Genomic DNA, 72,089 nt, shown 5'->3' with positions numbered 1-72,089 from the left:
TCCAATCATTGCCATTAAAGTTCTACCATGTGAGACAAAGCAAACCCAGGTAAGATATGTTACACAATGTTTATGAGCATGAAGATAAGTGATACCTGTGCAGGTGCCTTCTTCATCCTTATAGCCATCAGCACAGGTGAGGCAGCTATCGGCACCAGGTCCTTTGCAACCAGAGCATCCGGTATTGCATGCTGGGATATAAAATAACAATAACACCTTATTTTAGTGCCGTGATTAATGATAAAGCTAAAGTAATACAGGGTACATAATTATCATTATTACAACAACAAACCTTTACAGGAGAATGAACCATCTGTGTTTAAGCAGTATTGGTTATCTGCGCATGGAGCTGAATCTTTGGTGCACTCATTGATGTCTGCAATGGAGAAAATTTGAAAAATGAGGAAAATGCAGGACCAATACAGGTAAAGACAAATATGAGACGTAGAATCATACAATCACAAATATTAAACATCCAAAAATGTACGAAGTGTTTAATAAACTGGGCTTCTTACAAGGTTGCAACAATTTTAAGAGTGAGGTCACATTTTAGCTCAAAATAAATAAGTCTCTTTCAGCAAATTTGAAATCGGTGTACGAATATTTTCACAAACAAATCATGATTCACCAAAAACTTTACTCTTATTTTATGAGGGGATTTTTTTTTTAGGAACTTAGGAACCACATAGGCAAAAAGCAATCTTACATATATTTGATCACATACAGTGAAAGAGTAAGAAAAGAGAAAAGAAAGAAATGATATGCGCATGTACAGCTGGCTAATGAGAGGTCTGCAATCTGGGTTTGTATAAAAGGTGTTTAATATTGCGTTTGAACTGGTTTTGAGAATGACACTTGGTATTGGTCGAGGATCTGCAGAGAGCGGCATATGATTGACTAGACTAGAGTGACGAAAGGCTGTAAAGGAAAGGTTGTGCAGAAAGCCCTTGACCGCAGGGGAATCCTGGAGAATGACGTATTGAGGGAAACACTAGTACTGCAGCACATCACCGCAATATAAAGTTAAGAAAACTAAACAACCGAGAGAAATATATGTCTACTACCTCAGATTTAACGTTTTATCTGTACATCAGCATCAGGGAATAACATTATAATCTCGTTCACGGTAGAGGCTGCTTACATGTGCAAAACTAACAGTGAAGACTTAAATGTTAACACAGCCTTTGTCTATCAGCTTTTCCATATATTGGCCCTGGCCTGATCATCATCACAAATACTTACCGCTTGCTCCATTTCTGTAAATCTGTTTTTTTGAATGAATGACTGTCTCACCCATTGCTCAATAGTTTTCTTCGCCAATAGCTGTTTGCACCTCCTGCAGGTGAGGCCGACTAACAGCTATGGAGATCATCAATCGGCAATCTACTGATATTCCTGCCGTTCCCGGGTGTGAAATGTTGAATTTTCTGTTGAATTTGAACCACTGAATTTGTGGAAGCGAATTTGTAAAGCGAAATAAAATGGACCGAAAATTGCCTGTCGAATATCATAGGTTCTATTTTTAAACAGAATTAATATTTTGGAAGTGAAATATGAAAGGTGAATATGGATTATTGAATTTTTATTAATGAAAACGTGTGTGAAGTGTTTTGAATTGAAATTTTCACAGCTTAAATATACAACCATGTTGAATTTCAGCCCATAAAAATGCAAGCAGGGTTAATGCAATGCATATTTTTTCAAGTAGTGCAATTACACAAGCTTTTTTTGTTTCAAAAACATTTGTCATTATTTTACTTCCATATATTTAATTAATATTTATTTGGGTGAATTCAATCCAATGAAAGTACATTCACTTAAACGCTTAAAAGCACCCAAGATTGTCAGCAATAAAGTACATGCAGCTTATAGTTTTCCATGTGCTTTGATATCAGGCTGTTTTCAACCAAATTTGATCAAAGCACTTGGAAAATGATCTGCGATACCATCATACTTTTTTTGCTGACACTCATGGGTACTTTATTAAAGTAAATGTTAAGTTAAGTAACCATCTAATGCCATTGTATTGAATTTATCCAAAAGGATATCGTTTAAATGATCACATTTTTATATTCTGCAATAACTTGAGAGTAAGTAAATAATAACAGTGCAAGTAGCTATTCACACCAACAGTGAACATTCACTGTGGACTTGGTCTAAAACCAGTAGCACATAATGCTTCCTTTAACCTTAACACACTCCTTGCTGTTCTATAATACACACTGCTTCCAATTGTTCACATATCTACGAAGGCATGAAAGAGTGTATGGTCCAACTCCAATCATTGCCATTAAAGTTCTACCATGTGAGACAAAGCAAACCCAGGTAAGATATGTTACACAATGTTTATGAGCATGAAGATAAGTGATACCTGTGCAGGTGCCTTCTTCATCCTTATAGCCATCAGCACAGGTGAGGCAGCTATCGGCACCAGGTCCTTTGCAACCAGAGCATCCGGTATTGCATGCTGGGATATAAAATAACAATAACACCTTATTTTAGTGGCGTGATTAATGATAAAGCTAAAGTAATACAGGGTACATAATTATCATTATTCCAACAAACCTTTACAGGAGAATGAACCATCTGTGTTTAAGCAGTATTGGTTATCTGCGCATGGAGCTGAATCTTTGGTGCACTCATTGATGTCTGCAATAAAGAAAATTTGAAAAATTAGGAAAATGCAGGACCAATACAGGTAAAGACAAATATGAGACGTAGAATCAAACAATCACAAATATTAAACATCTAAAATTGTACAAAGTCTTTAATAAACTGGTCTTCTTACAAGGTTCTAGGGCTGCACGATTAATGGAAATTAAACCGCAAGTGATTTGGCAAAGGCTGCGATTATTTTCTGCGCAGCTTGTCAGTGCAGCACGGCTGATCGGTAGTAAATGCTGCTCTGTCTGAACACCAGAGGGCGCTCTCCTGTAAACACGCCAAATATGCCCCTCAGAAGTAGATAACACTAGCCTGACGTCGTCATACTCAGATTCTAGTCAGAATATGAGTCTGATACTGCTCCACTGAGCTGTGATTAAGGGGCGTGTTTCAACCGAACCAGGAAAGAAAATGCCTCTGCACTCAATTGGATAGACCTACAACCAATCAGAGCAACGGAGTAAGTGACGCATGTTCTTCATTCATCTTTCCGATCAAATGCCTTGATTGCGGTTCTCTGTTCCTCTTTTAAAATGAATGCGCTGTCGATATCTTCTATAACAGACCCGATGGCAGAATCTACTCAACGGTTCTCAACGGGTCGGGTCGGCCCGACAAACCCGACGGGACCCGCGGGTTCGGGTCGAAAATATAAGCAAATGACTCGGGTCGGGTCGGACCTCGGGCTTAATCTTTTCCGCTCAGTAAAAAAAAAAAAACACATTTATTAATCATCGCTGCTGTTCACCGTAAAGAAAGTCCGGCTGCTGCGTGCAACGTGCATCATGGAGAGGGGCGGGGGCAGACGCCGCTGCGTGCACGCCTTTAGCCTGGAGAAGAAGATGGAGTTGGTGAAAAGTAAACTTGCGGCAGGTTAATTCACCGTCGCTACTACAGCCTATTTATATATTTAAAGTTTATTGTTTCAGTTGTTTGTATTGTTAAAAGGCGTGAACATTAAAGGTTGCTTTGAATTCGCGTCTGCTGGTCATGATAATACGTGTATGAGAAAAAAAAATTCCGACGCGCCGTCGGGCCGGGTTCGGGCAGATAATTCATGTTGATGTGTCGGGTTACATCGGGTCCGGGCTTTAAAAGCCACGGGCCGGGTCGGGTCGGGTTGTAATTTTCAGGCCCGTTGAGAACTCTAGAATCTACACATCTCAATTCTCCAGCGGCAGTCATCTTTGTTGTAAACGAATTAAACCCAAGCGCTCTTTGGTGACGTGGTGGATGATTACGTTACTGTTGATCATCTGTCCATCATCATATAAAGCCCGCCCTGACAATTTGATTGGTCCGAACAGCTCTGGTTTGAGCATAGTTGCCCCACAACGGATCAAGTCCAGACCGAACTTCCCGACCTAAAATGTTGTGGGCAAATCGGCTGGCATCCAGGCTAAGATAAGACGTCATTCCAGGAAATCCCTATGGGCATCATACTATCACTGTAGCTGAATAAACAGAAGATTGAAATGCTTTGATTGATTTATGAAATGTTGTCTTTTGTTGGACAAGAGGTTCAATAAATGCTTCTCATGTTTGGAAAGATGTTTGATGCGTGTTGCCAGAGAAAGTCTAACCCCTGGTTCACACCGGATGCGGAAGCGTCGCGGAACGGAAAATCACGCGCGGTCCGGCGCCTGCCTGTTCACACCAGACGCGTATTCTCCGCGGCGGTTGACAAGCGCTTCTGCTCAGTTGTTGTTTATTCAGAGCTATTTTTTACATCATGGGTAAGTAAATAACCTCATAAAATGAATACACCATGTTTCTGTAACCAAGAAGTCTGTACACTTCTTTTATTAATCCGTTGTCGAGACACACAAGCAGCCAGAGAGAGAATATGGTAGACAGTTTTTTTTCTTTGTTTGTTTTCATCTTTCTAGTCTGTTTAGATACACAAATATGATCGCATTTGTTACTCGCGGTATTTTAATTTGAAAATTGCTTTTATTTTGACAACTGACCGGATGTCTCGTGTTTCTTGGTGTGACTTCCTGCCGGAATGGACGCGAATCACTCGCGGCTCGCGCAAAAAATAGACCAGACGCCGAAACTGGCGCTCCACGGCGCGGGCCGGCCGCGGCATGCCGCGGCGCTCCGCGTCTGGTGTGAACGACACCATAGGTTATCATGGGCGCCGAAAGGAAGCGGCCTCCGTTCCGCGCCGCTTCGGCGTCGCTTCGGCGGCCGGTGTGAATGGGCCGTAATGAGGGGAGAAGTGCCACTCAATAAACTTCCGGTTGCAGTTCCACTCTTGTTCCATATGAGGGCGCTCACAGGACGAGTGCAGAATGAATGGAGGTCTATGGCGCTATACCCCTCAAAATCCACTTTTCTCAGGATATAATTTTTTGTCTAGTAATTTGAATGTTGTTTTCGAAAGGGGATGCAAAGAAATTACACATTGCTTGGTGTTAGATTTTTTAGAGTCACTTATTTGCTTTAAAAAGTCTTTCAAAATGTCAATGACGTCATACACATCGTACGACCAGAGATACTGCTTCACGGCAATCCTTCAGTCACTTTGGTGCTTTCGCGCTCTGCACTTTCTTTTCTCTCGAGGCATCGACAACACAGCTGACACAGGTAAATACACGTGCTAGATGAGTTTTTGTTTTGTTTGTTTCTGGTCCCGCTTCGAATGCCACGATGCCATCAAGCGGTATCTCTGGTCGTAATCAGTCCTTCACTGACCAATCAGCGTTCATTAGCAGAATGCTAGCGTGTTATGGGCAACAACAACTCAACCTGTAAGAAATCGAAAGGACATAAGTACTCGTTCATTCAACCTTCGACCTATAACCCATGTTGAGCTTGCAAAACCTACAATCAAATTTGAGATTTCTCAACGGCAATCGGGTGAAAGAGACAAATTTAGCCGTCTAGCCCCATTGACTCCCATTCATTTTGCACTCATGGCGAGCGCCCCCCAGTGGAACTCTGATTGGAACTACAACCAATAGGACTTAATAGGGCGTTGGAGTGAACAAGCTTTCCGTAGACGGGCTTTTGTGTTGCTTTTTCAAATGCACGTTATAAGCGACTCAAACTCGCAGTGCTTTTAGATGGAGGAGCATTTACAACGGATCACAGAGCCGTACGCCACTTACAAGCTCCGCATAACAAATAATCACAGCCTTTGCGATTTCATAATCACAATAATCCAAAATGGTTAAGCGCGATTTCCATGTTAATTGCGATTAATCGTGCAGCCCTACAAGGTTCCAACATAATTTTTAGAGTAATGTCACATTTTTCAGTGCAGCTTGCGTATGCACAAATTTGTGCGTGAAATCGGTGTATGAACATTTTCACAAACAGTCAGGAAATCACCAGAAATATTTTTAGTTTATTTCTTAGTATTACAATTTATCATATTACTGTCTCCAATAAAAAGATATAAAACGATATATAAATGGGTCAGAATAATAAATGGATGACAGCACATGACTATACTCTGTATCAATGAAATATTTTAAAACAGAACTAGAAAATGCACATGCACAGTTTTCCATGCATTTTGCAGGCATTAAATAAAGTAAAAAATTAAATTCCCTAAGTCATGGGTTCACTGTAGCAATGAGAAGCTTTCTTACCGATGCATGCTCCTCCTTGGTCTTCCTCCCAACCATTCCTACATTCTTTACAATCCTGATTGGTTCCTCCAGTGCAGGTAACACAAGACTCATGGCACTCTCCAAAAATAAATAAATAAAATTACAAATGCATAACTGCAAAAAAAGTCAAATAATCTCAAATACCATCAGCATAAATCATAAAAATTTGCATTGATAAATTTACATCATAATGGCTTTACCATTTGCTTTAATAGCAGCATGCACCAATTCACCTATTTTTTGTATTTGATTTTTCAAAATTCTAAAACCTTTTCCAGATTTTAGATTTTAAATTCCATATTTTCAAGGAGGTCTCACTTTTGGAACCCAAAGTATATGGATAAACTCAATTTTACAAATATTATAACTAGAACATACTGTGGATATAAAAAGTCTACACTTCTCTGTTAAAATAGCTAGTTTGTAAAATTTAAAAAGATAAATCATATCAGAACTTATGCAACTTTGCACTAATCATCAACCTAATGTGGAATAGTCACTTCAGGTGAAGACAGGTATACTATAAATGTCAGTTTTACCTAGTAAGATTTTTCTGACATAATCTTGGTTGCATGCAACTACAAGATCCATGGGCCACAATGAGCTTACAAAGCATCAATGGAATCTCATTGTTGAAAGCTAAAAAAAAATTCCAAGGCATTAGATATATGGACCACAGTAAAGAATGCGTCATCATCAACAAGTGGAGAAAGTATAGTCAAAATTAAGACTAATGACTAGTCACGGGAAAAGTCACTATATCATTGCCTGTAACTCATTGAATTGCATTCAAACGCATGCGAATGTTGGAAACACAAACTCATGTGAAGAAGTTTTGCATATTTGCTGCATTCCAAAGTTCAAGTTTAGTTAACTCTGACCTGCAAATTCATATCACCTGAAGACATGTGACCAATAGAAGATTGATACGCCACAGCATGACCTCTTAGCTGAATTAAAAGAACACTAACTTTTTGTAGTAAAGTAGATTGTATATTTTTACAATCTGGATTGTTTGTTATATGTAGAATTTATTTATTTATTTATAAAAGGTACCACAGTATTTGACGTAATATCACAACTGTTGTAGAGCCCGTAAAAATTGTACATGGTCTCCACGCTCAGCGGATGACTGACTCTCCTAGCACAATAGGCAACTCACTTTCTTCAAGTAGTGAAGAAAAATTAAGTTGACAATTCAAGGAACACTTATAGTAATATTAATAATAATAATAATAATAATTTGTTACATTTATATAGCGCTTTTCTGGGTACTCAAAGTGCTTTACATGGAAGGTGAAATCTCCTCAACCTCCACCAATGTGCAGCATCCACCTGGATGATGCGACGGCAGCCATATTGCGCCAGAATGCCCACCACACACCAACTTATTGATGGAGAGGAGAGTGATGAAGCCAATTAGTATATATACTGTATATGGGGATGATTAGGAGGCCATGATGGATAGAGGCCAAGGCCGAAGGACGGATGAGACGTTTCACTTGCATGAAAATAGGTGCATACCACCACCTAATATACGGCAGTGTGTAAAATCATGGCTATGTCGTTTGTTTAGTGTGGCATTGGATGTTCTGTGGATAAAACCACCTTAACATTGTTCAACAGGTACATTTTAATTTTTAAATTTTCTATTTGCACTTATGTCTTTTATCCCTTGTGTGACCTTATGGACATTTTTGCCATCTTCTGTTTTTTTTTATTTTAATTTTGGCTGTTTTTTTTTTTTATGGAATTTTACCATTTCACCACCATTTCCTTTAATAAATCTATTTTACACTACGTACACAAAATAGTTACACACAGGACCTTAAGGACAAAAAGGTCCCCATTGAAACCCATAAAAACTGCAATTTTTAATCCCAGGGCCATTTACCTATAAAATGGTGCAGTCTTTGTTAATAGACTAATTTGTGAATAAATTTGTTAATAACATTTCTCCCAATTTTTTTTTTTTTTTACCAGATGGAGCCATATTCTCAGTGTTTGGCCAATAAAGCAAATACTCGCTTTATTCCTGTTTTCTGCTTCTGTATATTGTGTGTGTTGGTATGGATGTCAGAGTGTGGTTTGTATACGTGTAAAAAAACAAATTGTGTGTAGTGTTTTTGTGAATAAATGTTTAGAGAGGTGGGGGTCTAGCTGCTCTTTTTAAAGATATTTATCAATGTAAGCAAATATCATTTGGGAACTACTCGTCTTTCGAATATCTGGGTATTGTATTAAAAGGTGCTCCACGCATTTTACTCATCATTATTTACAGGCCTCCAAAATATTCTCCAGCCTTTGCTGAGGAATTTACAGAACTGTTATCAACAATTACCTCAGAGCTTGACTGTTTTGCCATTGCTGGAGATTTTAACATTCACATAGATAATGCAGAAAACAATATGGCAAAAGAAATCAAAACTGTTTTAAAAACTTTTGATCTGACTCAGCATGTACATGGACCCACACACAATCATGGACACACTCTAGATTTACTTATCAGTAAGGGTCTAAACATTTCATCGATTGTTATTAAGGATGTAGCACTGTCTGATCATTTCTGTATTTTCTTTGATATATTGATCTCTCCTGCCACTGAAGCTAGATCTGTGTCTGTCAAGAAGAGATGCTTAAATGAGAACACTAGTGTACTATTTATGAAGGCTATTTCCTTAACACCAAGCATATCTGCTGACTCTGTTGATTTTCTCCTTGATTCTTTTAACTCAAAAGTTAAAAGTGCAATTGATGATATTGCTCCTGTGAAAGTCAGGAAGAAGAATGGCAGACAAAAAGCACCTTGGAGAAACTCAACAGCAGTGCAAAATATGAAAAGACAATGCAGAAAAGCAGAGCGCATGTGGCGGAAGACAAAACTTGTAGTCCATTATAACATCTACAAAGACAGCCTTCATGCTTTCAATATGGAACTAGGCAAAGCTAGACAGACTTTCTTCTCAAATATTATAAACTGCAATTTAAACAACACACGCACTCTTTTTGCTACTGTAGAGAGACTGACAAACCCCCCAAGCCAGATTCCCAGTGAAATGCTCTCAAACAGCAAGTGCAGTGAGTTTGCTTCCTTCTTCTCTGACAAAATCAATAATATCAGAAAGGTGATCAGCACATCATTGAGTTGCGCTGGGGTCAGACAGATCAGACCACCTGAAAAAGTAGTAACTTTGTCTGATTTTAATAAAATTGATGGCAAAATTTTGGTAGAAACCGTACAGCACCTTAAAACATCAACATGCGCTCTTGACACACTTCCCACATCTTTTTTTAAAAGTGTGCTAAACAGTTTAGAAGCAGACCTTCTAGAAGTGGTAAATGCCTCACTTCTCTCTGGGAGTTTTCCAAACTCCCTGAAAACTGCAGTTGTCAAGCCCCTCCTGAAAAAGAACAATCTGGATAAGACCATATTAAGCAACTATAGACCGATCTCAAATCTACCTTTCATAGGCAAGATCATAGAAAAAGTTGTCTTCAATCAGCTGAACAAATTCTTAAGCTCGAATGGATACTTTGACAATTTTCAATCTGGTTTCCGACCGCACCACAGCACAGAGACAGCGCTCATAAAGATAATAAACGATATTTGCTTAAATACTGATTCAGGCAAATTATCAGTGCTGGTACTACTCTACCTCAGTGCTGCATTTGACACTGTCGATCATAACATACTTCTTGACAGGCTGGAAAACTGGGTGGGGCTTTCTGGGATAGTCCTAAAATGGTTCAGGTCATACTTAGATGAGAGAGGTTACTATGTGAGTATAGGAGACCATAAGTCTGAGTGGACATCCATGACATGCGGAGTCCCTCAAGGCTCAATTCTTGCGCCACTCCTGTTCAACCTGTATATGCTCCCAATGAGCCAAATAATGAGAAAGAACCAAATTGCTTACCACAGCTATGCAGACGACACACAGCTGTACTTAGCCCTATCGCCTAACGATTACAGCCCAATTGACTCCCTGTGCCAATGCATTGATGAAGTCAACAGTTGGATGTGCCAAAACTTTCTTCAGTTAAACAAAGATAAAACTGAAGTCATTGCATTTGGAAACAAAGATGAAGTTCTCAAGGTGAACGCATACCTTCACTCCAGGGGTCAAACAACTAAAAATCAAGTCAGGAATCTTGGTGTGACACTAGAGTCAGACCTTAGTTTCAGTAGTCATGTCAAAGCAATAACTAAATCAGCATACTATCATCTGAAAAATATTGCAAGAATTAGATGCTTTGTTTCCAGACAAGACTTAGAGAAACTTGTGCATGCTTTCATCACCAGCAGGGTGGATTATTGTAATGGACTCCTCACTGGCCTTCCCAAAAAGACCATAAGACAGTTGCAGCTCATACAGAACGCTGCCGCTAGGATTCTGAGCAGAACCAGAAAATATGAACATATCACACCAGTCCTCAGGTCTTTACACTGGCTCCCAGTTAGATTTAGGATTGATTTTAAAGTATTATTACTGGTATATAAATCATTCAATGGCCTAGGACCTCAAGACATTGCAGATATGCTCACTGAATATAAACCCAACAGATCACTCAGATCATTAGGATCATATCAGCTAGAAATACCAAGGGTTCACTCTAAGCATGGTGAGTCTGCTTTTAGTTATTATGCCAGCCACAGCTGGAACCAGCTTCCAGAAGAGATCAGATGTGCTCCTACAGTGGTCACATTCAAATCCAGACTCAAAACACTTTTGTTTAGCTATGCATTTACTGAATGAGCACTGTGCCGCTGTTCGTCCGACTGTACTGTACTGTATTTCATTTTATTTTTCTAAACTGTTTTAATTATTCTTATTTCTTTTTATTATTTTAATTTCTTCTATGTAAAGCACTTTGAATTGCCATTGTGTATGAAATGTGCTATATAAATAAACTTGCCTTGCCTAGTGTTTGAGAGAGAAAAACTCTCCTGTACTGCAAATCTCTTTTGCCGTTTTTTTCTCAGAAATGTGTCACTTTGGTTTTTTACATTAAAGGTACAAAAGTTCTGAAATGATTTATCTTTGTTTTTTTGTTTTTTTAATCACAAAAACTGTTTTAGTAGGGGTATGTATAATTTTTATAGCCACTGCATATGAGGGTAATCAAGTTGTTTATTTTGTGTACCTTTGCACAAGGAGAATGTATCATTCCTCAGTTCACTAAAATATCCATCACTGCAGTCCAGACAAAACTCTCCTTCATATCCTTTATCACAACTGCACTTCCCATTTCCAGCCCTTGTTCCGTCTCCATCACATTTGCCGTTCCCATGGCACGGTCTTTCAGCTCCTCCAACGCAAGCTTAAAATAATGCAAAATAAGATGTTTTTTTTTTTTGTTTTTTTTACAATATAAACTTTCATCATCACAAGATTTTTCTGCATCATTACTCCAGTCTTCAGTGTCACATGATCCTTCATAAATCATTCTAATATGCTGATTTGCTGCTCAAGAAACATTTCTGATTATTATTATTATCAATGTTGAAAACAGTTTTTGTAGCATTACAAAATCAAGCTTTTGTAACATTAAACACTACCGTTCAAATGTTTTGGGTCAGTAAGAATTAATTTTTGTTGTTGAAAGAAATTAATACTTTTATTCAGCAAGGATGCATTAAATTGATAAAAAGTGACAGGAAAGACAAATGTTACAAAAGCTTTCCATTTCAAATAAATGCTGTTATTTTGAACGTTCTATTCACCAAAGAACCCCGATTTTTTTTTTTAACATAACCGTTTTCAACATGGATAATAATCAGAAATGTTTCTTGAGCAGCAAATCACGATATTGGAATGATTTCTGAAGGATCATGAGACACTGAAGACTGGAGTAATGATGCTGAAAATTCAGCTTTGCATCACAGGAATAAATTATTCAAATAATAAAAAAAGTTATTTTAAATTGTAATATTTCACAATATTACTGTTTGTTAGTTGTATATTTTTAATCAAATAAATGCAGCCTTGGTGAGCAGAAGAGACTTATTTTAAAAACAATAAAAAAAAATAAAAAACAGACTCCAAACTTTTGAACGGCAGTGTACAAATTAAGTAAAAATACAAGTGTTTGCACCGTAACACAATCAGGCTTAATTCACTTACTGTTGCAGTCTGGACCAAATGAGCCTTTAGGGCAGCATACTTTGATGGTCTCTATACAAAACCATTTATACAGATCTGGGTGTTTTGTTTTCCTGCAACAGAAATGCAGACAATTCTGTTAAGACTTAATTTCTTAATTCGATTAAATAGATGCTTTCAATAATGAGACCGAAGTCCAAAGTATACATCCACTGTCGGCGTGCTGTACTGTATCGTAAAAAAATGACATCATTAACAGAGTCTGTTCAGACTGTCAATATGCAGACAAGCTTTGTAAAAACATGGTGACCCTTTTTTTTTTTTTTCCTGATCTGCCAATTATGATTACATACAATAAGAAAGCAGATCTTAATGAGAACATTTCTGTTAAAACAATTTAATTTATGCTTCTCAATCAGAAGGCTGCATCCTAGTAAGGCTCCATTTCAAGGTTACAACGTCATCAAGAGACACTGAAGGCCGTCTCAATTCTAAGGATCCTTGGAAGGCAGCCTTTGTTTTACATCATTCAGAGAGAAGGACTTGGCACTGAATGAAGGATGTGAAACAAAGGCTCCTCCAATCACTCACAATCCTTTGCACACATTCCAATTCATGAAAAAGAATTACAGGAAAATGATTTAGTAGTAAGAAGTTTCAGTATAGTATTTTTTTTTTTTTTTAAGTTGAGTGTTCATCAGAAGGGTCCAAGACCCTAGGACTCTTGTCGCACTTGAACCACGAATACACAAATTTTTTTTACGGATTAGGAGTTTTGTAGTTGAAATTAAAAATAAAATAAAAAAATCCTTCCCTTGCAGGTCAATTTGACCCCCTTAGGAATGAATGGAATGTGAGGAATGCTTCAGAAACACATAGAAAAACCATAGAAAAACCTAAAAATGCTCAAAATTCAAGCTAAAAATGCTAGAACTTTACCAAAAAATTATTTTATAATGTCTACATGTGTACCCGAATGCATACCTAAGAGAACTGACTCTAGGACCCAGCCGAACAGCTTATTTGCTCCAAATAGACAGAGCTATAAGGCTGTCTAGTGGCAAGAGTCATGAAATATCATGTTATATAATTTTTTTCCACAAGAGGTCAGCAAAGACACCCAATGTAAGATATTTTGAGCTGAATTGAAAGGTTTATGCATGAAATTGAAAGTTATTTTGAATTTAAGTTGAAGGAATGTGAGGAATGTACTTAAATTACTATTTATTTATTTATTATTGATCAATTCTAGTAATTTAAAGGTAAAAATTAAATAAAATAAAAAATCTCCCCCCCAAAAAATGCATTAAATAAATGAGAAAAAATATGAATCAAAATGTAATAAAATATTTTTTTTTTTTACCTTAATAGGTTTTTTTTGTACCGTGACTGCCGAGGAAGAAAAGCTTTATGACATAGCCATCCACCCTTACTAGACCGTCTCATTCAATACTGAGGAGGACTATAGCCTAGAAGCCTTAGAAAGACTGTCGATTTTTAAATAACACTTTTTTTTTTTTCAGGGAAGAAAAAAAATAATACAGGCCTAATTGAAATGCAGGCTCCTAATTTCTGGCCTGTCTCACAAAATGCAAGACAGCTGGTCACCGTACCCAAGTATACGGTGATGCTGCTGCTTTGTCTTTCAGAGAGCGGTAGTCCTATACTTGACACAACAGCTGTAGCATCACAAAACAGCTGTAGTGCAAACAGGCCAAATGAAGAACGCTCAGAAAGGCTTGCCTACTCAACAGTGCACGAGACGTGACGGCACGCAGTATACCTCAGCCTTGAGAATGAAGTCTTCAGTTACTATGGCACAAATTCTCCATCTGAGTTCCTGACCTCTTGAACCACCATGTCTCAAAGTGTTCCTCGTTTTCCTCCAACATGTGGTTGCACTCGAAACTGCTGCTGTAACAGGCGCCCTCCAGGATCTCCATCAGCCTAATCTCACTGAAGAAAACACACATTTTAGTCAATGACATTTACAGTAGTGCATTTTCATTAGTGCACACAAGTAAATGTTGTTTTGAGATGTTTTGTCAAATGTTATTCTTCTCACCTCGACTCGTATTTGGAGAGTTTTCGCTCTTCCCATGCTGTGTTTCCACCACCAAAATTTTGATTCGCTGTTTTTTCAAGACCCTGCAAAAAATGCATAGGCTAACACTTAACATCTAAAGAAAAATATTTGGACACTTGAATCCCATTTTAACACATCTGAATGCCATTTCAATTAATGAAGCATCTCTGATGCCAGACTTTCTACGAACTAACACTTTTCTGAACAGTATGGATTGTTTTATCATTTTAAAACAAACTTTAATTAATGAAATGTGTCGCTTTAAAGGTGCTATCTTTGTTTTAGATATATATGGAGATAGATAGTACATACCTTGTCAAAATTGTCGACTAATTGTCTGCATGTTGAGCATAATGCGTTAAAGTCCTTTGTATAGGTAGATCCAAGTGATAGAAACAAAATAACAAACATCAAGTAAAAAATATTATATGAGAGTAACATGGTTTCATCAAGTGTGTGGTCTAGCTCATATGCTGTCCAGTAATAAAACGCTGTTTTTATGGGCTTGTCTCCAGCTAGTTAAGATGCCCTGAATTAACATCTAGTGCCTGAAATTATGACACGTTAATAATAAAGATGTGTAGAATGTCACTTTTACATATTTCCATGCCGCTACACCAGCTAGACATTCGATTCAGATTTCCGCGTCAGCCCTTCGGTAACATTGTGTCTTTATCTAATTGGAGAGTTTTCCTGCCCATCAACGTACGAGCCAATGAACAGCCTCCACGCTCAATCGTATCCGACTGCGTCAAGCACGCAGCACTGCAAACCACGCCCCTACAAGTTACGCCCCTTTCAACGAAACAACCAATTAGGGAATCGCTGATGTCGTCACTTGCGTCACTTGCATAGGTCACTTGTACCGCTCTTCTTCTACTTACATTTCCTCGCTTTTTTTCCCTTTCACTTTCGCCGTCTAGCGTTAAGACTGTATGACTGTTTTAAGCAGAAAGAGCTGGAGATGTAGCCTAATATTGTGAATTGTGATGCAGCCTTAAATCATAACCACACAATGACATCACTCTTTTCTCTATAACTTTACAAGTATTGAACTTATCTGAATTGACCAATGACACAATGACACTACTGAAATGAACTGAATTCTGTTTGCATCATTTAATCATTATTTTCCTGTTTGTCACTGTAAAGCTGCTTTGAAACAACCTGTATTATATAAAGTGCTAGCCTATATTAGAGGTGAGTTGACTATAAAATACAACCAAATTATGTATTCAACCTGCCATGTTCAACAATACATTTGAAAATCGATTAAGAAAACTGTAATTCCTTCTAAAAGAACATGTCTGAAGCTATAACTTACCTATATTTCTTAAACTAAGCTTATATGAATTGACATTAAGCCACTTTAGAGCAAGTATTTATGAATTTATTATACATACTAATATATTTTTATTTATATTATATTATAATTTATAAACGTAAAAGTTAAGTTTTAACATCAATTAATGCACTTAACTAACACAAACCGTTGACCAAGATTAATAATTCTGTTAAACGTGTTTGTTCATTGTTAATTCATGACACCTAATAAAGTAACTTAACAAATGTAACCTTATTGTAAAATGTTATGTTTTTTAAGGTTGAGCTGTGAAGCTTAAAACAAGAAGTCAAAGACCTCATTGTGCCTTATTTTTTTTTGAAGGTAAAACATGAATGTAGCTTACTACTTTGATACTTACCTTTACTTTTATGTTTGACCTTTTAAACTTTTTTTAACTGTTGATATGTTTGATGTTTAAAAAAAAAAAGAGACCAATATGTAGCCTATGTGTAATAATATTCATACATTTCAAGGGGAATCGGATATATGTGTTTAGATGTAGGTCAGATGTTCAGATATCAGATATATCTGATTAAAATCACGCTGATTGTTGTGTTTACACGTGTGCAACAAATTCCAAAGATGTAAGTAAAGATTTTTTTGTGCCAGTGTAAACACAGCTTAACACCTGAACCAGCGAATTAAGCTCTTCAGGATCAGAAATCTATCTGATATCTGAACATCTGACCTACATCTAAACACATATATATGATTCCCCTTGAAATTCCAAGCTATCACAAGGCGAGGATAGCACTTTTGCCCACAAAGATTGCTTTTTAATGTATTATGAAGCAGACGTGCCTTTATACTGTAACTTTATGGTAAGAGATTGTGCAAACACAACATTCAGGAGAAACTTGTTTTCAACCTCTGCCCTGTGAGTTGTACAAATAACACAGCTTTGGTACTGAAAGGCAGTTGGTGGTTGCCAATTTAAGTCAATGCCATATTATTGTTTAGGAAACCCCTGTTTCGTATTGGGAAATTACGTTAAATGAAAATGGTTATAATTGCATAAACATTTTCAGCAAATGACGGTTACATACCTTTAGATCCAGACCAGAATACTCTGTCCATGGTCCAGGAACCAGTCGGATGGTGTCCCACAGCCTTGGTAATGTTACAAATCAGTGTCAAAAACATACAAAAGATGTAAAATACTGTATGCAACCAAATTAATTCTGAAAACATTTTTAGAGCTGTTTTAGAATTGAAAAAAAGAAAACAGATATATATTGAACACCTTGCTTTCAACAACCGATCATGATGGAAAAATAGTGATTACTTGTATTGAAAAGTCAGGGAAAATGACTGCCAAACATTCATGTCTGATGAACAGTGCAAGTCAGGGGAACATGACCGCTTAATAACAAGAGTTTAAACAGTGTTGACAAGCCAGGGGAACATGCGAGTGTTAGGATGATTCAATAAGGCTCAGGTCCAAAGCCTTGTGCCTGCATCAAATGTAGGGAGTCAAGGAAGAAAATGTCTATCTTTTGTGCCTTCATAACCTACAGAGAGAGCAGCCCAAGCAATGAGTTTGACACCAGCAACAAATGTTTGCAAATATTCATATCCATCACTTACACAAAGAAGATAATGTCCTGTAAAAGATAAGGTCATATTTGAATTTGAAATTGTATTGTATAGATATATCTTATATGAAAGCACTTACTGGAAGACTACTCAAAGGGTCACAGCATAAAGGCTGGACTTCTCTGCTTCTGTATCATTGCCTTCTCAAGTCTCAAGCAAGCACCTATAGATGGTGAGAGATTCCCCACATTTCCCAAAAAAAAAAAAAACTCTACAAGTTAATGTACACAACATACTCATACTCATTGCTCACCATATAATCCATTTCCTTTCTTTTCCCCAATGTAATGAGATCCTCTCTTGTCAAGCATGACCATCTTTCACTGATTTCACACTCATCCAGAACATAGTTCACCCAAACATCAAAACAATTTTTGTAAACATGAAGTCAAACACAACCCAACAGTTAAAAAGTGAAAAAACTGATAAGTTGCAAAACATAATTGTTTAAAAGGGCTTGCACATATTTGTGCATCCAGTCACTGCATCCAGAAGCCAAAGTTACTGCATTCACAGACAAGTAGAACTCATAACTAATATTACTGTACTTTTAAAACTCTTAGCAATGTGGATAGCCTAGTCAACCTTTTAGATACATACAATTCTGGGTTATTTAGTGGAACAGTGGCTTTGAATGCTCACACCCATTTTTGGATAAACTGCAAGAAAAAGTAAATAAGTGTTCTGTATTGTCACATTTAACAAAAATGGGATAGAATATCAAACCGATTATGAAATAAACACCTAAAATTGCCTTCCCAGAACAGTCAACGGTCAGGTCCCCTTGACAAACTATATTGAAGTCCTCCATGATTTATTTGCTCATTGTGGTGGTGTAAGTTCATCTTTTGTCTGATGAGAAGTATCATACAGCACATAAAGCTCAGCAGAACCCGTTGAATCAGAATCAGGTGGGTCTTTTTTCAACATTAACCATGGTAAATTGACATGAAGTTTAACTTTTCCAGGGTAGCATCAGCTAATTCAGGATCACGTAAGTTGGTATGTGTAACTAATCCCTGTGCACAACATTTGGGAAATGTTTAAATGACAACAACATACCTGCATAATCTTGTGGGCTTTTTGGTCTAATGTTGAATTTTACATTCAGAGTTCATAAACCCACAAGGAAACATAATCACGGCCCAACTACTTGGAAATAGGTACAACAACAAAAAACGGGGGTGCCAGTTTGGAAAGAAATTTAGAACACTGTAAAACATTTCTAACCTCCCCAACCTTGAGTTTCATTCATTCATTTGAAAGTCGTTCTTCTGTAATGTCAATATGTCCCTGCTCTTCCAAAAGCTTTTTTTAAACTGAGCTTGGAGTACTAGTGTTAAACACCAATTTTTTGGCTCTGGTTTGGGGACCAATCCGTGGAACCCATATATCATATACAGGTTCTCCGCAATGGATTCTCAGCATAGCCTGGAGGAGGGTTGACAAACAAAAACAAACAAGAAGAAAACAGTCGCTGAGAGTTCTTACAGTTGAAAGTGATTTTGTGTTTATTATATGAATAAATATTATTTTCCAAACATATACGGAATAGACACATTCATGTCTATAAATACATAACATTACACAATATAAACTGAAAACAGAACATGGAGAAAACCTTTGTACTCACTTTTCACAAGCCTTTTTTTCAAACTTGGCCATCAAAGTCTGAAGGAGGATCCTTAACTTCACTCTCTGAAATACAGTTACCACATTTATCTCAAAATAAATATTATAATATATTGGTCATTGTAAAAGATGATCCCTTCTCACCTGCAAGAAATACCCTTTTTGTGTAAGTCCATAATGACAACAAGTGGATGATTACCAGAGTTTACACATGAAAAATTATAATCATGTACTGTCAATGCCTCAAAGTGAAGATAGCCATGAAGAACAGTGTCATGGTTTGGATATTTCCTCTGGTTTGCACTGCAGTGTGATTTAAGGTAAACACATTTGTAATATTCACGTTAAAATTTCACTATTTAGTTTGATTCACTATCCTTAAAATGTGCAAAACATAACTGACTAGAAAGATTCAGTGAAATGTTACTGCTACAATAATACAACATTTTAAGCAATTCAAATGAAATAAAAGAGAATGGTTTCAATTTAAGGAGAAAAGTCAAATCCAGTCAAATGAGGTTTATTTTAGTATGAAAGCATGAAAGGTATGATTGAAAACAAAAATAATATCAATCAAAAATGACCTGTATCAATAAAAAATTACATGTGAGCTTTGCAAACAAAAGGCAGAGGTGCAATGTTAACATTACATGGTCATCAAAACTGTGCATCCCATCGGCACATAATGATAATGGTAGAAATTTCCACATTGTTTACAATATGTTGAGAAAAAAAGAAAGTTAGAGTCATGCAGTATGGCTTTTCAATTGAAATACTTTTCAGATGTCATGCAATCCTATGTAATCTTCGCTTTTGTTAAATTACTCCAGCGGAGGGACGTTCTTAATGTAAATGATTAATATGACTTTAAATATCTTGAAAAATGTATCCATGAGTTATTTTATTGTTGGTGGCATGTTTATAATGATGAATTTAAACTGATTTATTTCAATAAAGAATGATCCCAATAAATAAATATTGGGATAAAATAGCTTCTCTTTCCTGCAAACGATACCATGAAGAATGTGAATATTTCATCAAGTCAAAAACAAAACAAAAGGTATAGCAGTTATCCATATTAATTTCAGTATCAGCAGACGCAAAACGCCATTAAAGGCAACAACTTTTAAAGTTAAAAAACGATAAAGGTTATGTAAACGATAAAAGCTCCTTGTGTTTTCTCGGTTTGATCGATTTGAACAACCATAAATGACGCAAAACATAGGCATTTTGAGTTTGTGTCATAAAAAAAAAAAAAAAAAAAATTCGTACTGATGTAGATGTTAAATGTGATTTCTGTTGGACTGAGAAAGAAATTGTTGTCCACTTATTTTTTAATTGCATTTATAGCTAAATGTTTTGGATAGATTTGTTTCCTTTGTAAATGCTATAGGCATGAACGTTTACTTTTCTGAAAAAGGTGTATTTTTTATTTTTATTTTAATAGACAAAGATTATCACCAAATGTGGCCTTTGTCAATCTTGGTAATAATAATAATTTTGTTTTTATACTATGTGTTAGACTATTGTCATGTGTATTATTTGCAATATGATTGGCATTTAATTATAATAAAAAAAGATAGTGCTTCCTATGTAGAAAATCAGCAGAGACGTCATGTGCAAACAAGCTATTGGACAAAAACTCCGGCTTTGAGTGGTTTATAATTTAACCATCTCTGATTCGCCATTGCGTTCAAGAAATCAACAGACGTGTCTGTGATTGGCTAAATTGTTCAACGCTGCAACACACACACACACACACACACACACACACACACACACACACACACACACACACACACACACACACACACACACACACACACACACACACTTCAAACGTTTTTACTTACTTGAAACAATATTATTGTTTTTAATAAATATTATATATTTTTAAATAGGTAACAGCTTAAAAAAATGCGTTTTCTATGTGGGTGTGTGCAATTTACGTTGGAGAACAAAAACTACAATTACCATCAACTTAAATGTTTGCCACAGACCTTATTTTACTCATAAATTGAAAAAAGAAAAGAGAAAAAAAACATTATAAAAATCCATAGGAAAATCTCGAGGCAAATTAGTCTTTCGGGATTTTCACTCTATTTACAACTGACTAATGAAATTGTCTAACCTTAATATGCACTGAATTGAATACAAAAACAAAGAGTAAAATTTATATTTAGATCCAACATACCGGATCAATCACAGAAAACTTTCGGTCTGCTATAAGCCCCGCCCATTTCAGAATTTGCTTTGCTGTCACAATTCTATTCTACCCACTCATTTCTAAAGCTCAGACGTCTGCGCACGCGCTGAAGGACGTGTATACGCGCTATGATGGCGCGGAAGGAAGCGGTGAATGAGCATCGTCTTCTAATTTTTATGATCGGTGTTGTATTTCTACATTTGTTTACCTGTCCCTACACTAAAGTTGAAGAAAGTTTTAATTTACAAGCAATTCACGATGTTCTGTATCACGGATTTGAATTTGAAAAGGTAAGCTCATATCAAAAGTGACGTTTTTTTTCTGGGTTGTATTCTGTTTGATAAGTTTTGTTTTAGAGCGTGAAACTCAAGACGCTCGTGATTTTTGATTACATGTAATTGTAAGATTACAGATGGATTTTGAACAGTTTAGTGAAAGAGTTCCGTGAAAAGTACTATGGAGGAAGGCTAGCCTACATGGTACTATCTGATTCCATATGTGTACAGTGTACGTTATTTGAAAATAAAATGGTATTACAGTGGAACATGTCCAGAGACTTGTTTGTATACATGTCCAAATAACTATTGCAGTGTAGTATATTGACAATTCAATGTTGTTTAACATTAGACTTATTTGACCCACATGAGGACTAAAGTTATGTCCAAAATGACACAACTTTATACTTTCCTCATGTGGGTGGGTCATAAGTATATTTGGATAGTTTTTTATTTGGATATAATACAAACAAATACTACTACATTCAACACTTTTTTTTTTCAGTGTGATGTTGAATGCACTACTCACTCTATTTATGAAAAATGGTGTAGAATAGTGCATAAGTACGTGAATTTGGATGTGCATCAAGTCTCTATTAATTCCTTATTACGGTTTCTCCAGTATGATCATCATGAGTTTCCTGGTGTGGTTCCACGGACGTTTCTTGGACCCCTGTTCATATCAGCACTTAGTGCACCAATGAAGTGTGTGCTTGCCCTCCTGCAAGCACCAAAGTTTTACACTCAAATCCTAGGTATATCTGATATCACAATTTGTAGCTTAACATTGTTTTTGTTTCAGTTTCATCAACTTTGTTGTTCTCTGTTCCGCAGTGCGAGGAGTTCTTGGACTATGTGTGATTCTGTCACTATGGCAGATGCAGAGAGAGGTCCGGAGGCAGTTTGGGTCAATGGTGGCCAGTCTATTCTGTTTCATCTGCGCTACTCAGTTCCATCTGATGTTTTACAGTTCCAGAACCCTCCCAAATGTGATCGCTTTGCCTTTAGGTACAGTCTGCATATAACACAGCCAGTAAATAGGGCTCTTGGGTAGAGTTTGGCCAATATCATGGAGCAATATTTAGAGTTTTCTAGGAGCCATTTCATTCTTTTGTTTAAAAAACAAAGCTAAAGCAACATGACTTCATATAACACATTTGTGTTTACTACTAATTGCGTGAATTGTCATCGTCCTTCGTTAGGCTTTGAGTACAATATTTATATTATGATTAATAGACAGTAATTGTTTGTTAAAGGGATAGTTCACCCAAAAATGAAAATTAGCCCATGATTTACTCACCCTTAAGTCATTCTAGGTGTATATGACATTCTTCTTTCAGACGAATACAATCAGAGTTATATTAAAAATGTCCTGGCTCTTCCAAGCTTTATAATGGCAGAGAATGGCTGTTTCTGTTTTGAAGTCCATAAAAGTACATCTATCAATCATAAAAGTGCTCCACACGGCTCAGGGGGTTTAATAAAGGCCTTCTGAAGTGAAGCGATGAGTTTGTGTAAGAAAATATCTAGATTTAAAACTTTATAAAGTAAAATAACTAGCTTCCGGCCAAACAAACATACAGATTCGACTTAAGTCTAAGCGCAACTTATGCAAGTAATGCAACGTACTGCTGATATTTACGCTACGCCATGATGCACTACACTACTTCTGACGTCATAAGTTGCGCTTTAGGTGTAAGTAAACTGCGTTTGGCCATTTGGCTGAAAGCTAGAATTTTACTTTGTAACATGTTAATATTAATTTTTTTCTCACACAATCACATCGCTTCACTTCAGAAGGCCTTAATTAACTCCCCGGAGCCGTGTGGAGCACTTTTATGATGGACGGATGCACTTTTATGATGGATAGATGCATTTTTATGGACTTCAAAACAGAAACAGCCATTCACTGCCATTTTAAAGCTTGGAAGAGCCAAGACACTTTTTAATAGAACTCCGTTGTGTTCGTCTGAAAGAAGAAAGTCATATACTCCTAGGATGACTTTAGGGTGAGTAAATCATGGGCTAATTTTCATTTTTAGGTGAACTATCCCTTTAAGGTAATCGACTGAGCTTATCAATTAATGTGTTGCGATAATGAGCACTGCTTATATCGTCATCTAAATCTGAATATTTATATTCTTCACTCTAGAAATATGGTTGTCAATCCCAGACCTTTGCAGTATGTGGCTAAAACAACACCATAAGAATCATATTCATTATTGTAACAACATCTTTTTCTATTCATATGTGTGCATTATTCTGCATTTTAAGCATACCAAAGTTTCTCCAAATTGTGTTTTATTGAATAGCTCTGCTGGCGTTCACATCTTGGCTGGCCCAGAGACACGGTTCCTTCATTTGGCTCTCTGCTTTGGCCATCATTGTGTTCCGCTCTGAATTGTGTCTCCTCTTTGGCCTGATGTTGTTGATGTCACTCCTGAGCAGGAAACTCCATTTTCTGCAGCTGCTTTACCATGCCATACCTGCTGGTGTTTTATCTTTGGGTCAGTGACGCATAAATTCGGTTAATTCTATCAATATTTTGTCTACTTTTTAGTAGCCTACACACTAAATTTAGACTTTTCTATGGTCGGATGTTGTATTTCTCATCAAAGCGTGGACACAGACTAAAGTGTGTTTGATTTCTTTTGTAGGTCTCACTGTCATGGTTGACACAGTTTTCTGGAATAAGCTGCTCTGGCCTGAGGGTCAGGTACTGTGGTACAACACGGTTATGAATAAAAGCTCCAACTGGGGAATATCCTTTTGCAAACTTCAGCATGGAGCAACGTGAGATTGTCACCATTTACCCAGAATGTTCATTTTTGGGCCAACTAACCCTTGTGAAAAATAAATATACTAAAATGCATTTGAAATACATTTATTTAATGCTTGCAATTGTACTTTTGGTATACTAAATTGGTATACTTAAAGTCTGCTAAATTGGAACAACTAATTTTGTACTTAATGCACTTTAGTTATACTGAAATAGTACTGAGGTCCAACTTAAGCTATACTTAAGTATATTTGACTGTGCTAAAGTGGAACTGTTGCAATTATACTTTAGGTACACGTTAAATATCTTGCATTTAAAGACTGATGTTATACAAAGTCAGAGATCATACTATCCTTACTAATAGTGACATTAAGCACATTTTAGGCTTAATATTAAGAAATGTGCATTGTGCAATAAATAAGTTCTCCAAATAAAGTTTAATTACAATATTTATATCAGTAAGTCTCAAGCGATATGTCAGTAAATATGTTAATGGATTTGTAGTATACTTAGTATGAAATAAATGCTTTTTGGTATAGGTTTTTTCCACTAGGGTAATATTTCACAAAAAAAAAATATATATATATATATATTTTCTGTCTTTTTAAAAAATATTTCCTTGACTTCTTCTGTGCCTCAAACTTTCCCTTTTCTGTGGTACTTTTACTCTGCTCTCCCTCGAGCTCTTGGCAGCACAATACTTTTCATCCCACTCGGCCTATTGGACAGACGGACAAGAAAACTGCTCATCGTAACCGTAGGCTTCATTCTGCTGTACTCTTTTCTGCCCCACAAGGAGCTCCGCTTTATCATCTACACCTTCCCCGTGTTCAACATGATTGCTGCCTGCGGTTGTTCGTTCATGTAAGCTGAACATGTTTTGACAGTAGCTGTTAAGGGGGTCATGAACTGGAGAATAAATGTTCTTGATAATTACACATTTAAGTGGTTACTCTACAATAAAACAAACTGCAATTTTCAGAACTCGAAACTAACTCTCCAGTTTAAAATTTGAATTATCCTTTTCTACCCTCCTGAAACGCATGGATAGGAAATCGGGAGATTATTCTCAACATGTTTTTTTCAAAATATCTTTTATTGAAAGATGATAGTGCCAAGTATTTTGTTTTCTGAGGCAACACTGCTAAGTATATTTATTTTTTGAGGATGGACAATGATAATTTTTACAAATATTGTACCATTTTCGTAGTGCAAAAAAACGTAACTTTATACGCTAACCTTGAGAAACATTATACAAATCTGAAACTGCATTTCATGACCCCATTAAAGTGCATTTGTTTCACAGTCATTCAATTCAGTTTTACTTATAGTGCTCTGTACATCACATATAGTATCAAAGCAGCTTCACAGGGAAAAGAATAATGAAAAGAAAAGTCTCTTTCTTGCACTTAAAGGTTGTATCATTGATTTCAGGCCCAACAATTTTTTTTATCACGTTCATCTAATCTTTCCTAAGCCGTGCACAAAACCTCACTACACCCACCCCCTGTCGTTGATTGGTTGGAACACTATTTGTTTTGGTTTTGAGTGGTTGGTGAAACCAATTGTTTTTGTGTGCAGATCTCAGAGCCTAGGCTGCCTACAGAGACGCGTTTTTTTTGACGGCATGCTTATGGGGCGGGCAGCTAGCGGATCGTTAGGAAAGATTAGATGAATGTGATAATTTTTTGGGGGGCCTGAAATCACTGATACAACCTTTAATACGACATGCGTATGGCTTCACATAACCACCACTTTGAGTTTCGCTCGCATTTAGAATCAATGAAGTGTCTGTATTGCCATCATGATGATCCGGTGACAGTGCTATTTTAATTTAGAATCTGATTTCAAAAGGATCATTGTAGATGGAGCAGATCCAATCATGCTGTCATTAAAAACTAGGAGATTCCTCTTCTGATCATGCACAAAAAAGTGAGATCCGTAAAAAAACCTGTTGCATTACTCCTATGCACCTCGTAAAGATGACAATAAAATAGACGTTTTGGACGTTTGGTAATACTTTACAATAAGGCTTCATTTATTAACATTAGTTAACTGCATTAGTTACATTAACTAAGAATGAACAATACTTCTACAGCATTTGTTAATCTTAGTTAATATCAACATTTACTAATACATTATTAAAATCAAAAGTTGTATTTGTTAACATTAGTTAATGCACTGAACTAACTCGAAGAAACAATGAACAATTACATTTTTATTAACTAATGTTAACAACAATGAATAAATACTGTAACAAGTGTATTGCTCATTGTTTGTTAATTTTAGTTAATACATTAATGTTAACCAATGATACCTTATTGTAAAGTGTAACTGTTAGTTTTTTTTCTTCTGTCACAAAGCATTTGAAATTATCCATCAGTGTTTCTTTCATTCATCAGTGTTTTTTATATTTCAGTAAATGAAGTACGCAAGTAAGTTTTTACTTTTACTTGATATTCTTTTTAGATTAGGCTGTTTTGCTCTTATTGGTCCTGCGCTGCTTATTTTCAATAAATATGCCTGTATTGGCAAATTATGATATAGTGACGTTTCATGCATTACAGGATAGTCTAAGGTGCAATGAATATGTATATGATGCCAAGACAGCAGTATGCAAATATATGCTGTATTTATTAGTATCAGATTTGACTCTTATTATTATTATCAGATTTTAATAATATTAGGTCTTGTAAATGAATAGCTCTAATACTGTTTATATCACCACCATCTGGCTACTTGCTTAGCACACCAACAATAGAAATGTATTGAAAAAAGTTAAATTTGTTCTTGAAACCCAGTTTTACAGGAAGCTCTGGTAGAGATAGAGTAGCAGAATTCATGAGCATGAGAAGTGAGACCAGATCATTGGTTGCAATCTTTTTTTTTTCCCTTTCCTTGCCCATGTGATTAAAACCAAATCTGAGACATTTAAACAGCTGCCTTGCTGTACTTAATGTGTTATAATTAGCAGACCCTCTTCTTTTGGAATGTTTAATATTCAACCCTACAGTATTTCATTTGAACAAATGTTTGTACTTTCTCTTTTGTTTTGTTACAGTTTGAAAAACTACCACAAGTCATGGATGTATAAAATTGGCTCCATAGTTGTGGTAGGACATTTGATGTTAAATGGAGTATACACAAGTGTTTCTCTGTATGTTTCCCATCACAACTACCCAGGAGGGAAAGCAATGCAGGAGCTACATAGATTAAAGCCAGCAACAGCAAGTAAGTTGATTTTGATTGCTCATTTAATATTGAATTATTATTGCAATCCAAGCAATCTCATTAAGTTGCATACTTGCCACACAGATGTGTCATTACACATCGATGTACTTGCTGCACAAACGGGAGTCTCACGGTTTCTGGAGCTAAATAGTAACTGGAGGTGTGTGACCATCAAACTATCAAATATAATTTGATAATTATGTGCAATGAGTGATTTGTCAATGTTTTTTCCCTTTAATTTCCTAGATATGACAAAAATGAGGATTTGACCTTTGAAGATCCAGTTATGAAAACGTATACACACCTGTTAATGGAAGCGAATGCAACCAAGATATTGCTGCTCAAAGACTCTCACAGCCCTTTGGTCTTCATCCCAGGATACCAAAGCCTTGCATTTGAGATGTCCCACTTTCCACCTCTCAGAATCAAGCTAAATGACAAACTTGTGTTTCTAGAAAGACATTTAAATAATGAACCTAGATAACGAAAGCTTTGGAGTGAAATTGACAAATAAACTGAATAAAATGTTTCCAAAAGACCAATAAATGTTTACAAAAGTGGTTATGAATTCTGTTGCTAGTCTGTTTTACTGAGGGGAACATTCCTGAGTTTATTGTAAGTGTAGTTTAACACTCTTCACTGTGGTTTAATTTCATATACACATTTTTAACTGCCCTAAAAAAGGGTTTTCTGATATTTATTGAGGCTGCTCAAGCAGGTTTTTGCAATGGCAGTTATCTGCTCAAAATGTTTTGTTTTTTTTAACATGCAATTACTATGCCTCCCAGTGGTTTGTCTCAACTGTATCTTTTGCATGAATGATAATGTAAATCTGGATGCATAAATACACTTATAGGGATAGTTCCCCATTTTAATTTTTTTTGTCATGTACTCGCGTCTTTCCAAACATGCATTAATTTCTTCTGCAGAACACAAAAGATATTTATAATAATGTTAGTCACAAAACCATTTTGGAGACCATTTACATCCACTGAATGGACAAAATATATATATATTTTTAATGTTTCACAGAAGAATGAAAGTCATACAGATTTTTCAGTCAGACTGTCCTCCTCAACAAAGGCCAAAATAATATACCCCTTTCCCCCCCCTATTACACTGCCACATTTTTTTCCAGTTTGGATTAGAATTAGAATAGATTAAGCAAGATCATTCAAATTTGGAAAATATCTGCATCCGGTGACAATAAAGACAAGAAGAAAAATAACATGACCTGAAACAATAACAAATTTAAAAGCAACATGGTTTCAAAGTGTAAAGTTTTATTTACAAATTACCACAAAAAAAAAAAAAAAAAACTAAATTATTCCAGTTTGATTTTTTTCCTCTATCAAATTATATTTTGGAAATTATTTATAAAATGTACAGTACACTTCCTTGATGTCCCATAATTTAACCCTTTAGATTTATATAAAAAAAGATTTGTGCTTGAGACAAATTTTCTAATAGATTTCAACCTGAAAGTACAGCATTATGTACATTTTTTAACAAATACAAACAAAACGATCATCAGCAAAAAAAACTAAAAATGATAAAAAAAACTAAACAAAAAAAAACTAATTATAACAGTACCATGAGCCACAACAATCACAATAAAAGAATTAAATAAAATACATTTAAAACATCTCTCAGTCACAGCATTTATTTTGGGTCATGTATTTATATAAAAACAGTATTCAGCATGTAGTTTCAATTTTATAAAATCATTAAAATCAGAAGACTACGACTTGCTTTTGCACATCAATTAATATTTACAGCATGTTGACCTGAAGTAGTTTGTATAAGGCACAAGGAGAGAGAAGACAAAGATACATTTTATAAAATAAAAAGAATCAGTACAGCAACAAACAATAGCTACCCCTATAACTAAATAACCCTCCCTCCCTGAAAACACTTTTCACCAGGAATAAGACTCCAGTTATCAAGTGTACTCAACAGTAGTACTCAAAGCAGTCTTTTATTCAGTTAAATATTCAGATGCTCTTGTGTATTGAATATGAACCGCAGTAAAATGAATTGTGGTTAATTAGGCCTTCTCAGAAAAGTTACTCGAGTGGTCATCAGAGTTCAGCAGAGTCTAAGAAACATCCTTGCAAATATAAATACATGATCATCAGTACTGAAAATATATCAAAGGAAGGTTGACCTTTAAAAATAGAAGTCCTTCTAGATTTTCTAGCAATGGTCTGGACTGATTCAGAGCACAGTTGACGCTTGATGTGCTAAAAAGTGTGTCTGCTGGTACAATGCTGGGTGGACAACCCACATAGCGTACAGCTACTTTGGCAAGGTCAGGCCACAGTAACTTCTTCATGTTCCAATAATCCAGAGGATCACAACTCTGGTCAAGAATGTCTTCCTCCAAATACTCCAGCACAGCAAGCTCCAATGATTTTGGTCTCTCCTCTTGCTTGATTTTTTGTCTAATGTCATCCATAAGAGCCCAGAGATTCTCTTTGTTTGAGGCCAAGCTGTTTGATGAAGCTGGTATTTCACTACATCCATTTGACAGTGGTGGCTTAGTCTCCACAGAATTAGATGCAGACACCTCGAGCTCTTGTATGAGGTCATGCTTACACTGCTCTGCTTCTTCCTCAGTAAAGAGGGAGGTCTTATACCTCGGGTCCAACATGGTTGCCCATATGTACCTGGGGTCATGAAGTGTAGGGGACATTCTAGTCACCATTGCCTCCTTTAAAGACTTCAGCATATTATCAATACCCATTGTCTCATCAAAAAGCATATCTATCTTTCGGTTGAGTATGTGAATGAGTGGAATGACCTGACCTAGTGTTGCAGTGCGATTGCTCATCTCCCTGCAGGCTACCTCAAAAGGCTTAAGAGCATTGCAGACCGATTGCATGACTTCCCACTGGTCACAGCTTATCAGTTCCCTGAAATTGCACTCTATTGACATCTCATCAATGGCTTTCTTTTGCTCTACTAATCGCTCAAGCATGAAGTATGATGTTTTCCACTTAGAGGGAACATCCTGAGCCAGCTGGTTTTCAGGTAACTGATAAGCTTTTTGCAGCTCTGCCAACTTCTCCTTTGCTTTAGCAGAACGATGCACTCTTTCACAGATTTTTCGGGCAATACTAAGCAAGTTCTGAACCATCCTCTGACTTTTTATGGCTTCGTTAACAATGAGGTCTATGTTATGACCAAAACACTGCATGGTGGTGTGGTCACTGCTCTCTAGTATGCTTCCAATAGTTTGATTATCTGTTACAGTAAATCCAATTTTAAGGCCTGAGGAACCAATCCAGGTGTCCCAAAGGTATTCAAGCTGCTTCTGTATATTCAGCATATTGTAGTCACAGTCAATTGAGGAAACACCAAGGAGGGCCGAGCAGTGGAAATCTTGACCCTGAGGCAGAACTTGAGACTCAAATGTTACCCAGTGGGCTGTAAGAATTAAGTACTCTTGAGTTTGGCTGCTCACCCAAACACTTGTTGTGAAATGGATGATTCCACCTTCGGCCTCCTTTAGGTGGGTCAGAACTACTTCTTTCACGCTTTCATACATTTCTGGGATTGCAGTGCTGGTGAAGTAGGATGAGGAAGGTAAAGAATACTGTGGTTGGAGGTATTCCAGTAACCGGTTCAGGCCAAGATTTTCCACTACAGTTGATGGCTGAAGATCCAGTGCAAGCATTTCTGCAATGAGTTTGGTAATTTTTTTGGCAGCTGGGTGGCATTCACTGAACTTTTCTGCATTCTCCCCATAAGTAGAAATGTCCATGAGCTCCTGCTTAACTTGAATTTCAGCAGATGACACATCACCTGAGATATTACTATTATTTTCAAGCACATGCCCATGAAATCTCTGCATGTGCCTAAATAAGCAACTAGTGCCTAAATTGGTTGTCTTTTTGCCCCTGCTAATTGTGCGGCTACAGTGCAAACAGACCACCTTTGTTGGGTCCGCAGTGGAAATAGAAAAGTGATTCCATAGCTTTGAAGTCTTTTTACTGAAAACAGGCAGGGTGTGTGGTTTGTTTTCAACAACAGGGCTGTCCGTTGCATTTGTCGTCATGTCATCCTCTGCAGGAGGAGTTGAATGAGGTGACCGAGGCGAGGAAAATTTGTCACTTGTGCTTTTTTGGGTTTTGAGAACATCAGGATGCCGTCGCATCAAATGTCTCATTAAACAGCTTGTGCCAAAGTCCCCTCGTTTACCACGGCTTATCACACAGGGACAATATCGACACAAAGCTTTGAGTTGGTCAACAGGAGAGACAATGAAATGATGCCATACTTCTGATTTCACCCGTTTCATTATTTTCTTGTTTTGTTGAAAAACTGAGCTCTGATCTTGGGATACGCTGTGCCCCTCAGTGTGTTCCTCTGGAGAAGATGACATAGGTACATTTTCCCCTTTCAGTCTAAAAGATGCATCAAGTGAGGACTCTAGTCCAGATTGATATGTAGAATCATTTGCCTCATCTTCAAGAGTCATGTGCTCACTGTCATCATTGGGCACTTCATCTGATATGGTATCAGGGCGATGTGAGATACAGAGGAATTCCTTTTTGACCTCTGTGGAGTCCTGTGTGCGAGACAGCAATGTTGGCGGAGTGGTGTAAGGCGGAGGAATGCTTGAGCCCTGTCCGTTTTCTTCAATTACTATGTCTCGATGGGCCCGCCACATGTGGCGAATAAGGCAGCTCGTCCCCAAGTCTTTCCCATTTTTGCCACGACTGAACTCATTCATGCAGTGAATACACACTGCTTTTGAGCTGTCAGCAGGGGATAAATAAAAGTGTTTCCACACTGCTGAGCGTCGCCGAGAACTTGAGCTCTTAGGGGCTGATCCAGGGCATTCAGTCAACAAGTCTGTGGCATCGTCATTATGGTTGTTAAAGGAATGTGGGGAAGGAACTGCACTAGAGTCACTCTTGACACTCTTTTCTGCTTTTGGTTTGACCTTTTGTAAAGAGTCTTTGGACACGATGTCTGTGGCCTCAGCTAGACTGGAGGACAGTGGAGTATGGTTGTCTGTAGGTTGCTTGATGCTTACAGACAGGTCTCCATTGTTTGGTGATATATTGGGAGGTATTAAAGATGAGGAATTGGACAAATTATTTAATGAATCACCATCTTGCAGAAGAACAGTGGGATGAGCCCTTCGGACATGCCTCATTAAACAACTAGTACTGAGGTCTTTCTCATTTTTACCCCTGCTGAACTCTTTCATACAGTACATACAGATTGCTTTGGTACTATCACGTGGTGATATGAAAAAATGGTTCCAAGCAGGAGATTTTTTTCTAGGGTTAAGGGGACTTCTTATGGATGATAGAAGGCTTTGTGTGACAGCATCCATTGCGACGTCATAAAGAGTACTTGAGTACCCACTGAACAAGTTACCATAATCGTCGTCATAACTTCTAGTGGCAAAGGGGCCAAAGGCCCCATCAAATGATAACTTTTCATCATCCTGAGAGATTTCACCTGTTTCATTTGGTTCAGCTTTGATACATACACTTGTTTCAATTTCTGAATTATTTATTTCAATGTTCTGGCTCTTATTTGAAATAGCTGGAGATGTTTGAGAGTCGTGCTTTTCACAAATTTCTGCTGGTGAATCCTCTGTTGAAAGCCCATCGACCTCAGAAGATCCATCTTCCTCTGCGCCCTCAAATGACAAAGACACCAAAGAAGAGTCTTTTACCAGTTTCTCAGAGGGACAGGTATGGGGTTTTGCTTCCAATGTCTCTTGAGGAGTAATTCTGTATGATTTGAACACATAACCATCTTTCCCTTCGATTTTTAAACAGGTACCTTTGGCCTCTATTCTCTTGTTATCTTTGGAGCCATTATGCTCGTGGCTTGCATCCTCAGTCTTCTGTGAGAGGCTGTCCTCTCCGTCCATTATTGCAGAAAGAATTTCTGCAGTGACAAAAAACCTCTCTATTCAAAGTAGCTTTTTAACTGTTCAAGTGTCATGGGTGTGGCTCTTCCTTCCATCCAGATGTTTACTTTAACATGTTATATCTGAGCCCAGATGCAACAGACATATTGACCTCCATTTAGGATAGTGTAAATCAGTTGTTTTCATTTGTAGAATCTGCAAAATTAGATAAGAGATAGAAAAACATTAAGACAACTAAAAATACAATTAAGAGTATTAAGTACTGTGTGATAAAACATGCTATACACATTGACAAAAACATTAAAAAAATAACTCGTAAGAGTAGTTTTTATGAATAGTTCAAAAGAACTATTCGTGGCCAGCACTACTGGTGCATAAATAAGTCACAATGATCATATTGCTTTGCACATCAATGCTTGTATCCCAACGTTATGTATTAAGGTATAATACATGAATGACCTGCCCAACATTGAAATGAATAGAGGCGGAACAAGTCAATGTTTTGCAGGTCACTAGTAAGTCTCGAGTCTTTGCATTCAAGTCACGAGTCAAGACAAGCACGTCCAAGTCAAGTTGCAAGTCCTCAACTTTAAGCTTCAAATCTTAAACAATTCATTAGTGCTGTTTGCCTAAATAAGTGTCTCAGTATTAATTACTTAAGTAAATTTATATTAATTTATACATTTTATTTCCCCCATCATTTCATGTTTCTTTTTACCCAATTAATGATCTGTATTATCTATTTTCATATTTAAAGTACCATATATGTTTTGTAAATGCCTGACAACCATGCCAGTTAAGCTTCATCTTCATGACTCTATCCACGGTTTCATTGTAAATGATTCTGTGTTTTTAACAAACCAGTTGAGTCAATGACTCGCTAATAAGATGTAAAACAGATAGCCTACTCATTTATCGCCACCACTGACAGGTCTACAGAATAGCCGTAGAGTCAAAGCTTCATTGGCATGATTGGCTGCATTTCCACTTGTCCGGCCAGTGCGAGCCAGGGCTAACAACAGGGCACACAACCCCACCATTCCACTGGCTGACTGAAAACTAGCTAGATCGCAAAATGAGCATGACAAAAGAGAACGTTTGGTCTTTACTTAAGGTACAATATGTACGATTTTTGTAATAAAATATTCAAAAACCACTTTCACAGTGTACTTACATTATCCCAAAAGTTCCCAAGGATTTGTAAATCCAGAGAAATTCCAGTTTTTAATAATGGCTAATCCCTGGTCATTGTCACCTATCAATGACGTAATATCCACGCTTTCCTCGGTTTCTGCTTGTAGAAACCATAGATAATACATTGGTTCCTCATTCCGTATGCATATCTATGATATCTCGCACACCGCTGTTGTGTCGTTCAGTCATCATGGTTCACGATTACAGTGCAGAAAATCGAAAAAAAAATTAAACACAGATCAACTTAGGCAAGCAGGCTTTGGGAAAAACTGAGAAATACAGGACTTTTACAGGTTTTTCCCCCAAATCAGTGGGTGTGACCTCGACGTCCGGGTTAGCGGTAGCATAAGCCATCAGGCAAGTGTTATTTAAATAAACTCCTGATGTACTTACAAACTTTCCAATGCCTCGTTTTATGAGTACAGAACCTATTTGTACTACTGTAGAAGTTTGGTACCATTCCGGGCATTATTGTGGGGTAATTTACGAGATACAACCTTGGATCCATTAGCGCCTACACTAAGCCATTCGGCTGATATCTCTAAATAAGCTCTAACTTTAATACACAATTATAATCATATTTGTTTTGTCTACGTTCTTTAAGCAGTCTTTGGGTATTTTCCATAAACATGTGTAGTTATTATCGCAATGATTAACATAAGTAGCCTTTATCATCGCATATATAATTATATTTCTGCCTCATACTGTGATCAGAATGGTCTGAAAGTGCATTTTGAGCTGTTTAAAATGTTCCATTTTGAGTGTATTTGACCATTAATAACCCACAAAAAATTGCTGATTTTGTCTCTTTTATATCAGAGGCAGCTTTAGTATGTGTGTGCGTGCGAAACCTGCTGAAATAAGAATTATGCACAATCCCGCGCCAAAACTCAGACCTGTCGAAGAGGAGAGCAAGAAAGCGCAGCTGGTATCGGTGTATCGATACTGAAGAAAGGAGAATTGGAATCGTTTCAGATATTTCAGTATCGACACATATCAAAATATTGATATTTTTGACAACACTAGTTTATAATGAAAGTTTTAGGTCTCACTAACAGAGACTGTCAGATTTTACATACATTTCTCCCAAAAGACGAAAGTGAGTGCAGATGCTTGATACTATTAAGAAATATCAGCAGTCTTAGAAAGCCTATCGTCGAGTCAGATTTGAGGATCGGAACTAACAGTTATACATATTAGCCTAACATTAACCCAACGAGCATATTGTCAGGTTTATGTTGTTATGTGGACCCTTATTTTGACATTCTGTTCTGTTTCCTTTAGTTCCTGTTTCCCCACTCTGTTTATTTTCAGTTTCATTGGATACTGACTATGTCCTGTTTGTTTCTATAGTTACATATTACTTTCACATGGCTAGTTTACTTTCCTTTGTTTTACCCCTGTTTATAGCACTGTGTTTCAGGTCATTTCACGTTTATGCATTGTGTGGTTTGCGCTATTCTCCTGCGTGTTCATTCAGACTTTTTGTATTATTAATAAGCTACTAATGTTTTGTTTTTAATCTCCTTTGTGGTTGCTGACCACATTGTAAAAATTATAAATAATAACAAAAAAATTGTGATAATATCGCGATGTTGAGCTACTCAAGGGAAATTCCTTCACCACAGCAGCCCTAAATTAACCTGCATGGTTTGCTATGGATGCCTAAACATCAGTAATGAATTATGCACTACACAGAGGAGGAAGCTATACTGTAATATTTCACACATACCTACTTTCTTGAATTGCTTTGAAACTATTACTATTCGAATGAATGTAAAGGATCTAATAAATAACGTTTACGCTTCCTGTCAGTTGTCACGATACATAAAGGTGTAAATAAACGAATAACCAAAATGTTACACTTGGGCAACCATATACTGTAATAATAATGACAATGCAATTATATGTACATATAGTTTTAATAATAAAAAAAATGTGTACAATTAATCTGAGGCGTTTCTATCGAGGAAGTTGCAGTGAAAGCTCGAGCTACTCACACGCTCTCGCGACCTGACGAGATGTATGCGCTAGCTCTAGCAACACATGCTAGCGGCTAGTGCATTAGCTCGCAGACAAAACAACAGGAAAACACTTCTCTCCTGCCATAACGATATAACCGACACGATTTATTTCCTTGTATTTCCTTATTATTTATTTAGTAAAAACGACTGCTTGGTGATTTAAAATGCCTACACTGAACCATTTAAAGACCTAGAATGAGGATATTTGACTTAGTGACAACTCAATGGTGTGGCTACGTTAGGCCACACAGGACATAACCTGATGAGGCAGAACCGGATCCTGGTCGCACAAAACAGAGAAGCTCGTCGAACTACCCGGATCACTGGATCTAAACCAGAATCATGCACGCGTCTAAGACGAAATAAAACACTCGATTAATGACATGCGTATCGCTTACCTTTGTGTCCTGAGGTTTACTTAAGTGAGTTTCGGCTGTGAAATGGTTAAGTAAAGCGTATGGTTGATCCAGTGTTGTAATTGAGTTGGCTGCTTTGTCTCCTGTGCCGTAAACAGTGCGCAGTAGTAGCGCCACACGGCGTCAGACGGAAGAAACTGGGGATCTCTGGCGTCATAGAGGCTTTCGATGTGGTGGGTGGGGTTTATAAAATAAAACTACAGTCATCTATTTATTCTATGGCTAATGAAAAGTCATCATCTTTTTAATACAATTACGAAGCGCTTTTTGCATGCCCCGTTTTGCATGCTCATGCATAGACTAGACAATCAAAACACAGACAACGAAAACTACAAAATGACAAGAGTAGAGCTTGTTCACTCAAGCAAACATACGGGGTTTCTTGACCCGAGGGTCTCTCTCAGGGGTAGTCAGGCACCAGAAGGGGTGGGGCAAAACACCCTTTGATATTTAAATGTGTTAAGGGCAGTGGTAAAAAACAAAACAATTTCTGTATTTTTTTTATATATATTTTTTTGCTGATTAAGAGATACTCTATATTGTCATTAACCAGCTTTCTATTCGTGTATATTTCCTGTTTATGATAGTGATAAAAATGTAAATGTAAATAAATATGTATGTATAAATAGGTTGGGATTTGGGGATTTTGTTGTTGTTGAAACAATTAAAGATGCATAACATTACAAACAACAACCATGGCTATATTATAAATAAATAGTGCAAATAAAAAAAGAGTAGTATAAACGAATTGAATAAAACTAAGTCACACATGTTTTATGATCACCCTTCCTTGCGCTTTCTTTCTTTGGAAAGTTAGAACGAATTTTGTATCGACTAATAACAATTTAAAAAGTTGTCTGGAAACAGAACCAAATAAATAAAGAACATTTCCTTAATGAAATATCATGTTGAATAATAACAATGAAGTAATGTAGCCCAGCCTGTACGTCATGACGTAGCGCGTTGCGGGTAGGACGTCCATTCGTAGTGAACCATCCGCATTGTTGTTGGTTGCAGGCGCAGAATCGCATCGACTCGCCGCTCGTTGCAGGGAAGGAAACGACCCTGCCTTTGAATGGCACTTAAACCAAGTGTTCTCCTAGTGATTATTAGTCCAGTATTATAGTCCTGGCGGCTGCTGTGGTTAAGGTTCTGCCGCATTCCAGATTTATCCATGCAGAACTAAATCAGTGGGCTTTGGATGAGAACATTGTGTACGGAATCACTGCAGGCCACCTCGCCATCGCGTTAGAAAGCTGCTCCTCTCTTTATTCATCAGAGGTAATATGATCCTAAAATATCAGTCAATGTTTTGCGATTTGCAGGGGTGCACCTGTTTTAATAATGCATGGGGTTATAAAACGATAACGTTTGAATGTGCATCGTTATAGCCTCAAAACATAAGGAAATGCCTGCTTGGACAACATTTAAAGGGATAGACGATCCCTAAACGCGGCCCTGATGTTAAAAAAGAAGCTTCTAATCGAATGTTTGCAATGCACATATAATGACCAAGATGTTTGGAATCGTACGTCTCTAAACTCTCACCTATGATCCCGAAAATGCTTCGATTTGAAGAATTAGTAATCAGTGTTCTCTTGTAGTACCTTAATAATACCTAGGGAAAGCTGCAGTATAATTAGAAATACATTGCACTGCCGTGGTATGTATTAAAAGTATCATGATATTGCTATCATTGTACCATGACAACCCAGTAAGTTTGAATAACTTTCTCCTTGATGACATGGATAAGTTATTTAGAAGCAGTCAAGTAAATAAGTGTGGTTTGACTTATTTTGACTAATTCTGCTGCACTGTTTTGTGTTAGGAATAACAGTAGTTCTCTCTTTTCAGCTTTGTAAGGATCCCCAATGAAAAGAAAATCTCTGCCTAACAAAGTATACACCCCCCAGCGGCTGCCTTGTCCCATCAAACATTCCCCAAACCACGAGACGCTGACTTGCGCCCAGGCCCAGACGATGGTGGAACTAGAAGTCGATGGCCGGCTGCACCGGATCAGCATCTTTGACAAGCTCGACATCATAACGGATGAGGATCCCATGGCGCAGGAAATTATAGAGTGCACCAGCAATAAGGAGAACGCTGAAAAACACCAGCAGGTTTTGGTAAGTTCTGCACGCCTCAGAAACAACCAGCAGAAAAAGAACGCCGCTGTCACAGCGCAAAAGGCTTCGGTGCAAGATTGCACACTTCCCGAGCCCAAATTCCGCACAGTGGATTACAATCTTCCAGCAATCCCACACAGACCCTCTACATACTACAAGTATGAGGAGAAAACTTCAGAAGAGCTGAACGAGGAGGTGGAGTATGATATGGACGAAGAAGACTATGCCTGGCTTGAGTTGGTCAACGACAAAAGAAAGTGCGAAGGCCTTAACCAGGTTTCCCCCAATGCCTTCGAATTCCTTCTTGACCGTTTTGAAAAAGAATCATTCTTAGAGAGTCAGGGCCAACAGAACCTCCAGTCCTTAATTGATGAAGATGCTGTTTGCTGCATATGTATGGATGGAGATTGCATGGACAGCAACGCCATCCTCTTCTGTGATATGTGCAACCTAGCCGTTCATCAGGATTGTTATGGTGTTCCGTATATTCCAGAGGGCCAGTGGCTTTGCCGACATTGTCTTCAGTCTCCTACACAACCCGCTAACTGCATCCTCTGCCCTAACAAGGGAGGAGCGGTCAAAAAGACGGAAGATGACCGATGGGGACACGTGGTTTGTGCTTTATGGGTTCCGGAGGTTGGGTTCTCCAATACGGTCTTCATTGAGCCTATCGATGGTGTCTCAAACATCCCGCCTGCTCGGTGGAAGCTTACCTGCTACCTCTGTAAAGAAAAAGGAGTTGGGGCTTGTATCCAGTGCCACAAAGCCAACTGCTACACAGCTTTCCATGTCAGCTGTGCGCAGAAGGCCGGTCTCTTTATGAAGATGGAGCCCATTAAAGAGTTGACTGACTCAGGTTTACCAACCTTGTCAGTAAAAAAGACAGCTTACTGTGGGGCCCACACCCCAAACGGCTCTGTTAAAAGACCTCTTACAATATATAATGACATTAAGACAAATTACAGACTTTGTCAGTCGGTGGACAAAAAGAGCAGCAGGACAGGATTAAAAAAGCTGAAGAGACTTAAAAACAATGAGGTAGATGTTGTAGCTCCAGTTCCCTCTGTGTCTGTACCCAGCTTTTCATCTGAAAGGTATGTTCGAATCTGTTGATTTTGAGATATCATCAGACCCTTTTAAGCCATTTCAGTGCTATGCTCTCTTTTTAGCATTAGCTACTAGATTGCAAGATTGTTTAAAATATTTCACTTCATTGAACACTGTCATTCTCCTACAGGCTAAACACAATCCTCAATCAAGTTTCTTTACAGAAGAAGACAGCATTTGGCGAACTTATCTTGAAGTATTGGACCCTTAAAAGACAGTCAAGGAATGGAGTGCCACTCAACAGACGCCTCCAAACTAGCCTACATTCCCAGAAAAATACACAACCGGTAAATAATGCCTAAGCACATTTTTGAATATTAATAACTAGGGGTGTAACAATATATAGTGTCACAATATATCGCAGTACAAAAATGCATCAATGTATTGTGGATAGTGACTATGTATTGTGTATAGTTCACCCAAGATAAAAATTACTTTGAGGAAAAAGTTTAGAGTTTTAGTGTCAGTACTACAATAAACTACTATATATAATGTATAATAATACAGTGGGGGAATATTTGTTGGTCCTGATAATGCCAAATGTCTTATGTTACCAGTAAAGAATAATATATTTTAATATATCTACTCAGTGACAGAGTAGATGCATATTCGTCTAAAATAATTCTGTATTTTAAGCTTCAGAATCATGAATATTTTTATTCTGGTGTCACTATTGTCCTGTGCATTGGGTTTCCAGCATCAAGTCCAAGCCTATTCATTTACATCCACAGTGTAATATCAAATTTATCATTTGAATCAACAGAACATTTTTTGTTAACCTTTTACCATATGTCTTGGAGTATCACCATAATATCGTACTGTGAGTTCAGTATCGTGATATATATCGAATCGTGACATGAGGGTATCGTTACACCCCTATTGATAATAGTTTATTTCAAACTTTAAACCATTGTAACGACAGAAACAGTCAGAGGAGGAGACTCGAGCATTGAAGGAGCAGCTGAAAGAGTGGCAACGGTTGAGACTTGACCTTGAGCGAGCACGACTCCTGCTGGAGCTCATTAGGAAGAGAGAGAAACTCAAGAGAGAGGAGGTATGAGAACACTAATGCTTTCCTACGTCAAGATAAAGCATTTGTATTGCTAATGTTTAACTGTTTGCATGTGCATGTTCTTGGATGATGACTCGTGTGATTCTGTTGCAGATAAAGCTCCAGCAGACTTTAATGGAGTTCCAACTCACTCCTTTCACAGTTCTTCTGAGGGCTGTGCTTGATCAGTTACAGGAGAAAGACCAGGCACACATTTTTGCAGAGCCTGTCAGCATTAAAGAGGTTGGTCTGCAGTTTCCTTAACTTTAAAAGAAGTCAGAAGGCATTTCACTTTGCATAGATTGTCTACATACAAAAAGTATTTTATACATTTTAATGTAACTTAAGTGGTCCAAAGAAAATAACAAAACGAATGCAAATTGTAAAGAAATGTATTTTAAAGAAACATAGCACAAGCACGCTTTTCAAGCAAAACATCTGCTTGGAGAATTTTATAAGCTAAATCAGGGTGCACAATATACGGTCGAACCAAAAATTATTCAGACACAAGATATAATTTTTTATATATATTTTTTACTCGTGGGTGCAGGACACTATAGTTAATTTAATGTATGTGAGAATAGCAAAATAAAGAAAACTGTGACACATAATACCCAAAAATTCTTAGAGTGGACTACCAGTAAAATGTATAAAAATTTGAGACCAAAATTATTCAAACACTTACATTTAATAGCCGACAGCTATTCAACCTAATTCATTTGTGAGACAGTCTAACAGAAAGATGGCCAAAACCAGCGAAATATCAACTGATTTCATAACTCTGAGTTCTTGTCATATTTTATTACCATTTTCTAAACTATAGTGAACAAACTGTGATAATGTGGGAAATGTTGAAGGTGTCTGAATACATTTTGGGTTGACTGTATATCAGGTAAATGCAGACAAATATGAATTAAAACTTATTAACAACAGCTGCTATCAATTAGCCTGACTACGTCAGACTTCGTACTTCCGCTCTATTTCATTTCGCTCCTGTACTCAGTCTGAGACCATGACCTATCTCTCAGTTTTCCTCCGGCCTGAAAACAGCCGGCCAATCAACGAACAGAGGGTGGGCTGAAAGCCGTGACGTAGACGCTGATTGTACCGTGGATGCGTAGATTTACTTCACATAATCTGCAAAAGTCGTTCACTCACAGCCATGTTCACTCCGGTATTTCGCTCGATGGTTTTGTTTTCGCATCATACATGTGTTTACAGTGGAAGTTAGATGCGGCTGAGCCAGCGCATAACACACGTCATAACCAAACGTTATGTGATTGGCTTACGGGTAACCAATGATTTTAAGCTTCAGACTAGCGGCCCCAGGCGGTAAAGAAAACGTTTTTCTATTACGGAACTCCAGACTCTCTCTACGAAGCAAAGCGAAGTAGCAGAGTCTGGTATTACCAGGCTAGCTATCAATAGCTCAATGAATAAAAAATCCTTAGCCTTACTTTATTCTTATAAAGAATAGTTAGGCTACCTAATAAAGAGTCTATGACCCAAATGATATTAAAATGATAAAATTACCAAATATATCAAAATTACAAATATTTTTATTTGACGTGAACAATTGTGCAAAGTCAGTGGAAAAAGAAAAGTCAGTGGGTCATGATCCGGTTACAATTAATAATACAGTGAGTGAACCATATACACTGTGAAGGTATCAATCTAGCCGCATTGAAGACCATTAAGGAATGACCAAACTCTTGAAACAGTAGAGGCTTGGTGAACAGCACTTTTCATTTAATCTTGCTGCACTTATTTTTTTAGAATAAATGAATTATAAGTTTTTAATGTATTTAAAATTAATTTAAAAAAAGTCAGTTTGAACTTGTGCAGCCTTGCATTATTGCAGCCATTGAACAACAAAAATGACCCCATAGCACCCCATAGCGTCCAACCAGCTGTATTACCGGTATATTCATTTTACATGATGAATGTTTATGTACAGACAAAGATGAAAATAATAGTGATGTGAATCGAAAAGTAATTAATCGCACATGCTTCTGTACCTAATCATGATTAATCACACTCAACATTAAAATTTGTATTCATAAATATATTTTCACATAAGTACTTTTTTAATGGCATCTTTTTAATAAATATTGTGAATAAAGGCCAGCATCACCTATACCGATGCTGTCAAGAACAATTAAAATGAATGAATGCTAACATTGTATTCTATGATACGCAGCACAAACACCTTGTTGAAAACTAGAAATGTAGTTTAGCCTTTTGTGACCCTTTAAAGGTGTAGTTCTAAAGTAAGATCTTACATGTTTTATCTTGGATACATTTTTTACCTGCTATTTTATCAGTGTTGTGTAGTCTTTTTTTTATAGCCATTGTGTTTGCTTGTTTAAAAAAAATAATTCAAGAAGATAATTTCTAGCTCTTGCAAAACCGACCTATTCTGTTTCTGACATACTCCAAGCACTTGCGCTACTTCTGACACGGACGACACATTTTTCAACGTTCACTTTGTTGCATCAAGTACAGTATTTATGGCCTCATGCTGATAAAATTTATATTTTTATATTTATATATGTATATACATAATTAAAGCTGCAGTCGGCAAGTCTGGCAGATTGGGTCGATTAGCCAAAATTTTGAATGTTTACAACTCTCATGCCCCTCCCCACTACCAGCGAGCACCCTCCCATCGAGGTCGTGCTCGTCAGTGCGTCACTGTGCGTGTGTACCTGATTTTCTGTGAACGCGTCCGTCTCTTCAGCATCTATCAACACCATGGACTCGGAGGTAGGCTGCCCTGGCTAATCTATCCATAGATAGCAATAACCGAGGAATTGGAAGCTTGTTAGTAGATTTTCTCTCCGCCATCACGCTTCATGCAATCTCCAGGCGAACTTCAGGCATGGCGTGTGCATGTGATATTAACGTGAGCGAGTGAGGGGGGATCTGTGGCGTGTGCACGACCTGTGATTGACAGTCAGATCTCACACCCCCCTGCGCTGATTGGACCCGATGATCCGGGAGCGGTGGATTTTTGCAAAACAAATAACACGCTCCAGGTGGAGTTAGAAGCTCTGTTTTTTTTTCTAAAACCATCTTATTTATGTTGTTCTGTCGGATTATAGTGTCAATTTCACTGAATATGATCAAAAAAATGTTGCCGACGGCAGCTTTAAGTATATTTAATTTAATTTAATTGATTATTTTAGCAAACCAGGAGTTTTTCATGATCAGTTTAGTGTAATTAAACCAACCATTCAACCATTGTTGATTAAAGCTGAATGAGCAGTTGAGTATTTTTGTTTGACAAATATTAATATAGCCAATATTAACACATTGGATCACGCACAATCTTTTGCCATACAGTCTGTCACTGTTCCTGTCCATTTCTCTCCTCTTTCGTCACTTTCTTTCATTTGCTTTTTTTTTTGGGTGCTTTTAACACTCTGAAACACTCTGACAACACTGCCTGATGAATTTGATCATTAGTAGTGGTGCACCGATACCACTTTTTCCTTTACTGATCTGATTCCGATAACTTAATTCTGAATATCAGCCATACCTGATTTTACAGCACTTACACAATTTAATGAAGTTTCTTCTATTGATCTATGACTTGAAAATACAGGTAAATAGAAGAGGCTTGAGAGTCTTTATCACTTTCACCCTTATTTTGTGTGTTGCTCACAGGTGCCTGACTATATGGACCACATCATACACCCAATGGATTTTTCCACCATGAGCAAACGCATTGATGCACAAGGCTACAAATATCTGGATGAATTTGAAGCAGACTTCAATCTCATTATTGAAAACTGCATGAAGTACAATGGCAAGGATTCATTCTTCTACAGGGCTGCTGTTAGATTGAGAGACCAGGGTGGAGCTGTGCTCAGGAAAACTCGTCGAGATGTTCAGACAATCGGCTTCGATTTTGAAACTGGCATGCACCTGATTGAACAACCCAAGATTGAGCCATCCGCACCTTTCTCCTGGGAAGATGGTAAATGCACAAACTTACTGGTATCCCAGGGTACACATTTTTTTTTTTGTCCACCAGCCACAGTGACAATTTGTGCTTGTGGCAATTTATCGTAGCCACAATGTTTTTGCAATATCAAAATGACGTGAACATGCATGTAAAATGGAATTATTCATGGACATAAAGCAAACTAATCTCACTGCACCTTATGTGATGGTGTAAAATAATTGTCTGTATTTACATGTAAAACAAATTGTGAATCAAACATACACCCACTGTTTTTCTTTTGTCTTTAAAAAAAAAATATGGCAAAAGTGTATTTTATTCAAGTTCATGGGCCCTATTTTCGTGTCCGAATTCACTTTTGCTAGTTTAACGACGGGAAAAATGGTCGGCGCTCCCGGCGCATGGTCTAAAAGTGTTGTCCCAATTCTCTTAATGAGTAATGGATGTGTTTTGGGCATAATGTGCAATAAACCAATCAGAATCTCATCTCCCATTCCCTTTAAAAGACAGTTGTGCTTGGCGCCATGGCGGATTCGCTATTTACATGGCAGAATTTGCAAGCGGAAAAACCGAACGCTTCTCTAGCGAGAAAACGGATCTGCTCGTGCGCGAGGTTAAAGCGTGCAAGCAGACCATCTACGGGACAAAGTGTACGCGCATTGTGGACCCGCCTAATAGGCTCATATAACTAACGCGCTCTTTAAATAAAAAAAAAAGCACAATGCGCTTTTTTTTTTTTTTGGCGCAGTTTATTTCAGTTGCTTCAAAATAGCAACTTAACAACAATGCGCCTGTACACACCTCATTTTCAGACCAGCACAAATGGGCGCAAATGCATTTGCTATTTAAACAACTTGACGCAGGACGTGACAATGAAAATTGCGTCGGGCTGAAACTAGCAAAAAACACTTGCGCCGCATTGCGCTAAATGTATGATAGGGTCCCATGTCTTTGTGTCTAAGCAATGGCATTTCTTGATAAATATCACTAGTAAATGTACTGACTGGTACTGGTCAATTTACTGCTCCCTTGAATCTAAGAATCACTAATGGAATTTTTAATCGGAATAGAAGTGGAATCAGAACCATTAAATTCCTTGCAGTTCCCATCCCTACGTTTTTAACAATTCAATCAATAAACAATTATTCTTCTTCTTTCAGTGGACCGCTTATTGGTTCCAGCCAATCGAGAGCATATGTCATTTGAAGAGCAGCTGAGGGAGCTACTAGAAAAGTTGGATCTAACTACAGCAATGAAATGTAGCCCGTCACGGAGCAGACGACTGAAGCTGCTCAAGAAAATCATTGGTGACGTGAGGATGGAGCTGAGTTTGAGGAAAGCTCTTCCTGCTGCTGAACTGAAGAATGCTGAGGAACAAGCTGGCCATATCCTTCAAAAAGGTTTGTTTGAAAAATCTTGGTTTGAAGTTTTCTTGCTATTAACCAGTTAAATATTTGTCAAAGCCTTGTGGGCAACACTTTGACATATCACCATTGTCCCAAGTTAGAGTCCCAGCTTTTCTGATCCCAACCCCCTCTCTTCTATCCAATTGTCCTGTCCAATAAAAGCTAAAAATGCCCCAAAATACACTTAATATAAACAAACAAACAAACAACTACTTGTTTGTCTCCAGATGTGTTTTTCACCATGTTAGACAATGGTTCCCAACCCTGGTCTTGAAGTTCACACTAGAGAACACTGCATGCTTTGTATGAATCCTATATCAAACACACCTTATTAAACTCATTAGTAGATTAGTAGAGACTCCCAAGACCTTATATGAACCAACCGTTGGCCCGACAATGGAATCCATCAGCATGGTTGAACGTATTCTGCTTGCAAGTCTCCTTGCGTTTCTGTAAAGTGCACTTAACACGTTTGAAATTGAGACAATTTTACCAATCGCACTTGGACATATTATTATATTATATGTGGTATATAAGAATTCTAAGTGAACATTTGGCACGATGAGTGAACTTTAAATGACCTGACTTGAGGGAGAGAAAAGCTCAGGATAGATGATTTATTGTTTTAATGTAATTGTTTTAATTGTTTTATTCACATTGCTGTAAATGTTCTTGAGTCCAGTCTTAACAGGAAATCAAGTTGAAGTACGTGCATCCGTTAAAGGAATAGTTCTACCAAAAATGAAAATTTCCTGGTTATTTACTCACCTCAAGACGAGAGGGTTGAGTTCAGAGCCTCGCATGTGACATGAGCGCATTGGAATGGTTACTCGTGACGTAAGACTACATTTTGCACCATTCACTCCATCTTTTCTCAGATGGAGAAAAAACCTGGAATGTTTTCCTTTAAAACCTTAAAGGAATAGTTCACTTAAAAATGAAAATTCTGTCATCATTTACTCACCCACAAGTTGTTTGAAACCTCTATGAGTTTCTTTCTTCTGCTGAAGACAAAAGAAGATGTTTTGAAGAAAATTGGTAACCAGACAGTTGATGGACCACATTGTATTTTTTGTTGGTTTGAAACAACTTGTGGGTGAGTGAATGATGACAGAATTTTCATTTTTAAGTGAACTATTCCTTTAATTTCTCTTCGGGTGAGGAAGGAAAGTCATATATATCTTGGATGGCTTAGGGGTGAGTAAATAATTAGTTCATTTCTAATTATTTTCATTTTTGGCTGAACTGTTAGGAAGATCGTGGTCTATGAGGTGGAAAAAACCCACTTGTAACGCCTTAAGCAAATGCCTAACAATTGCACGATATATTGAAATAAAATAATTATTGGGATATGGCTTTGTAAGTGTGATTATCAGATTTTAATTAAATAATTCATAAATTCAATTTTTTTTAAGCTGTTTTAAAATATGTACAGATGCATTCACCTACAAAATCAGATTGATTATTTCCAAATAGAGCTATTCACGTCACCTGGTGAAAATTCCTTTTTTTTCATATTGCAATATGTACATCACAGAAGAAGTTATTGTCGGTATTGTGCAGTCCTACTATGGAACACTCTTTGGAACATCATTTTGTAACATCATGTTCCTGGTGTGCCATTGTCCTGCTTCAACCTTAATCAAACATACCTGAACAAGCTATTAAGGTCTTCAGGATTATTAGAAAATCACAAGCAGATGAGTTTGATCAGGGTTGAAACTAAACTTTGCATGACTGGTCCTTCCAGGAGCAGGATGGTTGAGAAACCTTGCTCTAGCAACTGCATGGCATAGCACGGAAAACACACAAGCAACTGGATAGCATCGTCCTGTCAGCCACCTACAATACTGCTCGCATTTTTCTGAGAAAATGTAAAATGCCATGCATTGGCAATTTATACAATGTGTGACAGTATCTCCTTGTTTCATGGCAGGTGATAAATCTGTCCCACCTAAGCTTGAGCCATCTGTTTCACTGCTGCCACTCATGAATGCAGGAAGTCACTCTGAGCCACCCACCCTGAAACCTATAGAACCCTGCTCCGACAAACACAGGCGCAGCAAGGATAGCATTTCCCAATCACTCAATGGACACTCCCATCTGCAGATAGAGGACAGCGATGTCAGTGTGGTAGCTACGTCAACTCTGGCTGAGCCATCAAGCCCAGTAAACCGACGGACTTCTGTGCTTTTCCGCAAATCAAAAAGCACAAGCCCTCATAAGCCCGTGGATGATGGTGAAACTCCCAAGGGCAGTTCTCGGTTAGGTGCAAAAACATTCCTGTCAGTCGTCATACCACGCCTGGAGACGCTGCTCCACACCAGGAAGAGGCCACGGAGTGCTAGTGGAGACAGTTGCGAGGACCAATTGCCCATCAAACGGCTGGACACAGGTAGAATATGCAGGAAGAGAGGCAAAATGGGCAAGGTCCATTGTGATTGATATAAATGCAAATTAAAGGGATAGTTCACCCAAAAATTTTAATTAGCCCATTAACTCACCCTTAAGGTGTATATGGCTCTTCCAAGCTTTATAATGGCAGTGAATGGCCGTTTCTGTTTTGAAGTCCATAAAAGTGCATCTATCCATCATAAAAGTGCTCCACACGGCTCCGGGTTTTTTTATAAAGGCCTTCTGGAGACAAAGGATGCGTTTGTGTAAGAAAAATATCCATATTTAAACCTTTACAAACTGGAATCTCTAACTTCCGCTAACTGTCGTACGTTCGTTCACGAGAGACTGGCGTTCCAGCATATGACGTAGGACGCTCCGGTGAGAATATGCTAGTTCTCGCGAGAACCAAGTTTGTTGACATCGAAGGACATCCATGTGAAGAATTGAATTGTTTGAGCTACGTTTTTCTTTAAACACCCTGGTTTTAGACTTCTAATTTGCGACCGGTGTTTTGTTTTGCTCTATCCTCTGCGCTTCCGCGTTCATCACCAGAACGTACGCTACGCCTGCGTCCTACGTCATATGCTGGAACGCCAGTCTCTCGTGAACGTGCGTACGTTAGAGATTACAGTTTGTAAAGTTTTAAATATGGATATTTTTCTTACACAAACACATCACATCGCTTCAGAAGGCCTTTATTAACCCCCCAGAGCCATGTGGAGCACTTTTATGATGGATAGATGCACTTTTATGGACTTCCATTCACTGCCATTATAAAGCTTGGAAGAGCCAGGACATTTTTAAATATAACTCCGATTGTATTCGTCTGAAAGAAGAATGTCATATACACCTAGGATGACTTGAGGGTGAGTAAATCATGGGCTAATTAAAATTTTTGGGTAAACTATCCCATTAATTGCGTTAGCACTTTTGTAAAAGTGCTCCCTCTCACTCTTCCTTGTGTCTGTCAGGGCTGTCAAACGGGTTTGGCCTGAATCAGGAGAAGGAGTTGTCTTCTAGCAGGCAGTTGGAGCCTCGTCGCAGGTGCGCTTCTGAATCAAGCATGTCTTCCAGCAACAGGTGGGTAGTTGAGAGAGTACTTTTGAGAGGATGACATTTACTGTTGTGACAGTGACATATTCCATTTCCTTTCAATAGCATTGTGCTTATTTCATGTAGTCTATTTTTTTGTTTACCATTTTTTACATAAACTAGTGTAGACAAAAGAATTGGTATTATCTTATACTTTACAAGGGATTAAACTCAACGACAGTTGTTTAACTGGTTCATGAATACCTGAAAATATACAACCTGCAGACTGCCACCTTGGCTCATGGGTGCTCTGTTCTGGGAATGTTTGTCATGTGACAGTCACATTCAGTCCATGTTTTTGAGATCCCTTTTTGAGAAAAATAATCTGTAATTTACAATACACAACAATAATATAATGTGTTCTCCTAATATTGAACTGAGTTTTTTTTTTTTTACGGTTTCTCTTAGTCTTTGATTCAAAATATTCACAAAAATTAAACCTTCAATTGAAGTAAGATTAGACAAAAAAATAAATGTGGACTACATGAAATTTAGTCTGCCAAATTTTTTTCCAAATTTTTTTTTTCTGCCAAATATTTGTGCCTTTTATGTTTGGTTATTCCCCCACCCCCCTTCAAATGCCTGGAAAACTTGTTAGGACACATGGTATCATAAACTCTGGTAGATATCAACACCCGTCAGGAAGCATAACTGATGTTCCAGCAGGACAATGGTCCAAAGCACACCTCAAAATCAACTACAACCAAAAGGTTCATTGACCACAAAATTAAGGTTTTACCATGGACATTGCAGTCCCCTAGCCCAAGCCCCATAGAAAACCAGTGGGATGAGATGAAGAAGAGAGTCAACAAGCATAAAACCTCTGAAGGATCCAGAAAGATCCTATATGGAAGAATGGGCTCAAATCCCTTGCCATGTGTTCATCAACTTAATGTGTTTTAAGAGGGAATTGAGAGCTGTTTTGAAGGGTGCTCAAAGTGTTAAATGAAGGGTCCCCAATAATTGTTCTCACACACACACACACACACACACACACGCACATATATAAAGAAATATATCAAATGCACATCCCTGTATCCCTGCACTATTCTTATTTTCATGTTTGTTTTTTGTTGTCATTTTTTGAGCTTATCTCCCACATCACACCATCATGTTTTCTCATCTGTCTTTAGCAGTATCGCACTTAATCTTCCAAAGTGTGGGAAGGGAAAGCCGGCCCTCATCCGGAGGAACACAGTGGAGGACAAGAGTGAGATTATTGCTTGCATCGAGAGTAGAAATTTTGCCAAAGCTGCTAGAATAGCTGCTGGTAGGTATCCACATCGCTATTCTTTTTACTGATGTGTTTGCCATCTGTGTTTAACACCTGTGCAAATTGTCCATTGCAATCAATGAAAAATGTAAATCACAGCTGTGTTGATATTCACAATTATGAGTGTGATATTGTTTTTTTTTCAACAATTCTATAAACAAGTTAGTATTGTATTAGCAAGTCGGCTATTTTACTTATCATTGCCACTGAAAATAGAGTGGCTCAGGGATGACGTCAGAACCCGATAGACTAAAGCCCAATTTATACTTCTGCGTCGAACTCACGCCGTAGCTACGTCGTAGGCTGTGTATAGCCCGCGTACCCTTCGGCGTACCCTGACGTGCACCTCTCCAAAAATGTAACAACGCGTCAACTCTACGCGGATGCAAGCGCTGTGATTGGTCTGCTAGGACCCCTCCCTCGGGTTTCACATGCTCCCTCTGCAAGTGTAATTGCGCGTCAACGCGGACAACGACGCAGAAGTATAAATGAAAACCAACGCGTTGCCTACAGCGTAGAGGCTCCGGCGTAGGTCCGACGCAGAAGTATAAATCAGCCTTAATGCACCAGTGGTCTCTTTGAGATTTTCCTATGCAGTTTTAGATTTTTTTTTTTTTCTTTTCTTTTTTCTGAGTAAAGTAAAGCCTGTGGTAAACATAACTTGCCGATACTTTGATGTTTTGTTCTACAACGTAAACTACACACACTCACACTAGTTCCTTGTCTAGTTAATAATTAGAAATGTCCGCATGCATGAAAATGTGCCTTGATTATTTTAAACATTTAACTTTGTTTTATGTAACATTATGAATCTAATTGTCTATCGTTGCTGTTTGATAGTGTTTAAAAAAGTCTTGACATTTCAGTGTAAATACTATGTGATAATATCTAAAATATTGAGGTTTTTTTTCTGGCATTCACTAAAACCTAATGGATATTTAATTGTTATTGTATGTAGTACTATGTAGTTATTGTCAGTATCACGGTTGAATGTTTGCGCCATCATAACATGTTTTGTTGATATTCCTGCTTTCATAGAAGTTGGCAACAGCAGTATTTGGATGGCCACTAGTGCTGCCACAGTTATGCTGGAACCTCTCAAACTAGTTTGGGCTAAATGTAGTGGATACCCCTCCTACCCTGCCCTGGTGAGTCTGAGTGTGCATGTGTAGAAACTAGCTATTTCTCTCTCTCTCTTCCTTTCTTCCTCCCTTATTCACATCCTGTAAGCTTTCTTATTTTCTATCTACAGATACTCATGAAACCCATCTGCAGAAATTTGCTTTTAAAAAGTTTCATGTTATGTCATGTAAATTGTGTCATGTTATGTTTTATTTATTCTTTATAATTCTGAAAATTGTCAAAGTTTTGACATTACAGACACAAGTAAAACATGTGACGTTTCTCTTCTATCACGTATAGCGTTATAATAACGATTAAGAATGCAGACTAAAGTAAATTTTTACTACAGTTATGCTTCCATAAGCTTTAATGAATTTTTGTCCTGTTGAACTTGTTTGTTTGGATTTCTCCACGAGTCTCTCTACACACACACACACACACACACACACACACACACACACACACACACACACACACACACACACACAGAGAGAGAGAGAGGGTGTGCCTGTCTCAACTGTAAGTCACTGTTTACTTAAAACAGATAATTTCACACTTTTTATCCATGTTATTTGTTTTTGTTATTGGATTTTAAAGAAATGGTTTCTGTTAAAAAAAAATCAGCCAATCATTTTTTTTCTTTCGCAATTTTGGATGACATTTTTTTGTGGGATGAAATTTCGGGTCATTCCTAATGCATCTCCCATGCTCCCCATTCATTTTCTTAGCCTTATAAGGCAGCTGTCATGTAATCAATAGTTCTTAATAGTTCTGGATTACACGCTCATTTGGCTGGAATCTTAACTTGACTTAACTTGAAACTTTGGTTTTTCATTTTTTTCCCCCCTTTTTTTTCTTTTCTTAGAATGTAATATTTTAGAATGCGATTATAAAGCCTTAGAAATAATGCCAAAACTTTTTAAAGGGGACATCGGATGCCCCTTTTACAAGATACGTCTCTGATGTCCCCAGAGTGTTTTAGCTAAAAATACCAAACAGATCATTTTTTTAAAGCATGTTTGGGGGTGAGCAAAAATGCGTCATTCTTTTGTGTCTCTCTTTAAATGCAAATGAGCTGGTGCTCCCGGCCCCCTTTCAAGAAGAGGGCGGAGCTTCAAGAGCTCATCAAAACAGGACAATATCACGCACTGAAAATGTCAGAAACTGTCATTAGCGGTGTTCAGTTCAAACCGGATTTGGACAAAGCCAGAGAATATATGGAGATAGAACAGGTATAGTTTAGTTTAATTACAGTTATAAACTATGTGGTCATCTTGCTTTAATCCACTATTAGTACAAAGCCTGTTTTAGTGGACCCCGTCCGAATGATGGCCAAAACGTAACTGTTGAGTTTTATGAAGTTTATTGTATATCACAAAAAAGATGAAGCGTCCGTTTTCACTCCAGAAAATCACCATAGAGCTGAATACACTATACAAAAGGTGTACAATAAAGTCTTCCATATTCTATATCTCTATTTCTCTCTTGCATTATCATCAACTTACACATAAGCACTCGTTACAGCTAACAGTAGACAAATATATACAGACCTTATGCCTTTTGGTGCTTAATAAACTGGTAAACTTTATATCCGTAAAACAACTCCTATGAACTGTAAAAAAGTGCATGCTCTCCTTTTTTTTACTGCCGTGACCAGTATCGATCCAGAGACTATAAGCTGTAACACGAACAGTTGGTACTGATCCATCCTGGAGTAACAACTTCCAACTAAGCAAAACCTGTTATGTAATGTCCCTTTGTATTGACCCCTCGCATTCCCTTCAAAAATAAAACGTATCCACTGCGTCTTCAGTGGCTCTGATGTCGGGAGTAAATTAAGACTGTTATGTTCACTCTTGCATCCAACAACAAAACACCTGAGTTGCTTTTGAGACATTCTTGTCACTAGAGCTGCTCGGGCCTGGAGAAAAGGGCTACAATTTGCTCAGTCAGCAGTTGTGGGTGGTCTTTTTCAAATAGCTAGCTACCTACATAGAAACCGACTGCAAATTGAAACTCGCTGGATGAGACAGTTTCAGACTCAGACAGCCCATTACTTTCCATTGGAGGAAAGATGGCGCCTGTGAGTCGTTCAGCATGCCATCGGTTGCTGTTTGTGTTTTATTCGTTTTTGTCATGTTTCTATCCTTGTTGGTGCAGCGAGTTAGTTCTCTTCATGTTTATGAGCGCGATTTTCTTTAAGTCTCCGAGAGTCAGCGGTGGTTGCTTCCAGCCGTTACTCGGGTGGAAATAAGTTTTGTGATTCCCTGTTTATTGCACACGCGGCTGTGGATCTGTGCGGCCTCTCGGATTCCTGTCGAAAGAGAAGGAAACGCAATAGCAGACGGGGTAAGCGTGGAGGCGTGTTGGTGAAAAGAGAGGCGCGCGTGCCTTAGTGGTATGGAGCTTAAAATATGACAATATGATTTGAATTTGAATTGTGTAAATTTGAATTATTTACAAGTGAAATCTAACAAAATTGAATTTTAGGTGGTAGTTTAAGGCCCAATCCCAATTCACCCCTTGCCCCTACCCCTCCGTTTTGCGCGTTCCCGTGAAGGGGTAGGGTTGTCTCGATTCTCTTTTGGTTGGAGGGGTAGGGGTAAGAGGAAGGGCCAGATAGCCCTTGAAACGAAGATTTTTCGGGACCACACTTAAAACGAAGGGGTATGAGAAATGTACCTGCATACACCGGCTACAGAGGCAACATGACTGCCAATAATCATTTTCTTTATGTCGCATTCAATCTTGTGTTCATATTTACGGTCATGTTCTTCAAAGAAACGGTTGCAAAAAATAAATCGCTAAAGTTCGTCAACAATATGACGCGTGTAAAAAGCAAAAGTTTGAAGTGAAGTGGACACGCGTCCACTTCACTTCAAACTTTTGCTTTTTACACGCGGTTTTATTACCGCGATTGAGGCGAATTCGCGTCCACCGTGCCGCGCTATACGCCTCATTCGCCCCGCAAGACTTCCAGACGCGCATAAACTAAAGTTGGACGCGTTTATTGCAATCATTTTTGCTTTTGCTGTTTTTTGCAATTTGCTGTTTTATTGCTTAACATTGAAATCACTCGCGCCAGACGCTCTATTCGCGTTTGGTGTTAACGCAGCATTAGGCGTCGAAGATATCGTCATCTCCGTTGTTTTCTGCGAACTTCAGAAGAAAAATGCAAAAAAATAGCTGTAACTCACGCAAGACTACAGCTGACGACGGCATCTTGCAAGTTTGTGATAAACATTGGCGCAAACACAGTGAGTTTACTCTGGCGTCGGGTAATGATGCTCATTAAATATGCCCTTTTATCCGAGCTGCACCAATCACATCGGGTTATCTGATATAGGCGGGCCAGAGGCGAGCAAAAGAGATGACGACAGCGATGTGACGTCGAAGTCAAGTTGCCAGTTGTTTGAAACGGCTTTAGCCGCTACAATGAACGAGTTAGACTTGGCGTTTTATCTAAAAGCGGAACAGAAGACGGCGCTCGAATCCTTCCTTTGCAAGAAGGACGTTTTTGCTGTTTTGCCAACCGGATACGGCAGGAGTCTAATCTACCAGTTGGCTCCGCTGGTAGCTAAGCGTATGGGGGCTTATTGTTGTGATTGGTTGTAGTGTTATCCAATTTCGTGCAGTGAGATTTTCAAATGCATGCTTGAAAGCCCCTCAAGCTGGCCGATTTTCATTAGTCGATGCCAGACCCTTAATCTTTCAGATTTGGGTCTGGATTTCCAGGCTAGTTGTTCCTCAGAACCGAGAGTTGTCAACTGTGATCAAAGTTTCACGACGTTGTGTTTAGAAGAGGGGGGTTAACCTGGATAATCTTCGTTTTTTGGAGTATTTGCCGTCGTTACAGAAACGAAGTGAGTTGGCCTGTACTATTGCGAAGATGGCCCTTTTCAATACAAGATCTATTAGTAACAAAACATTTTTAATTAATGATCTTATCTCTTCATGAGATTTCGACTTTTTTTTTAATGACTGAAACTTGGCTCAGCGATTGTAACCGGGACTCCCTCATTGAAGCATCACGTAGAGCAATGGTTCCCAACCTTTTTTTGTCTGAGACCCCCTTTTTCCCAAGAAAATATTTTAGGGCCCCCCTTCACATTTATTGATATTATCGCTCTTGTAAGCTTGCAGCAAGGATGACAAAATATGTTGTTTTCAAACAAACGGTATGTTTACTATAAACAGATATGTTTATGCACAAATAATAGCCTATAATATTGATAATACAATAACAAAAACATTAGTAGGCCCTTTGTAATTTAAAAACGTAAGCCTAGGAGTAGCCTATAAATTTGCCCTATTTTAAATGCAATAACAAAAATATCACACTTGTGTGTAGGTAAAAAAAAGAATGAATATAGGCTATTACTAAATGACTTCTGTCTGGGGCCTCAATACTTGCATGTTGTTTGTGAGGCTTTATCAATGTGAGACTTTATTTTTGAGGCTTTTGGCGCTATAGCGAGCGATAATAAACTTGCGTTTATTAACAGAATAATGCGTCTTTCGGAAGAACATTGTAGCCGGAACTACTTCTCTCTCTGTGTGCGTCTATGACGAGTCACGCAGGTACTGGGCTACTCCGCAGCGGCAGCGATCCGAATCAGTGTAAAATATATATTATTTATTATAGGTGTACCATAGTGATTCAGGATAAGACAAAAACACGGTTTGGAAAATGGATTCATGATGAACTCGTTCATTAAATAAATGTTGAACAGAAAAAAGTTAAGGACTCTTATTTAATGCAAATTGCTCAAAACTTTTCAAATTATGACGCGACCCCCACAGAGCTCGCTGAGGCCCCCTTGTGGGCCGCGACCCCCCTGTTGGGAACCGATGACCTAGGTCCTAGAGACTATAATTCTCTGAACTCTCCAAGGACTGGGGGGCGGGGCGGGGGGATTGCGACAATTTTTAAGAATTGTTTTAAATGCAGGCTGTTAACAGTGGATAAGTTTGTTAGTTTTGAGGTGCAAGTTTTTAAAGTGGTCTTGATTAGGCCAGTTGTTTGTGCACTAATATACAGACCTCCTAATTATAACAAGGACTTTATTGGGGAATTCTCTGAGTTTTTATCTTATATGATTACTCGTTGTGATAGCCTTGTTATATATGGTGATTTTAATATTCATATTTGCTGCCCTGAGAAGCCCTTTGTACAAGATTTTTTGTTACTGTTGGATTCTTTCAACCTCACGCAGTCTGTCGATGGTGCTACGCAGAAGCGGGGGCATACTGTTGATTTGGTTTCGTCCTGGGGTGTACCGGTGGGTGAGTTGACTATTGAGAACATAGGGCTCTCAGATAATTTTGTTAATATGTTTAATGTCACATTTGCTGGGCTCCCTTTGGGGCCCGTGCCAGTCGAGCTCGGGCTATCAATGCTGATTCTGCCTCTTAAATTTTCTGACCAGTACAATGCCCTTATGCCAGTTTTTTAGTACAATCCATCTATTCAGGGTTTAGAGGAGCTGGTATCTGATATCAATATGGGCTGTAATCATATTTTGGATTGTATTGTCCCCTCGAAACAGGTAAAATCAAAAACTATCTCAGCCCTGGCTCATTGATTGAGAGTCGACTGTTTAGACAAAAATAGAGGCAGGCAGTGAGGAAATGGAAGAAAGATAGACTACAGGTCTCATTTAAGATACTTTATGAGATGCATACAATCTGTATGGTGTCTATGGTTTGTCAAAGCGGCTGAGGCGTGGCATTTCTCAGATTTAATCTCTAAGAATCAGTACAGTCCTAAAATATTATTTTGTGTGATTAATACAGTTTTAAATCCAGCATGCCCTATTGTTTTTGATAATTCAGTTTTTTATCGATAAAATCTCCGTTATTAGAGCCAGCATCGCTAGTTCTGTCCGGGTTCAAAGCCATTTTCAATCTCCTCCTGATTCTCTTACCTCAAAAATGCTAAAATGCTGTAGAAGGTAGTTATTAACCAACTTTCAACTTTTTAAAATAAAAACAATACTTTTGATACATTCCAGTCGGGTTTTAGACCTCCACATAGTACAGAAACTATGCCCTTCTCGAGGTGACCAATGACTTGCTTTTGTCCGTAGATTCTGGGAACTATGCTGCCTTAGTGCTGCTGGATCGGAGTGCAGCCTTCGATACAGTGGATCATGGGATTCTCCTTGAGCGTCTGAGTCAATGGGTGGGCATTAGGGGGATTGTATTAAAGGTGTTTTTTTTAATCTTTTTACAGGGGAGATCGTGCCTTTGCGGTAGCAGCACCGCGTCTTTGGAATAGTCTCCCTTTACACGTTAAATCCTGTGATTCCATTTAGTGCTTTAAATCTAGGTTGAAGACCCATCTCTTCTCTGCTGCTTTTCTTAGCTACATGTGGTTTATTTAGTGCTTTGTTTTGTTTGTCTATATGTTTTATAAGGTTGGGTCTGTAAAGCACTTTGGTCAACTTGTGTTTGTTAAACGTGCTTTAGTAATAAATGATTGATTGATTGATTGATTTGATTGATGACAAACTGGCTATGTGTTTTCTTTTTGGCTTTTCTGAGCTGGCAGACAAGCCAGGAACCTAACTAAATGCAAAAAAGCTGAAAAAGTGAAAATTTCATCCGATGTCCCCTTTAAACCATGACACTTAGTTATCAGTTATCGGACAGTGTGCATCAGCATATTTTTGGGATGTACTGAACATGTCCCTTCACGCTCGGGGGGCACTGGCCCAAAAAAAGGTTGAGGACCACTGCACTAGAGTTATGCTAGTGAAGAAGTCTCAAACCCCAGTCAATTATTCACTACAGAAACTGAAAGTTAAAACTGACTGAGCTTTTGGCATCTGACACTGCATTAATGGCGTATATTCTCTTAGAGCTGATGAGATATTAATCTAATTTATTTATTTTTGTTTCCTCTTGTGGCCCCCATAGTGACAAAAATGAGAAGAGAAGTATTTTGTGTGAAACAAGTTGTTTTTGAAAGGAGTAAGCTAATCTAACTAATCTTTTATTATCCTCGTAGCGCATCAGTTATGCGCTATTAATTTATTGTGGGGCAAATTAATTATAATATTAATTTAATTTTAAAAAGTAGCCTAATAATAATTTTATGCATTAATTGGAAATGCCAAATCCTCTTGATTTTTCTAGACTGTTGACTAGCCTTGACCCTCTGAACAGTGAGTTGTTCTTGCTTGCGCCATTGTACAATGGGATTCAAGTGGATTTGGATCTCGCGCCATGACCGCTCCAAATTGCAGCGAAGCTGACGGCTCACATCAGGAATTCTCATCTTCTGAATGAGTGACACTTGTCTGCTCAGTTACCTCTTAGGTTTTTGAGAAGTAATTTGGCCGATCATTTAGTTTTCCCTGTAGTCATACTATCGCAATAAACTAAGTAACCTGTTGCTCTTATTTTGTTCTGCTGCCCCTTATCAATGCGGAGATGTACGTATAAATACATATTAAACAAATTTGAAATCTGAAACTCCATGACTACAATAAATTGATGGTGCAATTGGATATGTGTATAATAATAGCGCACATTTATCTAGATTAATGTTAAAGTGAGCGGTCATGTAAAGTGGTTAAAGTTAGGCTACTACACTTTGGATTTCCTACCCGATATAATTACTACATGGACAGCCGTGTGAACAATTTATCCATCACGGACTGCATGACTTTGTCACTTTCTGTGGAGCTTTTTTGTTCTGTGACCAATCGACTAATTCAAATTTTGCCGACCAAGCCTTTTCTCATCGACTAACGCTTGGTCATCCATTAGGGGGCAGCCCTAGTCATTTGACTGTTTCCAGGATTGTCATCATGTTCTTTAACGTTACGGTTTCATTACAGATCATAGACCCTCATATGCCACGTGTGGGGTGCCAGCACAATGGAGTCTCTATCCCAATGCCCCCGCTTGACGTGCTACGGATCGGAGAACAGTTGCAGTACAAGTCCGAAGAGAAACTTTACCTTGTTCTCTTCTTTGACAACAAACGTAGCTGGTGAGATTTTTAGAGGTTATTTATTAGTGTTTGTGAAGTCAAGCATCACTATTACTAATGCTTATATTTAGGGGTTTGAGCAAACGTCTAACTCTAAGTATTGCACATCTGCAGTTAACTTGTCCTTGTTCTACAGACCACAATGTCAAATTGTGTAGTTGCTATTCTCAATAATTGGAAAAGTTTTACTCAAAGAAATGAACTGCACTTATGATAAATATTACTCAATTAAATTTCAGATTTCACAATTCCAAATTTTATACCACAGCAAGAACTACTAGCCTAATTAATATAAAGTTCAAACATTATTAAAGGCAATTAAACAAGGAAACAATTAAATGAGGACAAATAACATAATAACAAAGTTACTTTACTTTAAACAAACATTACATTTTATTTCCATCCTAACCCATTACATATTACTTATTAGGCTGACAGCAGATGAAGGAAGCTCATTTGGATTCATTAAATGTGGTCAAAATCTTTGCCAGACTACCTCTAAATGTGGTTTCAGTTACTCAATCATTATCAGATAACAGTGTGTCACAGTTTGTATATCTGGCTTTTACTGTGGTAGAGTGATCCAATCACTGAAAACACAAGCATCACATGAATATACACAAAATGAGCAAATCTGCAACAACTTGAGTCTGGGGAAGTTTTATAAAATAGGATTGTGTGTGCTGTTTCCCTTTTCCAGGCAGTGGCTTTCTAAATGCAAGATGGTTCCTCTCGGTATTGACAAAACCATCGACAAGATTAAGATGATGGAGGGACGCACCTCAGCCGTCCGCAAAGCTGTTCAGACCGCCTTCAACCGCGCCATGAACCATCTGACTCATGTCCAAGATGAACCTGTTAGTGACCTCAGTGACATTGACTAAGACTGGCAAATGCAGGCACTTTTCAAAGCCTTAGTAACTGTCATTCCTGACTGGCACCTGCTGTGTGACTTCTGTGGAGTGGAAGATATAGAGTAGCAGAAACCAGTCTCATTTCCACAGAAGTCAATTATGTAAATAATGTAAATTACTTAACACTAACTTAAATCTGAAGATTTACAATAATGGGTATTGTACATACATTTTTATAGTATTTATACATTTTAGTGAATTATACCGCACATAATTACTCATGGATGCTGGAACAAATGAACAAAATGAATAAATTGTATGAAAAAGTAGTGAAAATTGTGTGATCAGGGCTGAAACAATGTGAGAGTGCTTGCTTTTTTTATGTTTAAATTATTGAAGTTTTTACACAGGCTTTTATTTGGCATTAATGTTTTTTATAAACTAAGAATGTTTTTACAACAGTTTTAACATATTTTGATGTATTTATATAACTATATATAACTGTATTTGTCTGTTTTTCACATTAGAGGGTCTTGTTGTTTTGAAACCACAAGTGCGTTATTCTAAAATTCTAATGAAACCAAAAGAAATGCTGCCCCGACTTCTTTTGTTTGTGTTGAGTGAATGGTTTTGCTTCAACTGTATGTTTTTATTTTTTAATTTTTGTATTTTTTGTGCGTGGGAACTCCACAATTGCTGTAGGATTGTTGTACTTGTGTTAATTTATTGGGGGTGGGGGGAATAGAATTCAGTGAATTCTATTCGCTAGTGAAAGTTTTTTTTTCTTTTTTTTCTGAACTTTAGGAATTATTCTTGTTTTTTTATGACTCTTGTTTTTTTATGATTCTTACTTTTATAAAGGAGTCCTAGTAGATATGACTGTTTACAGTGACTTTATTTATGTTTATTCTGGGTTGCAGTGGGTAGATTTTGGAATACTTTTTTTTCTATACCACGTCATTTATTTGGTAATAGAACTGTTAATGATATTGTCCTTTTTTATTTTTTTTAAAATAAATTCATAAATAAGCCATTTAAGTCTTGTTCATTTAAACAATTGCTTTATACCATAGCACTTATTATTTGCATGGCACTTTAAGATATTTCTAAAAATACCATGTGCTATAATATAGAGTTCATAGACAATTGGAAAAGTTTTGAGGCAGACCTGACATGTTGAAAATTCATCCCTCCTGGGGTAGTAATATGGCACATAATCTTAGAGTTGAACCTTGACTAGCTGAGGCCAAGGTCAGGAAGCAGACAGACTGGCTAATCAGATGAACAAATGATAAAAGCTTGGGTTGCTGAATATATGATCCCTTTTTACAAAAGCAGTTATTGTAAATTATATGATTACAGATCATAACCTAGATGTGCTGTGTTTGACAGAAACCTGGCTAAAACCAGACTTACTTTAAATCCAACCCCAAGTGGAATTCCACCCCGAGTTTTTCCTACTATGGAAGTCAACGGGGACCAGCAACTGTTAGCCACATTCTTCAAAATATCTTATTTTGTGTTCAGCACAAGAAAGAAATTAATTAATTAGAAAAACTTCAGAGTGAGTAAATAATGACAGAATTTTCATTTTTGGGTGAACTATTCCTTTAAGGACAAGTGGCAGCATGTTTGCTAATAGGCTACTGTCACTTTAAGACCATAACAACGCCTCTAATAACACGCGCTCGATTTTCTCTCAAATGTTTGCTTTCACTTTAGACAATAACCAACCATGTATTTGACAGTATTAGTGCAATAAGACTCCAAATTAAACATAAAAAAATTAATTAAACTAAACGAACAGGTTTTTAGTGCATGTGCGCTTCGAGTGCATGCGCTCAAGAAAGCGCATGTTAGAACAGCTCATCAGCAGGCAAATGAAATGTTTATCCCGCAAGGCTTTAAAGCACATGCAAATAATGATCTTTTGTGAATTGCAGTGTCCCGTGAGTGTAACTCAACTGCTGCGTTAACATGTGATGTGTGAATGTATGTCGCATTGATAGAATGCCCTGTATGCACTGTAGAATGATACTACGATATTTCTTCAAAAGCAGATCGTGGAGCCATGTTAATTGTCCGCAATAAAAAATCGTGATATCGCACACCCCTATGTTGATGCCGTTGAAATTCTACAGCAGAGCGATGACTTCTCAGATCATTATCTAGTATCCAACAGTGTGGTACAATGAGCCGGTCCGGGGCCCTCAAGAGAGCAGCCAGAAAAATTAAGCACAGCTGGAAGAAAACAAAACTAGAAGTTTTTCTCATTTTGTGGAAAGACAGCACTATTGCATACAGAAATGCCTTAAAAACAGCTAGATCATCTTATTTTTTACCCCTCTTGGAAGGTAATATAAATAAGCATTATAATCAATAGATAAAGCTATGAAAATTACTACGTGTGAGCTTAAATGTTTGATACGCTCTACACTCACCTAAAGGATTATTAGGAACACCGGTTCAATTTCTCATTAATGCAATTATCTAATCAACCAATCACATGGCAGTTGCTTCAATGCATTTAGGGGTGTGGTCCTGGTCAAGACAATCTCCTGAACTCCAAACTGAATGTCAGAATGGGAAAGAAAGGTGATTTAAGCAATTTTGAGCGTGGCATGGTTGTTGGTGCCAGACGGGCCGGTCTGAGTATTTCACAATCTGCTCAGTTACTGGGATTTTCACGCACAACCATTTCTAGGGTTTACAAAGAATGGTGTGAAAAGGGGAAAACATCCAGTATGCGGCAGTCCTGTGGGCGAAAATTATAGACAGTATATAAACTGGACACAGCGACCCCATAGGTTTCAACGGAGACAAGTGAAGTCAGTTAGAAGCACTAACTTCCTGATGGTCGAGCGAACTGCGCAGACTCACACTGAGCTTGACGACGTAGATGTGACGTGAGCAACCCGTCTGTCTTCTAGTAGCTGTGCCGAGAGAAATCTGAATCATTCCCTTCCGAAACTTGCAGAGACGGAGAGTGTGAGTAGGAGGTGTCCATGAGCTAGGAGCAGGAGCAACTTTTGCTAAGTATTCTGATTAATTACTTTGACATTTTGCCTCCACGTCCCCCCGATTGTCCGCGAGCTTCTCCTCCTGTCCATACGGTAATCTCTCTACTGTGCGACAGAGAGTTGCGTGGTTATGACGCAATCGTTAGCCTATTTTTACAAAAATTGCATCTACGGGGCCATAACGTAAGATACAAGGTAATGGAGCCTTTTATACATTGTCGTGTTTCTTTAGAAATAAATAATGGAAAAATGGAGTCTTTAAACGCCTCAGACGTAAAGTTATTCACTGTCAAAGTGACGCCAAAATGAATGGGAGTCAATGGCATGCTAACAGTAGGTGATGGTCTGCTAATCAATGGCGGCGAAAATGCCTTGTTGATGCTAGAGGTCAGAGGAGAATGGGCCGACTGATTCAAGCTGATAGAAGAGCAACTTTGACTGAAATAACCACTCGTTACAACCGAGGTATGCAGCAAAGCATTTGTGAAGCCACAACACGCACAACCTTGAGGCGGATGGGCTACAACAGCAGAAGACCCCACCGGGTACCACTCATCTCCCCTACAAATAGGAAAAAGAGGCTACAATTTGCACGAGCTCACCAAAATTGGACAGTTGAAGACTGGAAAAATGTTGCCTGGTCTGATGAGTCTCGATTTCTGTTGAGACATTCAGATGGTAGAGTCAGAATTTGGTGTAAACAGAATGAGAACATGGATCCATCATGCCTTGTTACCACTGTGCAGGCTGGTGGTGGTGGTGTAATGGTGTGGGGGATGTTTTCTTGGCACACTTTAGGCCCCTTAGTGCCAATTGGGCATCATTTAAATGCCACGGCCTACCTGAGCATTGTTTCTGACCATGTCCATCCCTTTATGACCACCATGTACCCATCCTCTGATGGCTACTTCCAGCAGGATAATGCACCATGTCACAAAGCTCGAATCATTTCAAATTGGTTTCTTGAACATGACAATGAGTTCACTGTACTAAAATGGCCCCCACACAGTCACCAGATCTCAACCCAATAGAGCATCTTTGGGATGTGGTGGAACAGGAGCTTCGTGCCCTGGATGTGCATCCCACAAATCTCCATCAACTGCAAGATGCTATCCTATCAATATGGGCCAACATTTCTAAAGAATGCTTTCAGCACCTTGTTGAATCAATGCCACGTAGAATTAAGGCAGTTCTGAAGGCGAAAGGGGGTCAAACACAGTATTAGTATGGTGTTCCTAATAATCCTTTAGGTGAGTGTATATCAACTATATAAACTAACTCCACAACTTTTACTTGAACTGATTTAGCAAGATTTTTTTCTATGAAACTGTGTAAATTTGTTTAAATTCTTATTTATTTTTTCAATCTCGTAATATTCTGCAGAGGAGAGAAAAGTGCTTCTTCTCTCAGAAGTGAATTGCATTTTCACTGTTCTACAGCATGTGATTGGCTGTTCACCACTGATGTCACACCTAAACTCCTAAAGTCAGGATCAAAGCCTGAGTTTTACAGAGTAAATTAATGATCAGCATCATAGTACCAACAAAGTGTGATTGGACTGGTTTAGTTTTGTCAACTCAAAACTAATACAGTAACCCTGACTACCATCATGGTACCTGGTAGCACCAATGTTTTTTTTTAAATGCATTTTCAGGTCTTTAAAACGTAAACAAATGTAAAAAGTGAGTTGATCAGCATTTTTTTTTTACCCTAAAAAAAAAGAAAAAAAAGATTGTTGGTATGATGGTACTATGATAGTAATATTATGCTGCTCATGCTCCATTGCATTTCATTGCTACACAAAAATACTAAAACGTTCTGAGGTAGTATCATGTATTTTATGGACATGTATCGCAGTAGTACCATTGTATTCATGTAAGTATCTTCTAAAAACCATGGAACATGAATTTCAATACTATATAGAAGGCCATATTTCATTTTTGTAATGTGTTTTTTTGTTTGTTTTTTTTTTGGTGTAAATATGTACTGCTGCAAAGTACCATTATGTTACTATCTGGTACAATGGCACTTCTACTTTTGAAGTACTTATAACCTAACAGAATATTTGATGTCAAATTGCAACACATTGTCATGTCTTGCCAATGCTCCTAAGTCTATTCTGTCACTAGAGGACACTGTAACTCTAAGAAAGAAAAAGAGAAAAAGAGAGCAAGTCTACATTTTCACAGAGCAAACAATGTCATCATGACACTCCTTCACATGGAGTGAAATTAGACAGCTCCTGAATAATGAGATTTTCTGAGGATATTTGTGCATCACTTATCTTTATATTTACCTGATTCCATTTTCTGATTTTTAAAACGTACAGAGCTTTTGTATATGGAGTTTTCCCTAAAACACCAGATAAACACTGCTCAGAGGAAACTATGGTGAATTCAAACTCCTTTATTGATGTTGTGTTGAAATTGGCATTGTTGAAGTGTTTAGAAAGCTGTTGATTGTGCTGATAGACTGACGGTGGTGCATTGTATCTTCAATGCAAATAAGTTGCTGTCTCTGTTTGGTGTCTAATTGCTTCGGGAGGTAAACAACACGCTCGAGTGGTTGGAGAGAGAGGTGAAGCGTGAATATCAATCTCTCACATCAGTGTCATCAAATGACTTTTACAGAGTTGAAGTACCCTAATTAGCTGCTGACCCCCAGTGGCCCTCCTCTGATGGCACAGGTCTCTGAGATGTACTAATGGATATCAGCATGTGCGCTTAGGTCTGAATAATGCATTATTCTGCATATGCAGGGTTGTTGCTTACTTCAGCATGGAGATTATGTTTTATGTAAGTCACATACTTTAACAGTGACTGGTTTCACTGACCATCAGGAATGTATGACCTTATAAAATGTACACTGTGATCTGGCAAATGCGTGAAAGTTAATGTAGTTGGCATAGTATTTTTATTATTCTTTCTTAAAAAAAGAAAGAAAAGCAGTTTTGTTAAAATACTAACATTTGCCAAATCAAAATCATATGGTGCAACCAACATGCAAAAACATGCATAAAAAAAACAAGTCACCTTTATTTTTATAGCGCTTTATACAATACAGATTGTTTCAAAGCAGCTTTACAGTGATCAACAGGAGGATAATCATTCAATGATGCAGAGTTCAATTCTGGTGTAAAGCAGCTCTAAAATAGAAAATAATGTCATTGTTCAGCTGAAGTCAGTTCAGTGTTGATTCAGTTCCATTGTAAAGATCGTCAATTCAGCTCAGTTCAGTTCCCTTTCTTAAAGTGTTTATGCAGTCAGATCAATAATATTGTTGAATATTAAATGTTCCCAACTAAGAAACCAATCAAAATATTTCATCCAATTAATCAGGATTAGAATGAGACAAACAGCCCAATATTCTTCTTGAATTAATGAATTAATGAATGAATGAGTGAAGGACATTGTCGACCCACAGCTCCGAGATTAACAAGCTCGTTTCCAGTAGAATAGATCATGCACAGACCATATTGCAATGCTCCGCATCATAGTTGAACAGTCGCTGGAGTGGAATTCCTCCTTGTATATCAACTTTGTTGACTATGAGAAGACGTTTGACAGCTTGGATCTAGAGGCCCTTTGGAAGCTCCTTAAACACTAGTAATGTTGGTTAACCTGATTAGAAAATCTTATGATGTAGAGTCTTGTAGAGTCATTCATGGAGGGTAGCTCACCAACAGCTTCCAGGGTGAAAACAGGAGTTAGAAAAGGATGCCTATTCTCATCCTTGCTGATTCTTTTAGCCATTGACTGGATTATGAAGGAATCCACTAGAGAGCCAAGTGGATCCAGCTCGAGGACCTGGACTTTGTTGACCACCTTGTAATTCTATCTATAAAGAGCAGATGCAAGAGAAGACTGATGAAGTGACTTATATTGGACTGGCCTCAATGTTAACAGAGATAAGACTAAGATCCTCAAGATAAAACCCACAAGCAAGGATCCAGTCATGCTGAATAGAAGTCCCCTGGAAGAAGTCCAGTCCTTCACCTACCTGGGCAGCATCATTGACCAACAGGGCAGAACAGATGCAGATGTCAAGGCTAGGATTGGCAAAGCAAGAGCGGCCTTCATACAGCTCAAGAACATCTGGAGCTCCAGAGACATGTCCTTGAAAACAAAGATCTGCCTCTTCAACTCTAACATGAAGTCAGTGTTGCTGTATGGAGCTGAAACCTGGAGGATTACCCGATATAACCATCAGGAAGGTCCAAACCTTCATCAACAGTTGTCTCAGAAGGATTCTCTAGATCTGCTGGCCTGACACCATCAGCAATTCCAACCTTTGGGAAAGGACACACCAACTCCCTGCTGAAGAAGCAATCAGAAAGAGAACATGGGGCTGTATAGGGCACACTCTTTGTAAACCACCAACCAACATGAACAGGTAGGCATTGAAGTGGAACCCCCAAAGAAAGCGGAGAAGAGGCCGACCAAGAAGGGCTACACCTGGAGCAAGTTGGAAAGAATGGCCAAGGACAGATGACTCTGGAGGTCTGCGGTTGAGGGCCCAGACCCTGGCAAGGGTGATGGGCATAAGTAAGTAAGTGACATTTTACAATGTAACAATTACATTGGATGTTGTCAAGTCACCTTCATTTATATAGTGCTTTTAACATTATGGATTGTTTCAAAGCAGCTTTGAAGTTGTAACACTAAAGTCAAGGGTCACATAAATAAATGAGGAGGGATCAATCACCATTTACCAACAGTTATATTTCCCTTAAGTACTGTATACATTTTTAGATCATACAAAATGTCTTGACAAAATTACATGAGGCAGAGCATTTGGAAGTAAAATCTTATAAATGTACACCCAATATTAAAGTCCAGAGTTACCACAAATGTCCTTGGTCCATCACACCATTGTAGATGTTTAAGATGTTAAAATAACATCATCCACATTTGTTCAATCAAGGGTTAATCCAAGGAAAAAGTGTCTCTTCGTTCAGGAGTTCGGATATACTTCCACGTTGAAGACAATAACACAAAGAACTTGAACCAGTTGAGAAGCCCTCAATATCAAGCAGATACCAAAACCCTATTGAGATATTGAACACAGATGTTCCTCAACAGGGTTTTCCAAACGAAAGCATGGAAAAAGCATGTGCTCTCAGCTAACAGGTATACCTAACTCACACTTCCCTCTTCCTTTAACTATCTGGCCTGGAGAGATCTCCCAGATAATGGCTCCCTATTGCCCTCTGATGGCAGGGAGTGAAATTACAACTTGCATTCAACATAGGAGACAGGTAACAGTTTACTAGAACTGTTACACACCCCCCCTCTCAGAAGAAGGCCTGACCTGGCCGTAAAACCTTTTCAGATTTTCTACATGGTATGTCTCAACTTGTTTAGGTTCGGTTGACAGCTCAACTCTGTAGTTTACGTTATTCAACTGTTTCAAGACTTTGGCTGGCCCATGCCACTTAGGAGCTAGTTTGGCCATAAAGGCATCCTTTGCATGAGACAACGGATGAGTACGAACCCAGATGAGTTCCCCTTCCTGGAAGGTCTCTTGCCGCCTCTTCAGGTTGTAGTACCTCTGTTGTCTGCTTTGGGCTCTCACAACATTCTCCTTTACTCTCTCCAGAAGTGCTTGCTGACGTTCAACAACTTCATACGCAGATTGGTCAGGATCAGGCGAACGATATTGAAATAGTTCAAGGGGTCCTTTCAACTTGCGTCCCAGAGCGATTTCCGCTGGGGTATACTTCGTACTCTCCTGCCAAGCTGAATTGATTGCTAACCTGAACTCATGGATCCATTGGTCCCAATTCCGATGATTGTCCTTGACATATGAGGCAATCATAGTCTTGAGAGTTTTGTTTACCCTTTCTGTCAGGTTAGTCTGCGGATGGTATGCAGTGGTAAGTTTTTGAATGGCACCCCATTGTCTGCAGGTAGCGTTCAGAAGTTGTGAGGTAAATTGTGGTCCTCGGTCTGATACCAAATACGTAGGTACCCCCCAACGGGTAAAGATATCTTTGATAAGGATGTTAGTTATCAAAGGTGTCTTTGCCGACCGCAAAGGGAACACCTCGACCCACTTGCTACAGTAATCCACAGAAACCAATAAATACTCATTCAACTTCGTGCTCCTTGGAAATGGTCCCATAAGATCAATGCCTATCATATATCCGGGTTCTTTTACCGGAGTGGATTGAAGGGTTCCAGAAAGTTTGGATATACGTGGCTTGTATTGCTGACAGGTTTGGCATTGTTTGCAGTGATCCCATACATCTCGCTGGATTTCTGGCCAGTACCCCACGTTGAGTAGTCTCCGCAATGTTTTCATGCGTCCAAGATGCCCACTTAAAGGATTGTCATGCGCAAACTGGAGAAATTGCTGCCGGAGATCCTTTGGGATGACTACTTGCAAAGTATGACCCTCTTGACTTCCAGGGACACATCTGAACAGAAAGCTGTTCTGTACAACATAATGGATACGTTGGGGGTCAATAGGGTTAAGCTTTGCTTCATCCCACAGAGGCTGCAATGATTGATCACTTTTTTGGCTTCGACCAAGTTCTTCCCAGTTGATCGGTAAGTCTCCATTCACATCCTTTGCCTGGCATACCGCAACACTTCCCAGTGGCTCTCCCTCAGGCAATACACGGGACAACGAATCAGGCACAACATTACATCTCCCTTTTCGGTATCTCACAGTAAAGTCAAATCCCTGGAGTCGGATAGCCCACCTAGTAAGTCTTGATGTTGGACGAGGATGGTTGAATACCCAAGTGAGTGCGGCATGATCAGTCAGAACTTCAAAGGGTTTCCCTTCTAGGTACTGTCGCCACTTCTCAACCGCCCAGACAACCGCGAGGCATTCCTTCTCTGAAACAGCATATGTTTTTTCAGCTCCTTGAAGCAGACGGGATGCATAGGCGATGACGTGTTCTCCCTTTTCCGAATCCTGAGTCAGGACAGCTCCAAGTCCTAAGTCGCTTGCATCGGTCTGCACTTTAAATGATTTACTTGAGTCTGGGGGCACCAGAACTGGGGTCTTTTGCAGGGCATCCTTCAAATCTTCAAAAGAATGTTGGCACTCCTTAGTCCAGTTCCATGGTACACCCTTCCTCTTAAGTGCATGAAGTGGAGCAGCACGTTCTGAAAAATATAGAATAAATCGGTGATACCACCCAGCAAGACCTAGGAATCGCTCTACTCCCTTAATGTTTTTGGGCACAGGAAAATTCTTGACAGCATCCACTTTGGAATCCTCCGTCTTGATGCCTTCCGCTGAAATGACGTGTCCTAGGAAAGTCAGTGATTTCCTTACCAATTTACATTTCCTAAGGTTGAGGGTTAGGCCAGCCGATTCCAGCCCAACAAACACCTTCTTCAGATCCCGGAAGTGTTGCTGGATGTCTCTGGAGTACACGACAATGTCGTCTATGTACACAAAACAACATTTACCAATAAGATCTTGTAGAACTATGTTCATGAGCCTTTGGAATGTTGCTCCAGCATTTTTCAACCCAAATGGTAGACGAACAAACTCATACTGGTTGTACTTTGTAACAAAAGCAGTTTTTTGGATGCTACTTTCATCCATCACTACTTGCCAGTATCCAGTCTTGAGGTCTA

The 72,089-nt window shown here is 38.2% G+C and overlaps 4 protein-coding genes across 7 annotated transcripts in view; 2 read left to right on the top strand and 2 right to left on the bottom strand.

The window, feature by feature from the left end:
- The window catches only part of creld2 (cysteine-rich with EGF-like domains 2), a 20,944-nt gene extending 5,810 nt beyond the window's left edge, over nucleotides 1-15,134 (bottom strand). For 2 of the 3 annotated variants that reach the window (XM_082167013.1, XM_082167014.1), the window contains exons 1-10: nucleotides 14,790-15,134; nucleotides 14,457-14,539; nucleotides 14,237-14,347; nucleotides 12,413-12,504; nucleotides 11,433-11,609; nucleotides 6,267-6,365; nucleotides 2,566-2,649; nucleotides 2,372-2,467; nucleotides 293-376; nucleotides 96-191 (exon numbers count right to left, since the gene is read on the bottom strand). In XM_082167013.1, coding sequence (XP_082023139.1) covers nucleotides 96-191; nucleotides 293-376; nucleotides 2,372-2,467; nucleotides 2,566-2,649; nucleotides 6,267-6,365; nucleotides 11,433-11,609; nucleotides 12,413-12,504; nucleotides 14,237-14,347; nucleotides 14,457-14,539; nucleotides 14,790-14,918 — 1,051 coding nt within the window. In that variant the 5' untranslated portion in view covers nucleotides 14,919-15,134. Of the gene's footprint in view, nucleotides 192-292; nucleotides 377-2,371; nucleotides 2,468-2,565; nucleotides 2,650-6,266; nucleotides 6,366-11,432; nucleotides 11,610-12,412; nucleotides 12,505-14,236; nucleotides 14,348-14,456; nucleotides 14,540-14,789 lie in introns of all 3 variants that reach the window. The other variant, XM_082167012.1, reaches the window with a different exon arrangement.
- A 6,223-nt stretch (nucleotides 15,135-21,357) lies between these two features.
- Nucleotides 21,358-28,101, top strand: alg12 (ALG12 alpha-1,6-mannosyltransferase). The gene is made up of 9 exons (XM_082167437.1): nucleotides 21,358-21,546; nucleotides 22,154-22,286; nucleotides 22,366-22,539; nucleotides 23,844-24,038; nucleotides 24,189-24,293; nucleotides 24,952-25,174; nucleotides 27,372-27,541; nucleotides 27,626-27,701; nucleotides 27,788-28,101. The coding sequence occupies exons 1-9, from the start codon at nucleotides 21,385-21,387 to the stop codon at nucleotides 28,023-28,025; spliced, it is 1,476 nt and encodes a 491-aa protein (XP_082023563.1). The 5' UTR covers nucleotides 21,358-21,384; the 3' UTR covers nucleotides 28,026-28,101.
- A 1,087-nt stretch (nucleotides 28,102-29,188) lies between these two features.
- On the bottom strand, nucleotides 29,189-37,211 carry zbed4 (zinc finger, BED-type containing 4). The gene is made up of 2 exons (XM_082167378.1): nucleotides 37,057-37,211; nucleotides 29,189-33,635 (listed from the first exon to the last, which is right to left on the bottom strand). Exon 2 carries the CDS (start codon nucleotides 33,438-33,440, stop codon nucleotides 29,676-29,678), a length of 3,765 nt encoding a protein of 1,254 aa, XP_082023504.1. The 5' UTR covers nucleotides 33,441-33,635; nucleotides 37,057-37,211; the 3' UTR covers nucleotides 29,189-29,675.
- Nucleotides 37,212-37,560: 349 nt separating this feature from the next.
- On the top strand, nucleotides 37,561-62,504 carry brd1a (bromodomain containing 1a). Of its 2 annotated transcripts, none has more exons than XM_082167380.1 (13): nucleotides 37,561-38,355; nucleotides 38,929-40,294; nucleotides 40,438-40,594; nucleotides 41,230-41,361; nucleotides 41,473-41,601; nucleotides 45,028-45,340; nucleotides 46,486-46,725; nucleotides 48,668-49,126; nucleotides 50,100-50,208; nucleotides 51,357-51,490; nucleotides 52,532-52,641; nucleotides 60,463-60,617; nucleotides 61,318-62,504. In XM_082167380.1, the coding sequence occupies exons 2-13, from the start codon at nucleotides 38,946-38,948 to the stop codon at nucleotides 61,499-61,501; spliced, it is 3,471 nt and encodes a 1,156-aa protein (XP_082023506.1). In that variant the 5' UTR covers nucleotides 37,561-38,355; nucleotides 38,929-38,945; the 3' UTR covers nucleotides 61,502-62,504. The 2 variants fall into 2 exon arrangements, with proteins under 2 accessions (XP_082023506.1, XP_082023505.1); XM_082167379.1 differs by having other exon boundaries at nucleotides 51,354-51,490.
- The last annotated feature ends 9,585 nt before the right edge of the window (nucleotides 62,505-72,089 follow it).

Source organism: Leuciscus leuciscus, assembly GCF_965113295.1.
Source record: "Leuciscus leuciscus genome assembly, chromosome: 4".
Classification (NCBI taxonomy): Eukaryota; Metazoa; Chordata; class Actinopteri; order Cypriniformes; family Leuciscidae; genus Leuciscus; species Leuciscus leuciscus.
The sequence above is the reverse complement of the archived record's forward strand: the minus strand, read 5'-3'. Positions and strand labels throughout refer to the sequence as shown.

Coding starts and splice junctions, on each gene's coding strand:
- alg12 (XM_082167437.1), top strand. CDS start 21,385: ATGATGGCGCGGAAGGAAGCGGTGAATGAGCATCGTCTTCTAATTTTT. Junction 22,287..22,365: donor GTTTTACACTCAAATCCTAG/GTATATCTGATA, acceptor TCTGTTCCGCAG/TGCGAGGAGTTCTTGGACTA. Junction 25,175..27,371: donor GCCTGCGGTTGTTCGTTCAT/GTAAGCTGAACA, acceptor GTTTTGTTACAG/TTTGAAAAACTACCACAAGT.
- zbed4 (XM_082167378.1), bottom strand. CDS start 33,440: ATGGACGGAGAGGACAGCCTCTCACAGAAGACTGAGGATGCAAGCCAC.
- brd1a (XM_082167379.1), top strand. CDS start 38,946: ATGAAAAGAAAATCTCTGCCTAACAAAGTATACACCCCCCAGCGGCTG. Junction 40,595..41,229: donor CCCAGAAAAATACACAACCG/GTAAATAATGCC, acceptor TTGTAACGACAG/AAACAGTCAGAGGAGGAGAC. Junction 51,491..52,531: donor AGCTGCTAGAATAGCTGCTG/GTAGGTATCCAC, acceptor CTGCTTTCATAG/AAGTTGGCAACAGCAGTATT.